This window comes from Dipteris shenzhenensis, chromosome 11 (assembly GCF_047967505.1).
Source record: "Dipteris shenzhenensis isolate YYH24624 ecotype China chromosome 11, Dip_SZ_1.0, whole genome shotgun sequence".
NCBI classification, from domain to species: Eukaryota; Viridiplantae; Streptophyta; class Polypodiopsida; order Gleicheniales; family Dipteridaceae; genus Dipteris; species Dipteris shenzhenensis.
In genome coordinates, this window is record NC_141606.1 from 14,748,123 (window position 1) to 14,820,211 (window position 72,089).

Consider the following 72,089-nt stretch of genomic DNA (forward strand, 5'->3'; position numbering starts at 1 on the left):
TCTCTTCTTCCTCTTCTCTCCCTCTTCTTCCTCTTCTTCCTCTTCTTCCTCTTCCTTTCCCTCTTCTCTCATCTTCTTTCCATCTTTCCTTTCCCTCTTCTTTCTCTTCTCCTCCCCCTTCTCTTTTCCCTCTTCTCTCCCTCTTCTTCAGATTCCTCTTCCTCTTCTTCCTCTTCCTCTTTCTCTTCTTCCTCTTCTTTCCCTCTTTGCCTATGCCTATGCCTATGCCTATGCTTATGCTTATGTTTGCTTTTTTGTTTTTTGTTTTCATATTTGTGTCTATGTTAGACATGGGATCACGTCGCTCATTTGACGAGTATAGACAGCCTCGTAGGAGAAAAGCTCACGATCTATATGCTCCAGAGGACTTTGATTCCTCTCAGGTGACTACCCCAAGGACTACCCCTGGTCTGACTCCTCTTCCACATAGCATTGCGACTACCCCTCGGGGAACTCCTTTGCTAGCCCCGCATGGATTTGTGGGGAGTCCTGACGAGTTTGTATCGTAGATGAGCGATGAGGAGGCAGTGAGATTCTTCTCTCTGCTATCTTAGAGGACCTCAGCAATTCCCTCCCCTACCCCGACGGATGGACGTATTGCCTAGTCATCCCCCTGTGCCCCTTTGATTGAGGGGTCATCACCTACGCATGCCTCTCATAAGGGAAGCAAGAGTAGGAAGGGCAGCTTATGTTGTGCTAACTCGGGAGATGTAGACGAGGCAACACACTCACATTCCTACAGGTCTCCACTTGGTTTGGAGACACAGTATCAGTTAGGTCCCTTTCCCTCTCCTACTCCCACTGCTACTCCTCGCTCCGAAAGCGCTCACGTAGCTTTCACTCCTTCTGACTCTGCTACCATCAGTCCTCTTTACTCATCAGGGGATCTCTCCTATCAAATCATAGCTGTCGGAGAGATAATAGAAGATAGAAAGGGCAAAATAGTGATGGCCACCATGAGGAGGTTGATGAGCCATCACTTCAAGAGTGGCATTGCTACCGATTGGCGGTATCAAGATGGCCAAAAGAAGCAGGCGGTCATCGATGAGCTAAAACAAAAATACCCTAACCCACCAAATTGGGAGTTTAATGAGGATTATATGCGAGAGCGCATGGGTTTGGTCTTGAAGCATCGTCGATCAACCTTTCGTACTTCCATCACAAAGGGGTTGGCTAAACCTAGCTGGGCAGACAAAGCTGATTGGAAGTTCTTCAAGAAGCAAAATAGGGACCATCCTGAATTTTGTTCGAGGGTCAGAGGAGGGCTGCAAAGAGATGGCTGGACGTCATAGGTACTTTGCACTTTGGTGCAGGCGGACGGTTGGCATTCCAGGCAATCGTGGTAAGTCTACTTCTTCTCATTTAATGTATCGTTCTATTTGTTTTACTACATATTACATGCACTTTAGCTAACTCTAACTCTCATAAATTAGATCCACAGCAAGTTGTGATGGGTCATCTTTCTACAAATGCAAAGATGCGATGCGCATTTTGGATAGGAACAAAGCCGTGGCTTATTGAGCAAGAGGCAATGGGAGCGATGGTCAATTGGGCTGAGGTGGCTGCTCACATGGTATAAGTTTACTCCTACTTATAATCTCACTTTTTAAATTGTTTTATTCTTTAAGTTCCAATCTAATTTTCAATTTATATGGTTCACTCTTAGGGTCAAAGCTCAAGCGTCCCATCATCGGAGGTGAGCGATCAACAAGGCCAGGGATCAAATGCACGTGACGAGGATGAGGGAGAAGATGCAGCTGACGAGGACCAAGGAACAGGCCAACAAGACGAGGACGATTCGGATTCAGATGAGTAGTAGTAGTAGTAGTGGTAGTAGCATTTTCTTCACCCTGTATGTCATTTTGTATATCCGCTCGTTTGAGCAATTTTGTATCGCCCTTTTGAAAGGGTAATTTTGTAACAAACAATGTTGTATATGTCCGACATGTATATGCTTTTGTTGCTCGATCATTTCATTTGAGCAATTTTATATCACCCTTTTTGCAAGGAAAATTTTGTTATAAAAAAACTTTGTTTTGTAATTACCAAAAAAAAAAAGGATTTGTGGGACTAAACAGGGCCATAACAAGCCCTGGTGAGCCCCACTAATCCTTTTTTTAAAGTTCTGTTAATCGTTGCTATATAGCGATGTTTACCAGTGTCGCTATATAGCAATGATTACCAGTGTTGCTATATAGCGACGGTTGTCATCGTCACTATATAGCGACGGTTCTTTTCCGACTCTTTTAGTGACTCTTATAGCGATGTTTGCACCCGTGAAAAAAAAAAATCTAATGTAAAAAGCGTCAGTATTTTCATCGGAAAATGGCCTATGCCTTGTAGTGAAATGGACAAAAACATTTAACTTCTACTAGCTTTTTAAATGGGCCAAAAAGTTACATGGCATTGGAATCTTAAATGACTAAGATTTTACATTTGATACTTGGTATTCATGAATGAAATTTATTGTCTAAGTGTGAAAGATAAATCAAAAGTCTTAAGTTCATCAGTACTCATATTACACAGTGTGAAGAAGTCATCTAAAATTCTAAGGATAACTTTTACCTTTTATAACACACATTTTACTTAATAACAAATATTATTCGATAGTTGATTGAGAAATAAATAATTCAATTTTTACATAACAAAATAAAATATAAGATTATAAAGAAATTACATCTTGGGGGGGTCACTATGTATAAACCCTCTATATCACGTGCGTTCAAGGCCCATTTTTAAAATCCCTTATCTGTAATTTTTTCATTGATAAAAATGTACCCCTTTTCTATACAAATCTGTAAATTTTTTCCAAAACTATTCATTTCTATAAATTTTAGAAATAAAAAATATCCTTTTGTTGAACTCACGTGATAGGGTTACATATGATGAGTGACTCCCCCGAGCATTACATGAAGAGTTTTCCAAGCAACATTCGAGCCTATGGCTTGACCCAATGTCTAAATCTCATCATTTGCTTTGAATATACAAGCATCCTTAATGATTGCATCATCAACTCATATTGCTACATAACCAACTCCTATTGGTATAGTATGAACTCTAAATGAAGGATCCAAACTAATTATTGTTCCTATTCCAACTATGTCTTTTGAGTCCTTATGTAAGATCTTTACTCATTGTCCCCTTTGAAAAGCATCAACCTACAAAGATACATTCAGGAGATCATTACTTGAATATTTGTTTAAAATATATTTATGAAAAATATCAAAAAACGTTATGATCATTGCCATACTAATTAAGAAAATAACTAAATTTAACTTACTTGGAAAACATGTATGTCAGTTGTTTGTCTTGCTGTCTTTTCTACTTCAATTGTTGATTGATGAACCTTTTTAAAATAAAGTAAATATGATACTTAATAATGCTTCATGTGAATGCTTTCTACTTCACTCAAAGATCCATAAACCTTTTCAAAACAATATCTACAATACACGCACGTGTGCATGCGTGTGTGTGCGTGCATGTCTGTGTGAGCATGAATCATCTTTTTTGTGAAAATTATCATCCATGAAATTTAACAAAGGTAGAGCAGAAATGCTTTTCCTCAAATCATTAAGTGGTTCTTGCAAGGCATCCATAGCCTTATCCTTGTCATGAAGCTTTCTTTGCAACTCAGCAGTCTTCTCATGTATCACTTGGTTTAAATCAATGATTGCAAATTTTTTTTTGCCACAAGTAGTCTTTTTAGTAGGTACAACCAGTCTTCGACCAGGAATTTTATTATCCCCATTATCATTTGGATTAGGATCCTACACAATAAAAAACATGTAATATATCCAATTGATATTATATTTCATTTATTAATAATGCATAGTCAGATAGTCTTCCTCTTCCTTTCATCCCATATCCTTTGGAGGTATGAGCTTCTAAAACACCTCTCGATATGAAGGAGACCTTTGAAGTTTAGAGATCTACATGTTTAAAATATTTGTCATACATGTAGATTTATCAAGGAGTAAAAACATGAATTATGAAAAGAAAGAAAACTATTAAACTTACAAGTTCTTGTTTCATTCCAACATAACCCTTTCTACCTAAATTTGTAATGTTTTCTTGGGCCTTTCTATTTCTCTTATTTCTTTCACTAGATCTCTAAAAAATAATGTCAAAATGTAGTTAAGTTGAATGAATAAAGAAAGAACATATGATACTTGCAATAAAGTGTGTGTGTGTGTACCTTGAATTCCTCTGAATTTACCGGTGTCTTTATTCTTTCCCATACATCATCTGGTAGCCATGTTGGTTTTTGTGCATCATCTCCATCCCATAAGTAAACACTATAAGCCTAGCATCAACTCATAACAAACAACAGATTAATAAAAACTCAACAAAATCAATGTTAAAGTAAACAAGTTTTTAATAGAATACTTTAAAAAATTCACATATAGCCTATTTGTTCACTCTAAATGCTTTTGAGACTTTAGTTTTCCAGCATTTTTCACTGATATTACATTCATATCGAGCTTGCAAATACAATTAAATGTACACAAAAGTATTCATCAATATAAAAGAAATTTTAAATACTAAACATTTAAAGGTAAGACCATCGAAACATATCAAGAAAAAGTCAAGCCTTACATCAACATATCTTCTCACTACCTCCTTTTGAATGATCAGTACAACTTTAACTGATTGCAACGAGAGATCCATATGCCTACGGATGGCTTGAATTATTATCTGAGCATATGAATCTTTGTGTATTCCACAAGGAACTTGTTCCTCATTTACATCCACCTTAATACGATGTCCCATCTCAATAAATTTTGCTTTCTTGGCCTCTTTAGATGCCCTTCTAAGATATATTTCTCTTTCTATCATTGCATCATCCTTTAAAATTCTTCTTCTTTTGGTTACCGGTAATGTAACTTCTTCATCATGAACATTATTTGGAAAATTTTCTAGAAAAAAGCTCGGGGGTTCACTATGTATAAACCCTCTATATCACGTGCGTTCAAGGCCTATTTTTAAAATCCATTATCTGTAAATTTTTCATTAGTAAAATGTACCCCTTTTCTATACAAATCTGTAAATTTTTTCCAAAACTATTTTAAATAGTCTCTTATGTATATTTATTTATGTAAATTTTAGAAATAAAAAATATCCTTCTATTGAACTCATGTGATAGGGTTACATATGATGAGTGACCCCCCCAAGGAAAAAAGTTATAGAAAAAATAAGAAAAATAAGTCACACAAAGATAATGTCAAGATATTGAAATCAATAAAATTCAATCCAAATAATAATACAAATAAAGAAAGTATGGAATGTTAAATACTTGATATATCATTATTCAGTCGATGTTGACAATGATAGCCTTCTATGGTATGTTGTTGGTCATTTTCATATCCTGATGATGATGATGAGTGGGCTATCAAAGAAGAAAGTGTCTCTTTATCTTGATTAAATCTGGATCCTCTTCTAGTTCTCTTACAATATTTTCCTAAATTTTTTGGTATCCTTTCAGCCCAAACATTTGCCAAATGGCGAGCAACATTATCCATGACTGTAGTATCTATTCATTTAATTAACAGTTATTTATTAGGCATACATCTCTCTCTTTTCCCAAACCATGGTGTCCCTATTGATTTGTTTGTTGATGGCACATCTCCACTATTGGTCTATGGTTAGAGGGGTACGCCAAAAAGATAGTGATGAATAGGATAGAACGGTGATAGTCCCATTTAAATGATAAGTTTACAATGTTGAAATAGTGTCTTACATTCAAATTGCTTCTAGGCAATTAGTTACATAAATCATGTACTAGCATAGATCAGCATACATAGACATAGGCATAATAGAGAAGCAAACAATTATAATTTAAGCTTATAGATAAGAGATGCTTTAAGATATACATCCTTTGGTGTGCTCTTGAGTTACAAGAAAGAGAATTTGCATAAAGCATAAGTCACATACTAGCATAGATAGGCATACATAGAGATAGGCATATGTAGGGATATGCAATATACATGGACATAGGCATAGGCATAGGCATACATAGATAGAAAAGAGCATAGACATAAGCATAGGCATACATAGATAGAAAAGGCATACATAGGAATAGGCATAGACATAGGATATGCATACATAGACATAGGCATACATATGTAGAAAAGGCATACATAGGCATACATATTTATATATTTGCAAGGTCTAGACTCGATGCAACAAGTTTTGTCCATCGATTGTTGTGGCAGTAGGTGTTGCTAGCATGCTGAATGAGACCTCTTACTGCTTGTAAGGAAGAATTTTTGGGGCAGCTCCTTGGAGTCTCGTACAAACTTTATATACGATGTGTTGTCAATGGCTTGGCATCGTGATTGTGCTAGGAGGATATGCTACAACTTCAAGGTAAACGGTTGCGATGTGTGTTGTAGAGCATGGTACGAGATGCATGGAGTCCCAAGGGCATCATTTTATCGATACAAGGAGCAATTTGAGAGTGGTGTGCAATGATATTTACATGGGAATTCCAAGATTGTGAGGAGGAGCAAGGTGCACACAGGCATGGGGAGGGCTCTCATTCAACACTTTGTGGATAATAGCATAGACCATATGCCTCACAAGAGTAGAACCAAGCAGGATAGTTCTAGAGAGACATAGCAAGTGATACTTAAAGTGTATAAGAAGATAGACATCATGCGTGAGGTCAACACTTCGCTTAATCAATGTGGTTATCAGAGCCTATCCACATCCACATTTGGCAGGATTTGGAAATGAGAATTCAAAAATATAGCCCTTGCTAAGACAAGTGAATCCTCTAAGTGTAGCTTATGCAGTCGGTTCAAGGCTCAATTGGCAGCCACAAAAAGTCATGATGAACAAAATTCATTGATGGAGGAGAGAAAGATGCATAGGTATGAGTTATAAATACCTTGGTATGGGGTGAGAGTTATTTGTGTATGGGATATTATGGGGTTTTTAGAAAATAGGAAGAGTGAGTCATATAAAGAGGTGGGCTCATGTCCATGTGTTCCAATAATATAAGAGAGGCCACATGCCAAGTGTGTGGAAGGCATGTGGAGGAGTGTGGAGTCAAGAGGAGTCCTTCTAGAATTCCCATGTGGAACAAGGAGGATGTGGACATATGGAAAAGAGAGGGTCCCTATGGGCTCCATGTGTGGAGACTCTTGACTTTCTCAATATTTTAAGAGTCTTGAGCATCTTTTGATGGGACAGATGGCAAGAGTAGCCAAAAAGGACATGGATGGTGACATACGGGCTTATGTGATTGATGGGGAAAGGAATCTGCAGGCAACAATTATAAATGGGTAAAGAAGGGTGACAAAATCTCTATAAAAGAAGCCCTCCTCTCCCTTGTTCAACATCTCTTCCACCATTAGGCCTCATGTTGCTGTAGCTTTAGCCTCCTAAAGCCTCTTCCATGAGCCTTCTCTCCCTCTTGTAGATATTCTCTCATGTAGACTCTTGAGTCCATCTCTCTCTAGTTCATTCTCTCTCTATGAGTAGTCTTAGAGCTTCTGCTCCCTCTTGTATATATGAAACCTCTTCTTATCCCTTGTGTTTGTAGTATTTTGAGTTGCATTGGAGTGGAGTCTCACTCTATTGACAATGAAGATCACTTCATATTCCCTCTCTTGAGTCTCTCTTCCCTTTTCTTTCTTTTAAAGCCTTAAAAGTTCTTTCTATTCGGTTGCTCATTTCACACAAATGGTTCATCCATTTCCCAATTCACCAAGGGAGTTACTTATCCTATTCTAAGCAAAATATATGAGTGTTGGATTGTTGATAAAGGTGAAGTCTTGAGGGAGCATCCTGCTCAGGCGAAATTAGCATGGGTGGAGGGTAGTTTTGGTGATAGTTTGACCCCCTGTTAGTGTTTTGCTCATAACTTTTCGCTCGTTAGTCCAATTTTGATGAAGCTTATATCAGCACAAAGCTCTCTTAAAGGACATGTCTTTGTGTTATTAGACCTTGAATCAGACACTATAGAAAAGGTTATGAGTCTCTATGTTTGATAGTCTGTTTTCATTATAGTTTTTACCCCAGTCTGGTAAACTGCCCATAACTTTCTGGCTGCTTCTCTATTTCTTATGAAATGTATATCTGCGCGAAGCCCATCTCAAGGCACATCTCTAAATGTGTTTGAATCTTTGGAAGTAGTAGGAAGTAAAGAGGTGCGTGAAGTTTATCCCCCCCAACTTTATGTCACATCTTTTGGTGGAGATGCTGGGTACGTTTGGTATTGGATTCATTCCACCTTACTAAATTGTCTAAGGTGTACTTGATTGTATGTTATGCCTAGTATAGGCATGTGTTTTCTGATGTGATAAAAAAGATGCCTAGAAGAACTCCGTTAGAAGAGATTACAACCTGTTTAAGAGAACTAGAAGATTGTGAAGGTGATGCTCAAGCTATTCGCACGGTCATCATGATCATATATTTTATGTTTGCACTCTTGAATATGCTGGTGAATCGACAACATTGTTAGATGGCACAATGATAGATTGGGGATTGTTTCATGCATTAGCAGCTTGGTATGAAGAAGATTTGAGTCTTTGGGTAGTTTTTGACTATAACAATGGAGTGGTGATTCTCAATGCTTTCAACTTCTTTTGCTATGCGAATGATGAAGAGTACAATATCTTGAAGCTGTTAGGTGCACTTCCAATTGTGAGAAGGGTAATTCTTGAATATAGTCTAGCAAGGCCTCATGCCAACTCAAGGCTACACCTTCAAGAAAATCAGGCAAAATCTCCACCCGATCCTTCATGGACCATCCAGAAAGCTGGCATCCTCAAACAAAATGCTGAAGATAAGACTCCTGGGTCCCTCAAAACACTAGAATTTTCACCATGATGAAACACAAAAAGGAAACACCAAGATCCAAATAGTATCCCAAACAAGATCCCATAGAGCCTTAGTATACCAAGACCAACTTATTATGCATAACCAAGTGGTGGCAACAGCAGTAATGAAGCAGAGATTTGGGGCAGTAGAGTCACCAAATGCTTTGATGTTGCAGTTGGACTGGTTCTATCAAGGAGAGGCTGAGATGGTCTCTGAGTTGGCAATCCGATATGAAACTTTATGGACAAAGTATGAAAGAGCAGCTTTGCAAGAGCTATGGCATCTGCATCATCAGCCGGGCCTCAAAGTTTCTCAGGGATGGAGCACTTAAAGATGAGCAAATTTGTTATGGCTTTGGAGCCTCATCTTTGCTCAAAAGTAATGAGTAAAGATCCAACAACATACATGGAGGCACTTCGCATTGCAACCAAGAAATAAGCTTCTCTAAAGATTGAATCCTCTTTTGTGTCTTTAACAGCTTCAACTTCTAAGGTGGAGGTAATGGGCACTCCTCAGATACCAAAGTCCTCTGAGTTAGATCACAATATCTCCCAATTGATGGCACAGTTTGCTGATTTGAAATTGCATTTTGTTAATGCATGACAACCTAGAGCACCAAAGAATTAAGATAGGCCTCGAGATAAGAGTGGGGTCACTGCTATGAATGTAATGAAAAAGGTCACTATCACCTCGAGTGTCCTAGATTGAGAAAGAAAGAAGAAAAACAAGTATCCTTGTTAGAAGCTTCTTCAGGGGATGAGGAAAGAGAGGTAATGATGGCTAAATGGGGGCGTGGTAAAGCAAAAGAAGAAGAAGAAAGCAAGGAAGAAGTAGATGAGGAAAATCAAGAAGAGAAACACCATAGTAAGAAAAAGAAGGCATCTAGAAGGAGAATTAGCTAGTCTGACTTTCCTTTAGGACAAGGCATTGTAAGCTATGACTTGTTGTCCGACCTTAAAGAAAAGGAAGCTCATATCACCTTTGGTCAATTACTTGTTTTATCTCCAAATCTATGGAAGGAATGGGGAACGATAGCAAACACAAGGGTGTCAAAGAAGAAAAAGAAGAAAAGTGCCATTCCTATTGTTAAAAAGGTAGATATAGATGTTGGTGATGATGTACCTATGGTTGATGTGATCATTGATGGTCAACTGATTCCCAATGTGTACATTGATGGAGGTGCATCGATTAATGCCATGAGTGAGAAGACCATGATAGATGCTGATTTAAAATACTCTAATACTACCTCTCCTTATTGCATCAAATTGGCTAATAACACTAGGGTTAAGACCTTGGGAGTTGTGAAGAATCTAGAAGTGGATGTATGTGGAATTTTTATGCTGACTACTTTTCAGGTGATCCCTACCAAGCCAGATGCACGTGCCTATCCATTGATTTTGGGAAGGCCTTGGCTACACAAGGTGATTCAAAAGTGGGATACTGGAGAATTGATTTTTCAGAGAAATGATAAGAAGGTGCACTACAACATTAGAAGCTACAAAAAGGAAGTTGTCAAGGAGGAGTCTTCAACATCAGAGAGTTTGAGCTGTGACTTTACTAATGAAGAAGAAGAGACAGGGTGTAGCTCCGAGGAGTCCAAAGCTCAAGTCCACAATTCAAAGGGTAAGGTGGAAGGAGTGGCCTTTGGTCTTTGTCTTGGTGCTGATCGCGATGAGTCAAGAAGGAACAAGGTGGTGGTATAAGAAGATCCTATAGAGACACTTCATGTGGAGCACACTAAATGATGCTAATGCAATGAAGAGCTTCTTGGTGATTCTGTATCAAGTAGTGAGAAGCTCCACTACTTGGATATGTTAGATGATTTTCCATGTCTCTTTGCAACAAGCTATTCACAAGTTCAACCAGTCTCTCTTGTGGAGCACAAGATTTAGTTGAAGCCAAAAAGCAAGCCAGTTGTGCAACGCTTAAGGAGATTGGGGGTGATCCAAGCTAAGGCACTAAAGAAATAGGTAACACAACTACTTGAGGCGGGATTCATCTTTCCTGTTGATGATTCATAATGGATATCTCTTGTAGTTGTCACACCAAAGAAAGGAAATAAGTGGCAGGTTTGTGTGGACTTTCATCCTTTGAATGCATGCACTAAGAGGGATCATTTTCCTTTGCCATTCCAAGATGAAATACTAGACCAAGTAGCAGGGCATGAGATATATTCTATATGTGATGGGTATTCTGGGTACTTTCAAATTCGTATTTGGGAGGAAGATCAAAAGAAAACATCATTTGGCACACCTTGGGTAGTTTTTTCTTATAGAGTGATGCCTTTTGGGTTGACCAATGCACCAGCTACATTTCAAAGGTTCATGAGTCAAGCGCTCAAGCCTTACTTGGGAAAGTTCATAAGGGTGTTTTTGGATGATTTTTGCATTTATTCTTAGTGCATAGATCACATGGAGAAGTTAAAGATGGCCTTAGCTAGGATTGATGAAGCAAAAGGGTGTCTAAATCCTAACAAGTGTCATTTGGCCAAACAACAGTAGTCTTGTTGGGGCATATTGTGTCTGAAGAAGGCCTGCAAATGGATCCTGACAAGGTTCAAGCAATCATGGCATTGCCAAGTCCTGAGAGTGTCACGGGTGTTCGCAGAATTCTAGGAAAGAGCAAGTATTATCAATGCTTTTGTGATGATTTCACAGAGATAGTGCATCCCATGAACTTATTGACAAGAAAAGGCGTTTCTTTCCAATGGGGTGTGGAGCAGCAAGAGCCTTTTTAGCAACTTAAGGAGGCCATGAGTAAGGGCCCAATATTGAAGCCCCCTGATTGGTCTCAAGACTTTTATGTAAATCCAAGCATATCTTTGCATTCAGTTGGTGCTGTATTGCTACAAAAAGGAGAGGTAGGTAGAATGCAATCCATCTATTATGTCAGCCGATAGCTTAGAGAGGTGGATACAAGGTATGAAGAAATGGAGCAAGTTTATTACCCCCAACTTCATGTCACACCACCAAATACATGATTTTCAAACTCTGCCACAAATACTTTGTTCTAGTTGTTATACCCAATGAATTTTTTCATAATCATTGGAATTTCCAACTAACAGTATATTTCAATATCAGAAAAATCAATGAAACTTTTCCCAAATTTAATGAAACCTTTCCCAAATTTAATGAAATCCACCCAATTTCAAAGTTCCCAAAGTGCAACTTTTGTCCCATTTCATCTAATACAGTGTTAACCAAGAAAAAGGGACAACCAATGGAAGGAAACAAGAGCACGTGTTTGTGGACCCAAGGTACTTCACACCTCGAGAGTGGTGGGAAGAAAGGCACTAAGGAATGGGTGGTAGGTACATGTGTGTTGCCAGCATTCTTTCTTCTTTTATAATTTTTATTTCAGTTTGAATAGATTATTTTTCTCATAGTACTTCATCTAAAGCTTTTTTTGGGCATTAACACTACTGCATGGCAGTCCCTTGCTTGGCACTATTACCTCTCCACATGCACAATGTGCGTGTTACATATGATTCATGCTACCACCTAAGCAGAGTGCCTCATCTCGAGAAAAAACATCCACCGACTATGAACGGTACCTGCAATGGCCCTGCAATAGGAATATCTTAAACGTTTTGCAAACGTCAACTTTTCCTTTCGATAATGCATTGGTAGTTTTAGTCCCTTTTTCTCCCCTAAAATAATGGAGTCTTGTATTTCGTTAACACTGGTGATCCTATGGGTTTGAATACCTCACAAGCTATCTGGCACTTGAAGATTAAGATTAGTTGATTGTGTGCCATGTAGCATTTTGCATTATCCGAATGACAATGTGGTCATCTGTATACCATATCCCAGAAGGTGGAGTAGAAAGATTAGTTTGGATGATGAGATCATCTCTCAATCTGATGTTTTTGGAAGATGGTGGGCTCTAATAGTCCCAAACAAGTTCGGAGACTTAGGTATAATGCATATTGATTTGAACTGGGTACACTAACATTCTTGGCATGGCAATGCATATAAAGAAGAATGAATGTTTGGAAATCACCAAGACGACAACCCCATATCTCAATGTATGTGCTTGCAAATCCAACTTTGAGAGCATCAAGAGCAAGAAAAAATAAGATGAGGAAAAAAATAAAAACTCGACTTCAGGAGTAGCAAGAGCAACAAAAATAAGATCAGGAAGTGAAAGCTTGCTAAAATGGCACCATTACATTTATTCAGCTAAGAAGGCATAATCCAAATGGCAACACGGGACAAAACTGATGTCAAAAGCCTAGAAGATGAATCAAGGGAAAATCCCACAATTTTAAGCATTCTTAGAGTGAAGTAATTAATACAACAAGAATAAATTGCTAATTACCTTTTGACCCCCTTCCAACAAATGAAGAGGATGTAGATGAAGTGCCACCAGTTCTCCTGAAACTCAAAGACCTTGGGGATGAGGTAGCAAGGTAGATTTTGAACAAGCAGTAGAAGACATGGTTGCAAACAGTAATGACAGAGAAGAAGATCCGAACAAAGATTTTAAGGAAAAAGAAGAATACTCGGATAAAGAATCCAAAGCAAGAGAACAAGACTTGAACAAAAGATCCAAAGGAAAAAAAGTTTTAGACAAAGGATTCAAAGAAAAAGAAATAGTTTCAAACAAAAGATCCGAAGACAAAGAGAGAAATTCAAAGGAAAGATCCGAGGAAGAGGAAAATTTAATTCAGACATAGAATCTGACCAAGACAAATAACATAAAGGTTTTCATGCCCTACTAAATAGTCCAAGGAGCATAAATACAAATAACATTACAAGAAGTTGATGCGCTTCCAATAAAGGATTATGGTAGTTTTTTGAGCTTATTGCTTTGGACCTCCCTAGCCATGCTGAGGGGACATAGAGAAAATAAAATAGCTATCTTTGGACAGATGATATACCAATTAATATGATAGACTTTGATGGTGTAGTTATAATTCAAAGATGTGGTGGGCATCTGCAATGCAAAAACATATTTTGTTTGGCTCACTTAGAGAGAACCAAAGAGGCCAATGAGAAGCAGTAGCAAGGGAGAATATGATGAGTATGTCCTCAAAGATCATAAGTTGGAAAACATAGCAATCTCAAGTGTTTGCATTGTGGATAGCATCCTTTCTACAAGCAAGGGTGCCCATGTAGTCTATTCTTATGTTACACACACCCCAAGGGTGATATAAATTGAAGAGATTTGTTATTCGTCAAAGAGTCTAATGAGGCTATATATCTCAGGGAAAGACCACAAAAAGACATGTATTCTTCACCCGCATGTTATGCAAGCATCTCGAAAAAATTGAGAAAGTAGTTAGGGTCTTTAATGGAAACAAGATGGGAATCTTGCTAAGGCCCGACCTTTTGGAATTTTCTTATAGGTGTAAGTGTTAGTGTGAATTATGTGTAAATGTATGCAATGCAATGGTCTCTCCATTGTGCAAATGAGTAAGTTGTTAGCATTTTGAATTCTAAGTTGAAGCGAAAGTAGTCCATCATGGTTTGTAGATTTGTTGATTAGGAGAGAAAAGAGATGAAAGAGGGGATAGGTCATAAATATGAGTGGGGACATGGACATTCTGGCAAGAGACTCATTTGCATGCTTTAATAAAGGTAGTGTAATAGAAGCTAATGAAAAAATAATTCACTATCTCTCATGTAAGTCACACCCTGACTTGCAATCATTTCAAGAGCTGCCAAACAGTGTGCTTATGCATCATTAGAAGCGGCAACTCCAGGGCTCCCACCTCCATCTATACGAAATCTTAGAGGTGCGCCCCCTCACACAATTCATCACCCAGTCCTTCGACGAGTGGCAACGCATGTATCCAAAGTGCACAAGAGGAGGATACAATCTCACCCCCGATGCTCCTGTCCTAACAATCGATGCAGATACCGGTCTACAGCCACGATGATGCCTCCCCTTCTTGAAGTTGGAGAAATTTTGGCAATACTACAGTAGTGCCCATGTCGATCCTCAAATCCACCCTAGGGACTTGGGCCAAATTCAAAGAACTCTAGCAGAAAGATCCCAATATGTTGTACAACTTTCCAAAGTACAACTTCCCCAAAGTGATGACTCCAGAGGGATTTTGCTTCCGCCTCCAGTCATTCAACAACACATACAGCTCACTTCTCAATCCCACCATCGTAGCAGTGGTCCACTTCATTTGCCTCCTCCTCTTACACCTCCACGATCTCCCCACCCACAATCACCCCATCGACGATCGCTTACACAATCTAGAACTATTTACAATGGTCCCCATGCGACAGTGAGAAAAGACAATAGCGGTTTCTTTGCAATAGACTCCACCAAACTTTGGACCGATGAAAGTGATACTTTTGTTCTTCCCGAGCAATGTGAGCAGGTGCATACTAATGATTTAATTAATCAAATCTTTCATTTTTAAAGATCCATTGATACATGTACTTAAGCATAATTTCATATGTATAATTGATGGCATTTGGCACCCATCTTCAATATAGGTGGTTTTTCATCTGGATCGTTTTGATCCAAGATGGTGGTATGTGATCCAAGTTGCATCACGAAGTAAGCAAATTTTTGAAGATAGAGATGTGGATATGGAGATGCCACTACCAATGCCGGATCCAATTGATCCAGACGAATCTAGCGAAGAAGATGAAGATCACAATATGAGCCAAGAGGAAGATGGTCTTTAGGACACGACGATCATCAAGAATCACTACACTTTATTAAAGAAGATGATCAAGCACTCTTAGGTGAATGTATAATACTAGAGTATGATGATGATATAGGAGATTAACTCGGTATAGAGTTAGAGATAGACTTGTTTGGCATGTTAGACTTGGCTCAGGATGAAACCATTGATGTGAATTCTCTTCATTGATTTTTTTTCATCTCAAACTTGGACATGAATATATGAGCTTCAAAGGCTTGATGTACATGCTCTCGTACTTTTATTATCTCAAAAGATCAAACATGTATGAAAACAAAAAAAATTTGTCATTGGAAAAAACTATCTTTCAAGGTTGGTATGGGAAAAAAAACTCTCTATAAAGCATCGCTATAAAAAACTATCCCAGTTTCGCTATATAATGACCATTACCAATCTGATAAAAGTCGCTATATAGCGACGTTTTACTAAAGTTGCTATATAGCGGCCCTTAATGAACCCCACTTCCAATACTGACGATTAGTGCCCCACGCACACTAAACATCGGTACTTAAGCATCGCAATAGGATCCATGTATAGTAGTGTAACAATTTCATTTATATATAACATCAATATTTTTGTTGATATATAAATGCACATTGATGAGTGATGAAAATACTAATGGGAGTACAAACACTTTGTTGGGTATAATTGTGCATGCCTATACCCAAATCATTTTATTTGTTGGCAAAAAATATACTTATATATATTGAGATAAAAAATATTTACAATAGACTTCATATTAGCATTAAACTCTCATGAGAAAATAGTTGTATTGCGCTTATAGCCATTTGTTAGTTGTTTTTTTCCCTCTCTTGGTGACCAATATGTGGGTTTTGGTAATAATACGTGCGCTAGTCACCAAAATTTCCTCTCTTGCACTTGTTGGCTTACCTAACATTTTATCAGTGCTTAGTTGCAGTAGTGAAAGGAGCATCTTCCAAAACTTGGGTTTCTATAAAATGGATAGAATCATATGGAGATGGGGAATGAACATGCAACAAAAAGGAGAGAGAGAGAGAGAGAGAGAGAGAGAGAGAGATGGAAAAGATAGCTTGTAATCAATCAAAAAAGGGGATAGACATTAATCTGCATGGCATCCCATGATGCATATAGACCTCCATGCTTACATTGCTCTATGCATAAAGCTATTAACAGTGCTAGCCACCTTGCTCTCTTGACTAATCTCACTTCAGCTCTATAGTAGGCACAATATTAGGAATGGCAATGTTTCAAAGAGTCAATAGCAATGTGAGCAATGTCAATGCATTGTCTTAGGTACCTATACTAGTACAAGCAATAACTTCATTAGTATTGCACCTTATGAAGCATGTTGTTCTCATGGGGTTCACTTCACAAAATTTTGTGTACCATGTGCATTCAAAAGGAAGGGTATTTTAATTTAACTTTTGGAAAACATTTAAGAGGATTACAATAACAAGAGGGCTTTTTTACTTCAACTTTAGAAACAAATATGTTAGTTCATAAGTAAATAGGGGTGGTTTTATTGGGAAAAAATTTTTAGTTGAGGGGTTTCTAAAACTATACCCCTTGAATATAGGTGGTTTCTTAATATGAATTTTAGTTGCATAAGGAAAGAAGGGAACTCATTTTGGGGCCCTCCAAGAAATTCAATATTTACCTATTTTTGTTGCACTCAAAATATGGGAAATGCCATAAAATATGGATACTTATTGCAAAAATATTAGTCTGGTACTCAAGCTTCACATTAAATAGATATATAAATTCCTTGACTTTTTTGTGCAGAATTTGATGATTTTAACATCGCCAGTGCATCCGGAGCAGGCCAAAACTCCCAAATCAACTCTGGAGATATCAAAAATCGACTCTTGCAGGTCTGAAAAAGGGCAAAAATGCTCAAAATGGGGGATTTGCACTAAAACATGATTTGTGGCAAAATCTTTTTCTTTTATTATGTCTCTTTCTGTCCTTTTTCTTTTTCAAGATCATGTATGTAAGACATAATAAAAGAAAAAGATTTAGATCTGACTTATTTTATCTTTTTACATGGTTTTGGATATTTTTCCAATGTTACATTTGGCCCTCTTTTGATTGGTCAAGAGACTATTTTTTGAAACCCTAAAAGGCCCCAAAATGAGCTCCCTTTTTTCCTAATGAGGGGTTTCTAAAACTGTACCCCTTGAATGCATGCGGTTTCTTAATATGCATGCCCTAAGGAATGGTATATTGCACCCCTTGAGATGTGGTTTCTAAAATTGTTCCTCTAATGATATGGTTTCTTAAGGCCTTACTACCCATTTGGCATGCACATCACTTTTGACGTTGATGTCACAAGGTCACCAAAACACAGGGTGTACTGAGGGGTGTCAGTTTCGTATGGCATGGATCTCCTAAAGGACTACCTCAAGCACCCACACATCAATCCAGTAATGGCAGATGTTACCCAAAAACAAACCAACATTTGCAATTTTTGAGCTTTACTCAGATTGATAAGGTGAGATATTGGGGGTCATTTATGGATCACACCGGCCCATACAAGTAGCAAAGTTATTGCATATTCTTTGGGATGAGAAATCAAAAGCCATAGCACAACTTTACAAGACCCAAAAATAAGGGATTGTAATGAAATGTCCTAGCAAAGATAGCACATTGACATCAAAGGATGCCAATCTGATGGTTGCAAAGTGATGCAAAAAGAGCCCTTCATTGAGTAGCTAAGCAAGCTAGAGGTCAATGGTGGCCTTCAATAAACCAAAGAATCCAAGGGAGGGTTTGATGAGAATTTATCAAATCAGCAGAGCTTAGGACGACTTTGTGGACAATATTGCAGAGTGCACAATGCAAAGGGGATTCCAGAAGCATGACATTCCCACACACTCTATGACCTTCTTGGTCGATTGTGAGACTACCATACCTTGGTGCTTGTGGTCACCCAAGGTTACATTTGCAGTTGTTAAAGGTTAACATCTCACCTCGTATGAGTCCTTGTAGTCAAAAACCTAGAGGAGACTCAAGTGAGTGGCTTGCAAGTACCGAGTGGGATTCAAGACTAAGAGGCCAAATAGGGTGCCTAAATGGAGGATACTTGGGAATTCCCCAACTTTATTCGCATTTTGTAGTTGTCTGGTGACGTTGGGGAGCTGATAGTCATGAAGGAGTTAAAACATATGGTAGAATTATTCCAGGTCATAGAAAGTTCTTGGGTGGCGATAGGTACAAATTAAAGTGTTAATTATCATGGGGACCTCATTAAGAAAGAGTTCCATTCTTCCTTATACTCCTCAATAATACACGATAGATGATGCTGAGATGAACAAAACTGTACTTTAGGTGCTTGTGTCTTTCACCAACAACTACTTTGTTTCTAGTGGTTCACTTTCCACGGTGTTTGTTAACACAACCAATTGATTTTTATTAACTCCTCAAGTAAAATATACATGTCCCCAAACGGTGTTTCTTAACATGACCAAATACATGATTTTCAAACTCTGCCACAAATACTTTGTTCCAGTTGTTATACCCAATGAAACATTTTACAACCAATGATTTTTTTCATAATCATTGGAATTTCCAACTAACAGTATATTTCGATATTGGAAAAATTCCCACAATCAATGAAACTTTTCCCAAATTTAATGAAATCCACCCAATTTCAAAGTTCCCAAAGTGCAACTTTTGTCCCATTTTATCTATTACAATGTTAACCAAGAAAAAGGGACAACCAATGGAAGGCAACAAGAGCACGTGTTTGTAGACCCAAGGTAGTTCACACCTCGAGAGTGGTGGGAAGAAAGGCACTAAGGAATGGGTGGTAAGTACATGTGTGTTGCCAGCATTCTTTTTTCTTTTATAATTTTTAGTTTAGTTTGAATAGGTGGTTTCTCTCATAGTACTTCATGTAAAGCTTTTTTTTGGGTCTCTTAAGTATGCTTGGATTGGTTGCATTCCTATGAATGATAAATATAATTATACACATGCACATGGACCAAAATCCCTCTTTGAGAAGTTGTACCAAGAGGGAGTACTAGCCAATTGGAGTGTAGTGGTAGGTTGCCATGTAAGTCTCTGATTCTCCTTGTTCTTATTTAGGTTTGGGATTTCCATTCTTAAACCTAGATTTTCGTATTTTTCCTAAATTGTATCCCACAATATTCTTAGGCTGGAATGCTTGATGCGAGTGAGGAAGGAGACAAGGCTAAAGGTGAGGGAGGAGACAGGACCGGAGGCCCCATGTAGCACAGTGCGAGGAGACAACAAAGGAGGCAAGGGAGTTAGCAAAGTATGAGATGAAGATGACGAGTAGAAGTAGTTTATTTTAATTTAGCCATGCTCATGGAATTTTGCCGTTTTGTATCTCCTATTCAATTTTGTACTACCCTCTTTGTAAGGGCAAACTGTTGTATACATAATAATACATGATAGATTTCAATGGAGGCATAGAAGACAACTATATCCAAGAGTCCTTGCTCTTTCCCCCTAGGACATGTCATGCTAAGGACAATGAGGATGAGTCGGCACTTGTTGCAAGGAGATGTCATCTGCATGTAAGGTTCTTACTTATTAATTTGGCTGGTTCTTGTGCTCTTCTTGTGATAATTTTCTTACATCATAATATACATGCTCATGCTTCATTTTCATACTTTTTAATAATAGTATAGGATTGTGGTTGGATGGGCAGTGGAGCACATTGATCCAAAGGGGACCATATTTAACCATGGGATCACAACTAACTTCATACAAGAAAGTAAAGAAAGTAGATCAGATGTCCATATTCTCACATTGATCCGAAGTGGACCATATTTAATTGTGATATCACAACTAACTTCATACAAGAAAGTCAAGAAAGTAAATCAGATGTCAATTTCCATAGTACCACCCTAGCTTGCATGGGCGGAAGCTGCAGGGATGATGTAGGATTGCACGATGTCCTTGCCTCTGGCTCCATGGTTGTAGAAGGTGATCTCGTGGTCGTCGAACTTCACCTCCTGGTACGCTGGTTCCTCCGCAAGCTCCCTCGCGGGAGCGATTATAGCATCGGGTGCTGCATCGCAGAACGTCGCCACGGATACCCTTGACTTCTCCCTATTCACCACCACCCTGTGTTCGATGCTCTTGTACCTCCCGTTGCTCATGATCTGCACCACAACGTGCAGAATCACCATTAGGAAACCTCTGCAGTTTCAGATCCTCGATGTCACGACAGACAGCTAGCTTCAAATTTGTAGCTTTTCAAATACTTAGCATAGTAACAGACTAACGCGATCTCACGACACACAACTAATTTTGAAATCATCAACGATGGACGTAAATTTTCTCACCTCGACTTGATCCGCCACGTTGACAACAAAGGAGCCCTTGATCGTGTCCACGGGCACCCATTCGCCCTGATGGGACACCTCCAAACCCACCACGCCTTCTTCTTGCATCACGAGCGTAAGCGCTCCGATGTCTGAATGCTTATAGAAGCCTGCGGTGAGCGCTGGCTCCGGGCAGCGAGGATAGTAGTTGATGAGCATCTTTTGGGTCGGTTCTAGTAGTGCCCTCTCGATGTAAGACTCGTCCAGGCCAAGGCTTATGGAGATGATTGCAAGAAGCTTCAGAGCCAAGCTCTTCAGCGCGGTGCTGTACTCGTCCATGGTGTCCCTGGATCGAAATTGCAGCGGATGATCAAATGTGGGACAGAGCCCATGCATCGTCGCTGCTTTTATGGTCCGCAGCTAATTAGCACACGCGTTCATGACGCTAATTAAATGAGCTTAACAATTTAGTCTTACCGATAGTCGATTTCCTGAGCAACGACGTCGAGTCGAGACTCAAGTCATACCTGAATGAACAAGGCGTTGTCGGCCAGTAACGATAGTCCCTTCTCGACAGTGGTTGAAGAATTAGAAACAAGTAATCACGCCAGTCTCTGACCACGTCTTCTTTGATGATATATTTGCTGCCATAGCCTTCGCAGAAAGTCCCGGGCTCAGCGGCATAGGCAATCTTTTCTTCCACCGGCAGAGAGATAAACTCCGTTGCCACCTTCATCATTCTCTCCATCAGTACGGGGGACACACCGTGGTTGACGACCCGAAAGAACCCCCACTCCTCACAAGCAAACTTTACGTTGCGCACTATGTCTTGCATGCGAGCTTCATCCCAGCTCCAAAGGTCTATGACGGGGACTATCTTCTGAGAGGGGTTGCGCAAGATCTTAATTAGATGATCGGCTTGCTCGGTGCTACTGGAGAACCTGCGGTACTTCTCAGGCACGGATTTCACGCCTCTCTGAACGAGAACCTCCACAGGATCGACACCCCAGGTTTTTCCGGGAACTGCAATGGTGATAGGCGCCGTGGGAGGGGGCTGAGAATCTAGGATGAGCGCCATAGTGTGCAGCACCAAACACAGGCAGGGAAGGGAGCAGATAGTGCTTTATAGGAATGAACAAGAGGTATATTTCCATGTTGCAATGTTGAAGTCCTGCCGATAGTCTTCTTTAAACAAGGCATCGATTCTCAAGGATCAAGCTTTAACATATCAAAATCGTAGGATCACGTGAAGCAAGGTTAAAGTATCAAAAGGGGAGCAGATAGCGCTATATAGGAATGAACAAAAGGTATATTTCCATGTTCCAATATTGAAGTCGTGCCGGCCATGAGAAGAATGAGGGAGAATATAGTCTTCTTTAAACAAGGCATCGATTCTCAAGGATCAAGATTTAACATATCAAAATAGTAGGATCACGTGAAGCAAGGTTAAAATATCAAAACATTTGCCCCATTTCTCAAACGTTCTACCGGAAACGGCGAAACAAGGTTATGATATAAGCTCGCGATTCTCACAAAAGCAAGCTTCAACATATCACATTTAACATAACAATATAAGCTTTAAAATATCACAAGTTCTGTCAATTCTAAAGGATACGTTAAGCAAGCTTTAACATATCAAAAGATTAGCTCGATTCTCACATGGTATGCATAGGAATATCCGGTAATGCTAAAGAAAAGACACATATTTCAATTCCAATTTCTCGAGGTTGGTCATACATGTGATCCTTGGAGGTTGGTCATACATGTGATCCTTGGAGCTCAACTTCTCAAGTTGTACAAGACTACTACTCTTGATTCTCCTTAGAGGGAGCGCTATGGCACTAAGCTTCGCAGTACATGTGATCCAGCTTGCACCTCAACTTCTTAAGTTTTGCAAGACTACTACTCTTGATTCTCCTTAGAAGGAGTGCTATAAGTGCTATAGTGGAGAATTGGATTCTCCTTTTGTGAATTCCCACCTTTGAGTAAGGTTGCTTAGGTCAAAAACCATGTCAATTAACTAAACCATACTCTCTAGGACTTGGAGTTTCTCTACATACATAAGCTATGTACACTTCCAAGATACCAAATGAAAACACTTGCAGGTGCATTCCCATATCATATTATTGTAGTGAACCTAATAGCACTACAAGGCATAGGCCCTTTTCACACGAAAATACTAATGCTATTTACATTAATTTTTTTCTAAAACGGGCACAAACGTCATTATTAAAGTCGTTAAAAGCATCAAAAAAGTACCGTCACTATAAAGTGTTGCTATATAGCGACGCTGATAAACGTCACTATTTAGCGAAACTAATAATCGTCGCTATATAGCGACATGGTAAACATCGCGATATAGCGACGATCAATAGAACTTAAAAAAAAGCATTAGTGGGGCTAAACAGGGCCATAGCAAGCCCTGTTTTGCCCCACTAATGCTTTTTTTTTATAATAATTACAAAAAAAAGTTTTTTATTACAAAATTTTTCTTGCGAAAAGGGTGATACAAAATTGCTCAAATGAAATGATCGAGCAACAAAAATATACATGTCGAACATATACAACATTGTTTGTTAAAAAATTACCCTTTCGAAAAGGGTGATACAAAATCGCTCAAACGAGCGGATATATAAAATGACATACATGGCGAAGTATATGCAAACTGCTACTACTACTACTACTCATTCAAGATCTGTGCTATTGTGAGGTATGCTTACTAATAAATCACATTGATTGCATTTTCTTCAATTTAAGCTGATTAATCTATAGACTGATTGTGAAAATATCTTAGATGGACATGTGAAATAGGTGGATATCTCAAAAAGAGATCTCCATATCGAGCATCGAGAAGGCTAGGGTGGAATCCATCGAAGCCATATGCTTGCTTGAGAAGCACTTTCCCTCGAGCATTATGATAACTCAAGTCCACTTGCTTATGCACATAGTTGATGAGGTGGCTATTGCAAGTATCGTTCATAGTCGATGGATGTTTTTTCTCGAGTGGTTTATGAAAACTTTGAAAGGACCAGATTTGTAAGACAAAGAGCAAGACCAGAAGCAAGCATGGCAGAGGGATGGCTTGTGCAAGAGTCATTAGTATATATCACGGAGTAATTTCTTACATCCACGGATCCTGATATGCCGCAAGCTTGGCATAACATGGATGATGATTGCATTGTTGGTGAGGTTCCCCAAGGAAAAAGGATTGAAAGAAAGATGAGCAAAGAGTAAATGGAGAAATTCAATAAGTTTTGTATCCTCAATAGCCTTGAGATGCAGAAGTGGATTGAGAGATATGAAGTGGCCAAAGCAGAAAAAATAAATGCAAGGACGAGATTCAGAGTAATGTACAGGCGATCGCAACCATATCCGTGGGATCTGGCTCTTCTTCCCACTCACATGTCTGATTGGCTACAACTGGCTCTATGTAAAGCCAAACGCGATGGAGAGATAATAAACGAGCGCGAGCGAGAGTTATCATCTGGATGTATGATGCATGTAAGTTTCTTACCTCTTGATGTAATTAAGTAATTATTTGTGGCAATATACGCTATAAAATAGATGCATATTCATTATTTTAATGATGCTCTTTTACAGTACAAAAAGTACAGTGCATTATGGTCATATGGATGACATTTTCGCGTGGAACGCATCGATTCAAAGAGAGTCACATATGATTGTGGAGTCATGTTTAGCTTCACACAAGATAGCCGAGCAAGTGCTTCAGATACCAATCTTCTCTCCTCACAGTTGGATTATTGTGGCACCATACGCGAAATCTATGAAGTTGATTTCAGACGATTTAGTATTTTCATTCTTGATGTAAAATGGTTTAGAACTATTTACAATGGTCCCCATGCGACAATGAGAAAAGATAGCTCAAAGATAGTAGCAGTTTCTTTGCAAGAGACTCCACCAAACATTGGACCGATGAAAGTGATACGTTTGTTCTTCCCGAGCATTATGAGCAGGTGAATACCAATGATTTAATTAATCGAAGTTTTCATTTTTAAAGATCCATTGATACATGTACTTGAGCATAAATTCATATATATAATTGATGACATTTGACACCCATCTTCAATATAGGTGGTTTTTCATCCGGATCGTTCTGATCCAAGATGGTGGTACGTGATCCAAGTTGCACCACAAAGTAAGCAAATTTTTAAAGATAGAGATGTGGATATGGAGATGCTACTACCAATGCTGGATCCAATTGATCCTAATGAATCTAGCAAAGAAGATGAAGATTACAATATGAGCCAAGAGGAAGATGCGCATAATGACATTGCACGGGAGGAAGATGGAGATCATGATATTGAGGAAGAAGACAACGATCATCAAGAATCACCACACTTTATTGAAGAAGATGATCAAGTACTTTTAGGTGAACTTACGATGCTAGAGTACGATGATGATATAGGAGATCAACTCGGTATAGAGTTAGAGATAGACTTGTTTGGCGCCTTAGACATGGCTTAAGATGAAACAGTTGATGTAAATGCTCTTCATTGATTTTTTTCATCTCAAACTTGGACATGACTATATGAGCTTCAAAGGCTTGATGTACATGCTCTTATACTTTTATTCTCTCAAAAGGTTAAACATGTATGAAAATTTAAAAAAATTTATCATTGCTTTTAAGGCCTATATGAGTAAAAAAACCTCTCTCGAAAACGTTGCTATAAAATAGTATCTCAGTGTCACTATATAGCAACTTTTGTAATAGTTTCTATATAGCGACGTTTGCCTAAAGTCGCTATATAGCGATGCTTTACGGGACGCTCTTTTCATACCAATGATTAATGCCCCGCACGCGCTAAACGTCGGTACTTAAACATCGCAATAGGATCCGTGTGTAATAGTGTAGGACAAGCTATTCTCATACATTATCTACAATCTTAAGTTGAAATATAGTATAAAGGATTCATCTATGTGTCCATTTATATCAAACTATCGTTTGATTCCTTTGTTGAAATGTCTACAATGGCTATTGACACAATATACATATTACTTGCAATTCTATAGATTATATACCAATAAGTCTATCTCTAGGTTACATACCAACAAGACTATAGCACAACTTGGTATCTTTTTTAAATCATTCATTAGGTTTTGTATGAGCTCCTGCATTGTGCAAGACAATGACTCAAGATTCCACAACTAATGGCACATCTTCCATGTTGTTTTGAAGTCCAATCTGGGGCAAACTGAAATATCAACCTTTTAAAGATCAAAAGAAATCTAATATGGCATGTCTCCTACATTATCTAGGAATTAAGTCCTTATCTAAGAAGGAAAAAGGAAAAATAGATTTGATTTATGCCTATGACAAAGAAAATAGTACATTAAAGTGATGATAAAGTTGAAATTGGATACTGGAGCTATCTATGCATCCCATTAAAATCCATTCTCTATAGGATTTAATACCTTTTAATATTGAAACAAATCATATGGTTGAACTCAAAATAGGGGGAAGAGCAGGGAGTTGGGATAGGTGGGGCAAAAGGGGGGGGTGGGGGCGGCTCATCATACCTTGGAAACATATAGATCACATACATACAAGATGTATTATCAAAACAGCTTATTTGCAAATCGTAAGGCTTATATGTGGCCCATTTTCCTATACAAACTTATGATTATTTTCAATAGATCAATTTTAAAAACCCTTTGGTTGACATATTTTTGTTATTTTTTAAAAAATTTTCTTCTATTAAAAGAGCCCTTCACGTGGTATATTTGCATATGTTGAGTGATCCCCAAGAGTGCTTGAATGGATTTTGATACTAGATACATATTACTTGCCATTTTATAGATTGTCTCTACATATTAGATGTGCTAATAAGGTTTTATCTACATTAAAATAATTTAATAACATTGTTAAAATCATTCATTAGCTTGCATATTTCTTCTCCAGTTTTGCAAATGTGCAAGATGATGATTCAAGATTCTAAATCTCATGGCACATCTTCTATATATTTCTTAAGTTCACTTGGAAATTTGCATATGGTCTTATTATAGATTAAAAGGAAGCTAATGTGACCCGTCTCATTAATTTAATCATTATCTAGGCAGATAAGAAACAAAATAGATAAGATGAATGGAACAATAGAACATTAAAATGATGGCTAAGTAAGTTGAAATAGTATAAAGGACCAACCTATATATTCCCTTATAATTCGATCGCTATAGTATCTAGTACCTTCTTTGGAATGATCTAGATACTTAAAATGCTATTGACACTATGATATACATCATTACTTTCAATTGTATAGAGATAGTATATATTTCCATCTATCTTGTTAAGGGCTCAATATTTCTATGAGTATTAGCATCAATATATGCTAACACTATAAGGCATAGGCCCTTTTCCGATGAAAATACCAATGTTTTTTACAATTTTTTTTTTGATGGGTGCAAAGGTCGTTATTTACATCGGTATAAGCATTGGGAAAGAATGATCGCTATATAGTGATGCTAATAAATGTCGCTATTTAGTGACACTGGTAAACGCCGCTGTATAGCAATGATTAACAAAACTTTAAAAAAATATTAGTGGGGCTAAACAGGGCCAGCTGCATCAAAAAAAGAAATTATTGTAAAAAACATCGGTATTTTCGTCGGAAAAGGGCCTATGCCTTGTAGTGTTAGCATATATTGATGCTAATACTCATAGAAATATTGAGCCCCCTGTTTCGCCCCAATAATGTTTTTTTTTTAGTAATTACAAAATAAAGTTTTTTATTACAAAATTTCCCTTGCGAAAAGGGTGATACAAATATGCTCAAATGAATCGATCGAGCAACAGAAGCATATACATGTCAAAGATATACAACATTGTTTGTTACAAAATTACCCTTTCGAAAAGGGTGATACAAAATCGCTCAAATGAGCTGATATACAAAAGTATACACATGGCAAAGTATATGCAAACTAGTACTAGTACTACTACTCATTCGAATCGTCATCGTCCTCCTTGTCCTCGTCTTGTTGGCTTGATCCTTAGCCCTCGTGAGCTGCACCTGATCCTTGGCCCTCGTGAGCTGCACTCGATCCCTGGCCCTCGTCATCACTTGCCTCCGGTGATGGGATGCTCGAGCTTTGACTCTAAGAGTGAAACCATATTAATTGGAAATTAGATTGTAACTTAAAGAATAAAACAATTTAAAAAGTGAGATTACAAGTAGGAGTAGACTTAAACCGTGCGAGCAACCACCTTAGCCCAATCGACCGTCACTCTCATTGCCTCTTGCTCAATAAACCACGGCTTTGTTCCTACGCGAAATGCACATCGCACCTCTACGAGGTCTCTGCATCTGTAGGAAGGCGACCCATCGTAGCTTGCTGTGGACCCAATTTACGAGAGTTAGATAAAGAGCATATAATATGTAGTAAAAGAAATAGAACAATACATTAAATGAGAAGAAATAGACTTACCACGGTTGCCTCGAACGCCAATTGTCTGCCTACACCAAAGTGCAAAGTACTTAGAGCGTCCAGCCGTATCCTTGTAGCCCTCCTTTGACCCTCGAACATTTTAGGATGGTCCCTATTCTGCTTCTTGAAAAACTTTCAATCAGCTTTGTGTGCCCAGCTAGGTTTAGCCCTCCCCTTTGCGATGGAAGTATGCAAGGTTGATCTACAATGCTTCAAGACCAAACCCATGTGCTCTTGCATGTAATTCTCATTAAACTCCCAATTTGGGGGGTTAGGGTATTTTTCTTTTAATTCATCGATGACCGCCTACTTCTTTTGGTCATCTTGATACTGCCAATCAATAGCAATGCCGCTCTTGAAGTGTCTTTAGATACGTGTTCTTCATTTCTCTCACATGCAGGTTTAGCCTCTACATCAAAACCCCTTCTTTTGCATATTTAAGCCTCTTAAACCCCAGCACATTAAAATGAACACAGAAAAAGAAATTATTTATTGCTTTTCTTCGCTTCGACAGTTGGTTTAGCATAGTTTAGCATAGATTAGATTGCCTTAGAGGAGAGACAATTCTCCAAGTTGCCAATCGAAGCCATGCTCAGATTTTTCTAACTAGTTCCTAATCGTTGTCAGTCCCTTCGCTCAGATGCGGTTTAACACTCATAACATGCTATTAAATAAGACCTTTTACCATTTACCAAGAAGTTTATCAGTGGGCAGATTGCATGAGCAGATAGCTATCAGTGGACAGATTACATGTCATGGGGCATATTGGAGCTTGATGATTATTGGTTATTTTTATTGCATTTGTATAAATATTTAAGCTCATTTATTGTCATAAAAAACCTTGCAAAGCCTTCTAGGCTATTTTTTACATTTATTGCCATATGAAGCGCCTTGTAATAAACCCGACCATCCCAACCATTCACTATTTAACGAGTATCAGTGGGCTGCATAAGTGGATATTAGTGGAATAGTTTTTAGTGGGTAGATTGCATCAGTTGGGTATCAGTGCACAGGTATCAATAGATGGACAGATTACATGTCATCACAAAGATTGAAGCTTTATCACTAGAGGGCGAATCAATGGATGGACAGATTACATGTCTTCATGAAGATTGAAGCTTTATCACTAGAGGACATTTTATTTCATTGTAAAGCTTTATTGGCTAATTTTTTTACATTTGTACAAATATTTAAGCCTTGTAAAGCCTTCTAGGCTATTTCCCACATTTATTGCTATAAAATACTTTGTAAATCCCTTTCCCCTATTGGTCACATTTATTGCCATATGAAGCCTTGTAAAGCCTTTTGGGCTATTTTCCACATTTATTGTATCAAGCGTTGTATATTGTACTTTGCAAACCAGGACGTGAAATGCAAAAGGCTAGTACTACAAGAGCCACGGTTCCAAGTAGTAAAAAAAGGCATTGTCCCACTGTAGAGAAAGATCATGTGGATGAAAAACGGTTAAAAGAAGAGAAAGATGAAGAAGACTCAGAACCCGAGGTTGAAGATGATCAGGATGAACTCATATCAATCAAAAATCTTAATCGGTGTCTTAATGAAGCAGTAACAGATGATGATGTGGGATATATTTGGGGTCAGAGGATGTGGTTTGTGAATGCCAAAGGCGTGGAAGCTACAACTGTCTTCACTAATAGCCGAAGCCTTGATATATCCTATGCACTGCAAATATACGAGGCTTTGAGAGATGGAAAGAAACCTATGGCAAGCAACGTGGTCCTACACCCAATAATGTTTTGTCCAATCGAAAATAGCTTTCTGGATCAAATAACATTTACAGGGCCTACACATTTCAAGGAAGCCTTTAGTCGATTCTTTAAAGACACTCTTAAAAATATTCCACATGAACAAGGCGAAGAGGCACAAGGTGAGAATATGCTAAAGGAAGCAAAGAAGGAATTCCTCCTTCATTATAGATTCCAGCCCATTGATGGTCAACATTGGGCTTATGCTTGTAATTAGATCGCAAAAGAAGGAAAGGAGGTTAAAAGACTCACTTCAGAACAATTTGCAAAGATAAGTTCATTCCATTATTATCCTGCAACAATCTGTATATTCAAGCATGAGATCAAGTATTTGATTGAGTCCGAAAGACTTAATCATTATGTCCATGGAAAGCATAAGATATCCTTAACATCAGAGGTCTTACAGAAGGCAAGGTTTATATGGGACAACATTTGGTTCTCCAAATCCTGATTTGAAGTGAAAGGTCACAAAAGTAGACGCCGACACACTCACCAGTGTAGTTGTGCCTAGGGGAACTCAAGAGCGAGAAGAAAATATGACAAGCCTCAAGGTGGTGAGAGACAGATATGCTGACTACACTTCTATCATATTTCATCCTGTTGAAGTGCTCAATGAGATGCTTGAAACGTGCATTGCTTGTGAGCGCGGATAGTTGACCTATGAAGCTCCTTTGTTTATCTCCGAAAAGTCAAAGGTAATGGATAAGAAGGAGTTGACAGCAAGGATGTGGAGGCCTATAAAGTACTTACCTGACAAGTATGCATCCATGGCGGCACAAAAAATTTTAAAGAAAGAATGGTTTTTTGGAAAGAAAGACAAAGACCACTGCATGGAAGAATGCATCAATGTATAGGTGAGGCATGATGCAGTGCATAGTGCCATTAAGTATTTGTTGTCAGTGAAACAAATTCCACTTAGTCATTGTAACATTGACTATAATGTGGTCAAGCATATAGCTTCTTTGTCAACACCCAAGGTAAAGCTATGGGCAAATAGGTGGATTAAAAAGGATGAAGATGGGTCAAAAATAGTAACCTCTTACATGAGAAAAGAAATCCCACAACAGGTGGTTGCATATGTGGAAAGATTAATCAGCGAGATAAGGATGCCGGCAGATATGCAGCAAAGCTTTCAATTCAATGTAGAGGTTACGGCAGAGTTTGGAAAGCTTTTGAACTTCAGGGGAGTTTTAAAAGATGACTTCATCAAGAATGAGTCAGCATGGGACAAGCCACAACTATTCTTCATCAATGAAGTTTCTAGCGATGATATCCATAACTTAATTGATAGAATAGTATATAACACCATTAGCAAAGTGGCAATTTGCAACATTGTCATTTTTGTTGATAAAAAAGGCAAAGAAGCCATGCAGGTTACTCTAGAGCGAGCATATTATTCATCAGATTTGAAGATCTATAGTGGTGTTTATGTAGCAAAGAGAGGCAAGAGAGAATGTGGCATAGCAATTCAATCTCTTGAATCATTCTTCTTGTGTATGCGGAGTCCCAACCCTGATCACTCCTTACAAAGGAACATAAGAGGGAATTCAAATAATTTGAGATTGATGCTGAAGCGCAAGATATTCCCAAGTCCATACAGTATCAAAAAAACAACTATGGAAGTCCTGCAAAAAGTGGGAGTCTCTTACTTACCATGATGGAGAATTTGCTACCGGCAGGTTGGGAGGTCACCTTGTGTAGGATGGGATACTTATTTGAGGATCTCCTCAGAAAAGGCAACTCCACAAATATTATTGAAAACAAGCATTTCATGGCTTATTTTCAGCTTCAAGCAGATCTAACCATAGGCTATGAAAAAGAGGTAGAGCACAAGGAGACTGATGACATGGATGATGACCTTGAAGATCATAATGTCCCAGTTGATGATGATGAAAAGATGGACTTACATGACCCGTTTAGAGAGAGAGGTTGGTGAATGAAGAGAAAGATAATGATGCCTTCTTTGATAATTATGGCTCGCAGGGTTATGTAAAAAGGTCACTATGACAATACTTAGCAGTATGAACTCTCTATTTCTCAACTAAATACAATTTTTTAAATAAGATTTAAATTTAAAGATAATGAATCTAATCTCTCATATTTGTTTATAGGCAATAGAGGGAGAAGAAATGGATGAAGTTAATATGGAGACACTCCCTTCTACTTCAGCAATGCAACCACCTCTAAATTTGATTAAAGAATTCCATGAGCACAACAGCTTTAAAGACACCATGGAAAAGCAGAATGACCGCAAACATAGAATACAAGCTATGACAGAGAACCATTTTGCAAATTTAGCTGCATTGGATAAAATGGAAAGCTCATTTGAAGTTAGGATCATTTTGAAATGAGAACCTCAGTATTTGAGCTTTGGTAGAGAGGAGGTTTCAATCCTCTCCAATCCTTTAAAATAGGTTAATGACAATGTTATCCTGGCCATTCTCAGGTAACATTTGTTTATTTGTTGCTACTTCAATGAGCTAACATTTGTTTATTTGTTTACAGTGTAGTTATATCTCAGTTTCCTAGTGCAGAATGCAAATCAATTCTATGAGCTAACGTTTGTTTATTTCTTGGTGCAGTGTAGTTATTTCTCAGATTCCTAGTGCAGTGCAGAATCGTGTCTACATGCTCGATGCTCTACTTTCTTCTATTCTTAGCTCTCCTCAAAAGACTATAGAAGATGTTTGTACCTGGTTAAGCCCTTTGAATTTAGATGGGGTGCGAGTCATCTTTATGCCTTATCATGAGGAGTAAGTATCAACTCCAACCTTATTTTTACTATTTCTTTGGCAAGTTTGTGTAAAACAATAATCATTTTTATTCTGGTCATGTAGCTCACATTGGAGTCTGATCACTTGGGACCTTGAAGTCAACCGTTTGTGGTTTGTGAATTCAACGGAAGGCTATCATGCCAACTCCCCAAGGTAATTATTCTCTTAATATTTTTGTTACTTTCTTATTTTGTATCTTATGATCATGACATATTAATATATTTAATATGTCATGATAGATAGTGCTGCATATCGGCTACTATCTACTGTCAAAACAACGACAAAGCAACGTCAAGACCAAGTAGAATTCAAACGACATCTACCAGTGGAGCAAAAAGATGGGCACAGCTATGGGTGGAGAGTTGCCTACAACTGCATGTTGTTTCTTAGAGAGATTTTTGATTTGGAGTTACCAATCAAAATGGAATCATATATAGAAGCCGATCTACTAGTGTTTCGGGCTGAGAGTATTTAGCGTCTAATTGCTACCATTGGGAAACAACCTGAAAATATGACTACATTGCAGCATGTATAAAACCTTATCTTTATACTTGTATGCTTGTTCAAGCCTTTAATTGGGATGTGTAAATCTCATAACTTTTTTATATTTTCCTCCAAGAGGAGAAGAGACTGAGTCTAATGAAAGCATGCTATCTTTATACTTCTATGATTATTTAAACCTTTATTTTTATTTGGGATGTGTAAATCTCATAACTTTTTAAATTTTTCCTCCAAGAGGAGGAGAGACTCACTCTAATGAAAGCATGTATGAAACCTTATCTATATACTTCTATGCAGTCTAATGAAAAAACCATTATTAATGTTGGGGAACAACCTAAAAATATGACTACATTGCAGCATGTATGAAATCTTATCTTTATATTTCTATGCTTATTTAAGCCTTTATTTGGGATGTGTACATCTCATAACTTTTTTATATTTTTATAGCAGAAGGAGGATGTAGAAGACATAGCAAGTGAAGAAGAATATGATGTAGACTACTCTCTCAATAAGATGAGTCATGAAAATATGACTCTATTGCAGCAGATTGGAAGTTCATTCACTGCTATGTTGTTAATTCGACAACAACCTCATTTTGTTGAATTTGGTGAAGAAGAGATTTTAATCCTCTTGAATCCTAAGAAAGAGGTTAATGTCAAAGTCATTACAACCATCCTCACGTTTGATGCAGCCTTTTCCTTGGCTTTATACTTTGCTTATTTTGATTAAACCCAAGAAGCTAATACTTTTTTTTTTAATATAGTAATGTTATAGCAAATTTTCCTCAAAATATACAAAGCATTTCATATATGCTCGATCCTCTTATTTCGGAAGTGCTTAGCAACAAAGAAGAAACCATAGAGGATGTTTGCAAGTGGTTGAAGCACGTTCCTATGAATGAGGCATGAGTTATCTTTACAGCATATTATGAGAAGTAAGCATCAAACCCTACTTGTTTTTTCTATTGCATTGCTAGAATTGTCTCAAACACAGTAATTATTCTTTATTTATAATGCAGCTCACATTGGAGTTTGGTGGCCATGGACATCTTTGCTAAGAAGTGCTTCTTTGCCAACTCAATGACATTTGTCCATGGCACTATGCTAGAGTAAGTATAGACCACTTATTGTCACTTCTTGACATGTAGATTGATATGCAATGCACATATTCACTATTGTTATATGTTTTGATGTGCAGATCGGATCGAAAGTTAGTAGGTGCTATCGACACAGTAATGCGGCAATGTGACTTGGCACAACAAATAGAGTATATAACATGTCAAGTATCACATCAAGAGGATAGCCACATCTATAATTGTGGATGGAGGGTGGGCTACAATTGCTTTTTGGTACTTGGTCAAATTTTTGAGATACAAAATGACACCACACTGTCAACATATACGGATTTGCATCTCTATGCATTTATAACATGTACCATTCGAGCAATCATTAAGGGCAACATTATGGACCCTCCCATAAGGCAAATAGATAATGGCTCAGAGGAGCGCGAAATGAATGCCGTCAAAGAGTCAAAGGGGATAGAAGACCTCAACTCTAAAAACATGGCTTCATTGGAAGAATTGGGAAGCTCTTTTAATGTTAGGGTTATGATTCAACATAGACCTCAGTATCTTGAATTTGGGGGAGAGGAGATTTCAATCCTCTCTAGAGCTTCAAATGAGGTCAATAACAACGTTATGATGGCCATTCTCAGGTTTGATACAAACTTTTTCTCTGCTTGATAATTCAATATTTTGATTAAATCTAATAAGCTAATATTCATTTATTTGTTGGTGCAGTATAGTTATCTCACGATTTTGTAGAGCTGTACAAAACCATGTGTATATGTTGGATTCCCTCCTTTCTCCTATACTTAGCGATAGTAGAAAGACGATAGCCGATGTTTGTAAATGGTTACAGCCTTTACATTTACATGGCGTGCGAGTCCTATTTATGGCATATCACGAGATGTATCATGGCAACCTTTATTTTCATCTTATACTAGCAACATTGTGTTAAATAATAATGGTTCTTAGTTATTCGTGTAGGGAACATTGGAGTCTGGTGGTTTGGGACCTTGAAGACAACTATTGCTGGTTTGTCAACTCCATTGCAGGCTTTCATGGCTCAATGCAAACGTAAGTATTCTATTAATCTGTTGTTACTTCTATACTATGTACCTTATGTAATAGACACACTAAGTTTTTTTAATATGTCATGATGAGCAGGTCGATTGAGAAGTTGGTATCTGCTATCAGAGAAACAAGATAGTACAAAGACTCGCGAGACTTCCAAAAGCATTTAGTAGTAGAACATGAAGATGGGCATAGTTGTGGGTGGAGAGTTGCCTATAACTGCATGTTGATTTTCAAAGAAATTTTCTCACTTAAGCCACAAGTCTCATCGGAAGACTCTTTGGAGCTCAAATATTCAGAGGAGGATATACAACTATTTAGGGCTGAAATCATTTGAGACCTAATTGCTGCCATTAGAATACAACATGCAACTGAAGAAATATTAGAGCTTGCATTTAAGGAAGAGGAGACTGAGTCTACTGTGAAAGCACTACACACTACAGAAGAAGTAGAGACTCAGTGTACACCTACAGCACCACAGCCTCCACTGGAAGCATCAGAAGAGTTATCATAGCCTCCGCTTGCATTTAAGGAAGAGGATACTGAGTCTACTCCGAAAGCACCACATACTATAGAAGAAGTAGAGACTGAGTGTACATCTAGAGCACGACAGCCTCCATTGGAAGCATGAGAAGAGTTGCCACAGTCTCCACTAAAAGCATCAGAAGAGTTGTGATGCATGTAATAATGTTGTGTTTGTATATATGCATGAGGAGCATATTCTCATGATGTTATTTATTCCATGAATATTATGGTTGACATTTATTTGTTGCAATGTATGAATCATGATGTAGTTTTTGTTGATTATACACCAATTTGTGACTTATTACTTAAGTGGCATTCAGTCATGATATTTATATATTTATTTCATGCACACAATTTTATGATATGAATGTGTGATGATGTGATTATTTGGAAATATAACCTTGTGTGATGAGAATTTTGATATGAATATGTGATGATGTAATATATTTCCCTCCAAAGTATCAATTCCCAATGCTCCACTCACTTAAAGTATAGCATTCCCAATGCTCTACAAAATTTTATTCAGTTGGATAGTCTCCACTCACTTAAAGTAGAGCATTTCCAATGCTTCTCTCACTTTATTCCAACCCTTATTCTTATCATAGCGAACACATCGTGCCTTAGTGCACTTGTATTCTTTCATCCTAGTCCTTCCACAAACACTCTTATTTCTTACATCCTAGTCCTTCTGATTAACTTGTATTCATCTTTCACTTTACGTCTTCCCTCACTTTCTATCACTCTTGAAGGAGGGGCAGCTCACTGTGCATCCCTCGCTATCACTCCCTCACTCTCCTTCTCCCACTTTCCCTCTAAGACAATGACTAGTTACTACTCGACTTTATTCACTGAACTTAAATTCTATCTTGGATCTCTTTTGTATGGACCAATGAAGGGAAAATCATTCGAGGAGGATATGTTATGCACATGGTTGCTTGATTTGAACTCAGCAGAAGAGGTGAATATCCCTAGCTTTCTTTTTCACTTCTTTTAATCACGTACTTCTTATGCTAACGAGTTAAATTTTTGTACAGGATATGGTGATGGCTAGAAGCTATATTGTAAAAAATGGTGAAAGTGAGGAAAGCCAAGAGAGAAAAGAAGAGTTGTTGATTCTTACAAGTCGGTAGAAGATTCAAAACAAGTTGTGAGGAGAGTCTGTGAGGAGATTTGCGATGCCAACCCTAGTTATGCATGGCGTGCAAGTTTAAAGTCTGTTTGTTTTCATGAAGCCAATGCCATAGTAGGCACTTTTGAGGACATATGCTCTCTCTAATGACTTAATAGTCAAGTGATGGAAATTTAATTCCATAGAGACTTATGTGTTTTCTAAAGTAACTGTAATAGACAAGAAATGAAACTACAGTTTCACAAAGACTTTTTAGTTCTCTAATGTAAATGATGGAAATTTAATTCCATAGAGACTTATGTGTTTTCTAAAGTAACTGTAATAGACAAGAAATGAAACTACAGTTCCATAAAGACTTTTTAGTTCTCTAATGTAAAGTTATAATAGACAAGAGAGACAAAGATGAGATCTTCTAGGCTAAGCTAATGGAAGGTGTTTTTTAACACCATATGGCTTTGAGTTATATGATCTACTTCTTGTACAAATGTGTCATGCTTTTTTTTTAATGTACTCTAGTTTTAATAACATATCACGCCATTTTTTCTAATTTGATTTTTTAAAATATTACTTTTTGTCTCTTTTAACAATGTGATGTCCTCTTTTTTTAATGTACTCTAGCTTTAATAACATGTCACATCATTTGATTTTTTAAAATCTTACTTTTTGACTCGAAGTTTCGTTTTATAAGAGCCTCTTTTTTTTAAATGCTTCATCCAAAATTATCTCACAAAACGAATTTGGACAGTGCACCAGTCCAAAATTAATGAAATAGGTGTTCACTTCTACTCCTCGCTCTGGAAGCGCTCGCACAGCTTCCACTCCTTCTGACTCTGCCACTACCATTAGTCCTCCTTACTCAATCAAGTACCTCTCCTATAAAATCATGGCTACCGAAGAGAATAGAAGATAGAAAGCACAAAGCAGTGATGGCCACCATGAGGTGGTTGATGAGCCATCACTTCAAGAGCAGCATTGCTACCGATTGGTGGTAGCAAGATGACCAAAAGAAGTAGGCGGTCATCGATGAATTAAAACAAAACTACCTTAACCCGCCAAATTGGGAGTTTAATGAGAATTATATGCGAGAGCGGATGGGTTTGGTCTTGAAGCATCGTAGATCAACCTTGCATACTTCCATCGCAAAGGGGATGGCTAAACTTAGCTAGGTAGACAAAGCTAATTGGAAGTTCTTCAAGAAGCAGAATAGGGACCATCCCAAAATGTTCGAGGGTCAGAGGAGGGTTGCGAAGAGACAGCTAGACACCGTAGGTACTTCGCACTTTGGTGCAAGCGGATGGTTGGCATTCGAGGCAACTGTAGTAAGTCTACTTCTTCTCATTCAATGTATTATTCTATTTGTTTTACTACATATTACATGCACTTTATCTAACTCTAACTCTTGTAAATTGGATCCACAACAAGTTGCAATGGGACGTCTTCCTACAGATGCAGAGACGCGACATGCATTTTACATAGGAACAAAGCCGTGGTTTATTGAGCAAGAGACAATGGGAGCGACGGTCGATTGGGCTGAGGTGGCTGCTCACACAGTATAAGTCTACTCCTACTTGTAATCTCACTTTTTAAATTGTTTTATTCTTTATAGTGATATTTATCAACGTTGCTATATAGCGATGCTTTATAGCGACCGTTCTTTTCCGATGCTTTTAACAACTTTAATAACGACATTTGTGCCCATTAAAAAAAAAATTTAACATAAAAAGCATCAGTATTTTCGTTGAAAAAGGGCCTATGCCTTGTAGTGGTTCCATGAGAAGAGAAGTGTACATACTAGTCAACTCTAGATAAGGGAAAGAAAAGATCAAAGATGGAGGGTGGACTGCAGTGTTTCATTGCTACTATCCATTTGGATCAAACACAAAATTTGTTATCCCAGTTTCTACATGTCATGAAGCACCACCAACTATATGCCTATAGGATGCTCTATTAGAAGTATATGAAGAAGCTAGGTGTGGCAAGGGTGTGGCTTTTTAGAGGAATCCAATGAGCCCAAAAAGTGTAGCATTTGTCATGCCAATCGTAATGGCGGGCAATATAACTTGGCCGTTGAATAAGGAAGACGTGCAATTCAACAAGCTAGAAATATATGACTATTAGATTACATTAGGGTTGAATTCCATCACTACTGCAAAACTCTACATCACTACAAGCTCTTTACAAGGTATTGGATGCCTTTCAATAGAGCTTGCAATTGAAAATACACTTAGGAAAAAAATTGCTAAGGGCGAAAGCATTATTATTTTCCTTGGGGAAAATTGTCAAATTTATGTCGGACTATATATAGACCAGCATTGGTTATTTCGTTGGTGCCCAATGGAAGCTACCCCGACAATGTGGATATTAAAAAAAAACAAGTGGGGCAAAATGGGGCTTGTCATAGCCCTTTCTTCCCCACTATATATATTTATAGGGATGCAACCAATCCAAGCATACTTGAGAAACCCAAAAAAAGCTTTAGACCTAAAGTACAATTTTGTTCATCTCAGCATCATCTATCGTGTCTTATTAAGCAGTATAAGGAAGAATGGAACTCTTTCTTGATGAGGTCCCCATGACAATTAACACTTTGTACCTATCACCACCCAAGAACTTTCTATGACCTGGAGTAATTCTACCATATGTTTTATAGGATCTCTACTCCTTCATGACCATCAGCTCCACCAACATCACCATACAACTACAAAATGTGAATAAGGTTTGGAAATTCCCAAGTATCCTCCATTTAGGCACCCTATTTGGCCTCTTAGTCTTGAATCCCACTTGGTACTTGCAAGTCACTGACTTGAGTCTCCTCCAGGTTTCTGACTACAAGGACTCAGATGAGGTGAGATGTTAACCTTTGACAACTGCAAATGTAACCTTGGGTGACCACAAGCACCAAGGTATGGTAGTGACATGGGACCTTAGACATAGAGGGCTTCTTCTTTGATTTCCTGCCAACCACGTATTCCCTGAGCTCCTCCGATGCCTCTCATGAACTCCCCTCAGTTTCTTTTTTCATCACTTTCCATGTGGAGCTCTCCTTCAAGAATCCTCACCCTTGCTTAGCACTTGCCACTTGGCCTCCAGCTTTGGTGCCACATGTCCCACAAGGGACTCCTCTCTTTATACCCCTCTCTAGGACTCCTTATGCACCACCTCATAAATGCCTAGGACTAGGCGTGACCCTAGATCCAAGCCCTTTAGGCCCTATTAATGGAAGTGCTGCCAAGCCTTCTGGCTTCCCGCCTTATACCATGGTCACACAGTATTACAGTTGATGTAGCATTCCCTTCCCCTTAAGAAATGTTTACGTCCTCGAAAAAAAAATTGGGAAACCTCCTTTGGAGATTGCTTACCCTTTCCCATGTTGAACTCTCTTCAGATCTATCTTTCCACTTAACCAGACATTCTTTCCATATAGTATGTCGCATTCTTTTTTCTTGTGTATCTAAAATTTTTTCTGGTTCATGTGGTAAAGATGTAGGTTCAATAAGTTCAACTAGGATTTCATTTCCAATGAGATTACCATCATCTCCTAATTTTCTTTTTAGCCTACTAACATGAAAAACTGGATGTACTCTACATCCTTCAGGTAAAGCTAATTTGTAAGCAAGTTCTCCAATCCTCTTAAGTATTGTGAATGGTCCATAATACCTAGGAGACAATTTCGGACACTTACCTGTTTTTAGAGATTTTTAAGATTCAGGTACCTTAAGATAGACTTTCTCATCTACTTCAAACTCCAACTTCCTATGGCGGCATGGGGGTTTGCATAACTTCGTGCTCTATCTTTAGCTCTTCTTATGCTATCTTTAGCTAACTTAAGCATTTGATTCATATCCTCAAGAAAGACTTTGGCCGCTTGAACCTTCTCTTTTTCAAGTCCCATTGTCATTGGGGCTCTTGGTTGAAATCCATACATCATCATGAATGGACCGAAACCTATAGATGAATGTTTGGCACTACTATTATATGCAAATTCTAATATGGGCAAATACTATTCTCAATTAGTTTGCCGTTTACTTACATATGCTCGAAGCATATCCTCAATGATCTGATTGACCCTTTCAGTTTGACCATCACTCTGTGGATGATCCACGGTGCTCATGAGTATTGAATGAAGTTTCTAACCTCTTAAACATAGCTCTCCAAAAATGGCTATTAAATTTGCTATCCTAATCACTAACAATACTGGCTGGTAGCCCATACAGTCTATAGATATGCTCCACAAATAGTCTAACTAATTCTAGAGTTTTAACATCTTCACTGATAGGAATAAAATGAGCCATCTTGGTCAACCGATCCACAATTACCCACACAGAGTTGTGCCCCCTCTGTGTTGTAGGTAGTCCCACAATGAAATCCATGGAGATACTTTCCCATTTGCCAGATGGAATCTCCAATAGATGTAGGAGACCTCCTACCTTAAGGCATTCAGCCTTATTGACCTAGCATTTTTGGCACTTCAATACATAATCTTGGATGTCGTTACCTATTCCAGGCCAAAAGAATTGTCTTTTCAGAAGCACATATGTCTTCTGAATTCCTAGGTGTCCAGCACTTAGCCTATCATGACATTTAAAAAGTATTTGGTGCCTAATGTCATTATTCTCCGAGACACATACTCTACCCTTGTAGAGTAGGTAGCCATCTTCAATAGTATATTTTTTCCACTTGAGTCCTTTATCACCAACCTATGGTGTGTCACCATTTCCATGCGACTCCTCAGTGAAAGCCTCTTAATTTGTTGGATCCCTATTTTTTATTGCTTTCCATATTTCAGAGAAGTGAGGATCAAACTCACATTTCCCCTTTAAGGACTCTAGGAAATCATTCTGAAATTGAGTAAAACTCAATTCATTAACAATTGGCATTCGGCTAAGAGAGTCTGCTACCACATTAAACTTCCCTTTCCTATATGTCAATTGTATATCAAAGTCTTGCATTAACTCAGCCCATCTAGCTTTTCTACCTTTAAGCTCTAGCTGATTACAAATCGATTTAATGCTCTCCTGATCAAAGATGATCTCAAATTTTGCACCATATAAATAGTGCCTCCACTTTTTTAAAGCATAGACTATAGCGTATAGTTCCTTCTCATATGCTGAGTAATTCCATTGGGCACGATCTAACTTTTTGCTTTCAAAAGCCACTAGTTGACCTTTTTGTATAAGTACCGCCCCAACAGCAAAATCACTAGCATTTGTCTCAACCATGAATTGTTCATTGGAATTCACTACTTTTAAGACAGGAGCTGCCGCTATAGCTACCTTTAATTTTTCAAAACTTCTCTTTTGAGGTTCATCCCATATGAAGGTGCAATGACACGGGACCTCAAACATAGAGGGCTTCTTCTTTGATTTCCTCCCAACCACCGATTCCCTGAGCTCCTCCGATGCCTCTCCTAAACTCCCCTCAGTTCCTTTTCTCATCCACTTTCCATGTGGAGCTCTCCTTCCAGAATCCTCCCCCTTGCTCAGCACTTGCCACTTGGCCTCCAGCTTTGGTGCCACATGTCCCACAAGGGACTTCTCTCTTGATAGCCCTCTCTAGGACTCCTTATGCACCACCTCATAAATACCTAGGCCTAGGCATGTCCCTAGATCCAAGCCCTTTAGGCCCTATTAATGCAAGTGCTACCAAGCCCTCTGGATTCTTGCCTTATACCGTGGTCACATGATATTATAATTGACATGATAGGTAGTCGTGCAGTCGACCAAGAAGGTCATAGAGTGTGTGCCTCAGTTGCTCAATGAAGGGTTCTTTCTACATCACCTTTGCAACCATTAGATTGGCATTCTTGATATCAACATGCTCTCTTTGTTGGGACAGTTCATTAGAATCCCTTCTTTTTGGGTCTTGTAAAGTTGTGCTATGGCTTTTGATTTCTCATCCCAAAGAATATGCAACAACTTTGCTCCTTGTATGGGGTGTGATCCATAAATAACCCCTAGTAGCTCACCTTATCAATCTAAGTAAAGTTCAAAGACCGTGAATGTTGATTTGTCTTTGGGTAACATCCGTCATTATTGGATTGATGTGTGGGTGCTTGAGGTAGTCCTTTAGGAGATCCATGCCATGCAAAACTAACACCTCTCAGTACACCCTGTGTTTTGGTGATCTTGTGACATCAATGTCAAAAGTGGTGTGCATGCCAAACGGGTAGTAAGGCCTTAAGAAACCATATCATTAGAAGAACAATTTTAGAAACCACATCTCAAGGGGTGCATACCACTTCTCAGGGCATGCATATTAAGAAACCACATGCATTCAAGGGGTACAGTTTTAGAAAACCCTCATTAGGAAAAAAGGGAGCTCATTTTGGGGCCTTTTAGGGTTTTAAAAAATAGTCTCTCGACCAATCAGAAGAGGGGCAATGTAACGTTGGAAAGATACCAAAAACCATGTAAAAAGATAAAATAAGTCAGATTCAAAATCTTTTTCCTTTATTATGTCTTACATACGTGATCATCAAAAAGAAAAAGGACAGAGAGAGACATAATAAAAGAAAAATTTTCGCCACAAATCGCGCTTTAGTGCAAATCTCCCACTCCGAGCATCTTTGCCCTTTTTTAGACATCCGAGAGTCGATTTTTGGTGTCTCCAGTGTTGATTTGGGGGTTTTGGCCCACTCCGGATGTGCTGGCGATGTCAAATTCTGCACAAAAAAATCAAGGATCTTATATATCTATTTAATGTGAAGCGTGAGTACTAGACTAATATTTATGCAATAAGTATCCATATTTTATGGCATTTCCCATATTTTGAGTGCAACAAAAATAGGTAAATATTTAATTTCTTGGAGGGCCCCAAAATGAGTTCCCTTCTTTCCTTATGCAACTAAAATTTGTATTAAGAAACCACATGCATTCAAGGGGTATAGTTTTAGAAACCCCTCAACTAAAAATTTTCTCCCAATAAAACCACCCCTATTTACTTATGAATTAGTAGATTTGTTTCTAAAGTTGAAGTAAAAAAACCCGCTTGTTATTGTAATCCTCTCAAATATTTTTCAAAAGTTAAATTAAAATACCCTTCCTTTTGAATGCACGTGGTACACAAAATTTGTGAAGTTAACCCCGTGAGAACAACATGCTTGATAAGGTGCAATACTAATGAAGTTATTTCTTGTACTATTACTGGTACCTAAGACAATGCATTGACATTGCTCACCTTGCTATTGACTCTTTAGAACACTGCCATTCCTAATACTATGCCTACTATAGAGCTAAAGTGAGAGTTAGTCAAGAGAGCAAGGTGGCTAGCACTGTGAATAGCTTTATGCATAGAGATTTTGAGTCATTGTCTTGCACAATGCAAGAGCTCATACGAAACCTAATGAATGATTTAAAAAAGATACCAAGTTGTGCTATAGTCTTATTGGTATATAACCTATAGATAGACTTATTGGTATATAATCTATAAAATTGCAAGAAATATGTATATTGTCTCAATAGCCATTCTAGACATTTCAACAAAGGAACCAAATGATAGTATGATATAAATGGACACATAGATTAATCCTTTATACTATATTTCAACTTAAGATTGTAGATAATGTATGAGAACAGCTTGTCCTATTAGGTTCACTACAATAATATGATATGGGAATGCACCTGCAAGTGTTCTCATTTGGTATCTTTGAAGTGTACATAGCTTATGTATGTAGAGAAACTCCAAGTCTTATTTAGAGAGTATGGTTTAGTTAATTGACATGGTTTTTGACCTAAGCAACCTTACTCAAACGTGGGAATTCACAAAAGGAGAATCCAATTCTCCACTATAGCACTTATAGCACTCCTTCTAAGGAGAATCAAGAGTAGTAGTCTTGCACAACTTAAGAAGTTGAGGTGCAAGCTGGATCACATGTACTGCCAAGCTTAGTGCCATAGCACTCCCTCTAAGGAGAATCAAGAGTAGTAGTCTTGCACAACTTGAGAAGTTGAGCTCCAAGTATCACATGTATGACCAACCTCTAGAAATTGGAATTGCAATATGTGTCTTTTCTTTAGCATTACCGGATATTCCTATGCATACCATGTGAGAATCGAGCAAATGTTTTGATATGTTAAAGCTTGCTTAACGTATCCTTTAGAATTGACAGAACTTGTGATATTTTAAAGCTTATATTGTTATGTTAAATGGGATATGTTGAAGCTTGCTTTTGTGAGAATCGAGAACTTATATCATAACCTTGCTTCGCTGTTTCCGGTAGAACGTTTGAGAAATGGGGCAAATCTTTTGATATTTTAACCTTGCTTCACGTGATCCTACTATTTTGATGTGTTAAAGCTTGATCCTTGAGAATCGATGCCTTGTTTAAACAAGACTATATTCTCTCTCATTCTTCTCTCGACCGGCACGATTTCAATATTGGAACATGGAAATATACCTCTTGTTCATTCCTATAAAGCGCTATTTGCTCCCCTTTTGATACTTTAACCTTGCTTCACGTGATCCTACGATTTTGATATGTTAAAGCTTGATCCTTGAGAATCCATGCCTTGTTTAAAAAGACTATATTCTCCCTCATTCTTCTCTTGGCCGGCACGACTTCAACATTGCAACATGGAAATTTACCTCTTGTTCATTCCTATATAGCACTATCTGCTCCCTTCCCTGCCTGTGTTTCGTGCTGCACACTATGGCGCTCATCCTAGATTCTCAGCCCCCTCCCACGGCGCCTATCACCATTGCAGTTCCCGGAAAGACCTGGGGTGTCGATCCTGTGGAGGTTCTCGTTCAGAGAGGCGTGAAAGCCGTGCCTGAGAAGTACCGCAGGTTCTCCAGTAGCACCGAGCAAGCCGATCATCTAATTAAGATCTTGCACAACCCCTCTCAGAAGATAGTCCCCGTCATAGACCTTTGGAGCTGGGATGAAGCTCGCATGCAAGACATAGTGCGCAACGTAAAGTTTGCTTGTGAGGAGTGGGGGTTCTTTCGGGTCGTCAACCACGGTGTGTCCCCCGTACTGATGCAGAGAATGATGAAGGTGGCAACGGAGTTTATCTCTCTGCCGGTGGAAGAAAAGATTGCCTATGCCGCTGAGCCCGGGACTTTCTGCGAAGGCTATGGCAGCAAATATATTATCAAAGAAGACGTGGTGAGAGACTGGCGTGATTACTTGTTTCTAATTCTTCAACCACTGTCGAGAAGGGACTATCGTTACTGGCCGACAACGCCTTGTTCATTCAGGTATGACTTGAGTCTCGACTCGACGTCGTTGCTCAGCAAATCGACTATCGGTAAGACCAAATTGTTGAGCTCATTTAATTAGCGTCATGAACGCGTGTGCTAATTAGCTGCGGACCATAAAAGCAGCGACGATGCATGGGCTCTGTCCCACATTTGATCATCCGCTGCAATTTCGATCCAGGGACACCATGGACGAGTACAGCACCGCGCTGAAGAGCTTGGCTCTGAAGCTTCTTGCAATCATCTCCATAAGCCTTGGCCTGGACGAGTCTTACATCGAGAGGGCACTACTAGAACCGACCCAAAAGATGCTCATCAACTACTATCCTCGCTGCCCGGAGCCAGCGCTCACCGCAGGCTTCTATAAGCATTCAGACATCGGAGCACTTACGCTCGTGATGCAGGAAGAAGGCGTGGTGGGTTTGGAGGTGTCCCATCAGGGCGAATGGGTGGCCGTGGAGGCGATCAAGGGCTCCTTTGTTGTCAACGTGGCGGATCAAGTCGAGGTGAGAAAATTTACGTCCCTCGTTGATGATTATACGACGTCGTGAAAAGTATCTCGGCTACAGATTTCAAAATTAGTTGTGTGTCGTGAGATCGCGCTAGTCTGTGATTATGCTCAGTATTTGAAAAGCTACAAATTTCAAGCTAGCTGTCTGTCGTGACATCGAGGATCTGAAACTGCAGAGGTTTCCTAATGGTGATTCTGCACGTTGTGGTGCAGATCATGAGCAACGGGAGGTACAAGAGCATCGAACACAGGGTGGTGGTGAATAGGGAGAAGTCGAGGTTATCCGTGGCGACGTTCTGCGATGCAGCACCCGATGCTATGATCGCTCCCGCGAGAGAGCTTGCGGAGGAACCAGCGTACCAGGAGGTGAAGTTCGACGACCACGAGATCACCTTCTACAACCATGGAGCCAGAGGCAAGGACATCGTGCAATCCTACATCATCCCTGCAGCTTCCGCCCATGCAAGCTAGGGTAAGGGGACCGGTACTATGGAAATTGACATCTGATCTACTTTCTTGACTTTCTTGTATGAAGTTAGTTGTGATATCACAATTAAATATGGTCCACTTCCGATCAATGTGAGAATATTGACATCTGATCTACTTTCTTGACTTTCTTGTATGAAGTTAGTTGTGATCCCATGGTTAAATATGGTCCCCTTTAGATCAATGTGCTCCACTGCCCATCCAACCACAATACTATACTATAATTAAAAAGCATGAAAATGAAGCATGAGCATATATTATGATGTAAGAAAATTATCACAAGAACGAGCCAAATTAATAAGAAGCTTACATGCAGAATACATCCCCTTGCAAGTGCCCACTCATCTCCTCAGCATGACATGTCCTTGGGGGAAAGAGCAAGGACTCTTGGATATAGTTGTTTTCTATGCCTCCATTGAAATCTATTCCTTGCATTTTCTCTCTTCGTATTGGTCTCTTCATACCTCTTAACCCACTTTTGACATGTCTTTGATATCAAGAATATGAAATCTCACCTAGCACATAAGTTGTCAAAGGAGAGGCATACTAGGGTCCATGGGCACAAGAATCTCTATAATATATGCCAAGGACTCTTGCGCACCAAACCAAAGATCTACCATGATACCTTAAGGCCTTGATTTTTGCTGAGCACAAATACCTCATAACACGTAACTGAATGGCTCATCAATCTCCTGCCACAAGCATCCAGAGAGTGAGCACTTGATGTATTAGATACAAATGGTTTGTTGATCTAGTCCTTTCATATAATGCATAAAAGGATTTCAAAGTGGGTTGAGAAGAATCAGGGTGTCACATACATTGTGTGGATAGATGCATGGGCCTCTTGCAGTGGGAATCTTGGATTTATTCATACAGAGTTGTGAGAAGATTTTCAATGTTGTGAGGTGTTTATAGTGTTGTTTTCTAGATTTTAAACACATACTGAAAGGCTTCTTGAGCTAGGATGATTGCTAAAGGGAGGCTTTCAATTTACCTCCTAAGAATCTAGTGAGAACTTTTAGGAGTGAAAGACTTGGTTCAACGAGCACAATGCATGATACTTTGTAAAAGCTTGTAGCGAAACCCCATGGTACATATTTATTCTTATAAATTTTAAATACCAGTGCCCACAGTATGGATGTTTTGAAAGAGAGAGAGAGAGAGAGAGAGAGAGAGAGACTCACATCTTTTGTTTCCAATATTTGTTGCTAATGGAAACTTGTATGTACCTTATAGGTCTGTATCCATGGCACCAAAGGTCTCAAGAATTGATGGTGTTATTTGTGACAGTGTGTATCAATGGTACATTGATGTACATCAATAGTATCATGTATCATATTGTACATGATATGTCACATAATGTTAACTTGTTTGTACTCAGGTATCCTTCTATTTTTTTTGAGCATGTTAGCATTGTGGATGAAGTCACTAAGGGGATTGTGGGGAAGGATTTACTTTCTTGTAATGTGGTGAGGATGAAGGGGAAGGGGTAGCAAACACTATATAAGTTTATCCAACATCCTTTGACTTCGCATGAACTAAAGTTCCAGAAGACTAGTCAATGTAGGAAATGGGGTGGAATGTGCAAGATGAATAGTAAAGATGAGTGATTTTCTTGCTTCTCATGAGAAGGCTGGCAAATAGACAAAGTTGGTTGATAGTGATCCTTAAATAGTAGGTGATGGTCTCTGATGGTGGTCATTCAAAGATGGTTGATAGTGGTTCTTCAAAGCATGAAGAAATAAAAGCTAGAAAGTAAAGAGATGATATTGCAGAAAGAAAAATTATATCCATGAACAAGACCCTTGCTTCAATGCCTCTTGGTAATTTGTACCATTAGAAGAGAAGTCTACATACTAGTCAAATTTAATCTCTAGATAAGGGAAAGGAAAGATCAAAGATGTAGGGTGGACTGCATGTGTTTGGTTGCTACTATCCATTTGGATCAAACACAAAGTTTTTTATCCCAATTTCTACATGTCATGAAGCACCACCAACTATATGGCTATAGGATGCTCTATAAGAACTATATGAAGAAGTTAGGTATGGCCTTTTAGAGGAATCCAATGAGCCCAAAAAATGTAGCATTTGTCATGCCAATTGTAATGGAGGGCAATGTAACTTGGCCATTGAAAAAGGAAGAAGTGCAATTCAACAAGCTAGAAATATATGACTATTAGATTACATTAGGGTCGAATTCCATCACTACTGCAAAACTCTACATCCAAGCTCAGTACAAGGTATTGGATGCCTTCCAATAGAGCTTGCGACCGAAAATACACTTAGGAAAAAAATTGCTAAGGGCTAATGCGTTAGTATTTTCCTTGGGGAAAATTGTCAAATTTTTGTATTAAAAAAAAACAACTGGGGCAAAATGGGGCTTGTCACAGCCCTTTCTTCCCCACTATATATATTTAACCACAAGCTAGTACGAAAATTAGACATGCCATCCAAGATACAAAATTTCCCAAAACTCTCATCATGTATTATTATGTGTACATGAAGAGTTTGCCCTTACAAAGAGTGTAGTACAAAATTGAATAGGAGATACAAAATGGCAAAATGCCTTGAGCGTGGCTAAATTAAAGTAAACTACTTCTCCTCATCATCTTCATCTCATACTTTGCTAAGTACCTTGCCTCCTTTGTTGTCTCCTCGCTCACCTCCTTTGCTACGTGGGGCCTCCGGTCTTGTCTCCTCCCTCACCTTTAGCCTTGTCTCCTTCCTTGCTTGCATCAAGCATTCCACCCTAAGAATATTGTGGGATACAAGTTAGGAAAAATAAGAAAATCTATGTTCTAAGAATAGAAATCCCAAACCTAAATAAGAACAAGGAGAATCAGAGACTTACATGGCAACCTACCACTACACTCCAATTTACTGGTACTCCCTCATGGTACAACTTCTCAAAGAGGGATTTTGGTCCATGTGCATGTGTATAATTATATTAATCATCCATAGGAATGCCACCAATCCAAGCATACTTGAGAGACCCAAAAAAAGCTTTAGATGAAGTACGATGAGAAAAACAATCTATTCAAATTGAACTACAAATTATAAAAGAAGAAAGAATGCTGCGAGCACACATGTACTTACCACCCATTCCTTAGTGCCTTTCTTCCCACCACTCTTGAGGTGTGAAGTACCTTGGGTCCACAAACACGTGCTCTTATTGCCTTCCATTGGTTGTCCCTTTTTCTTGGTTAACACCATATTAGATAAAATGGGACAAAAGTTGCACTTTGGGAACTTTGAAATTGGGTGGATTTCATTAAATTTGGGAAAGGTTTCATTAAATTTGGGAAAAGTTTCATTGATTGTGGGAATTTTTCCATATTAAAATATACTATTAGTTGGAAATTCCAATGATTATGAAAAAAATCATTGGTTGCAAAATGTTTCATTGGGTATAACAACTAGAACAAAGTATTTGTGGCAGAGTTGTAAAATCATGTATTTGGTGGTGTTAAGAAACAGCGTTTGGGGACATGTATATTTTACTTGAGGTGTTAATAAAAATCAATTGGTGGTGTTAACAAACACCGTGGAAAGTGAACCACTAGAAACAAAGTAGTTGTTGGTGAAAGACATAAGCACCTAGAGTATAGTTTTGTTCATATCAGCATCATCTATCATGTATTATTGAGCAATATAAGGAAGAATGGAACTCTTTCTTGATGAGGTCCCCATGATAATTAACACTTTGTAGCTATCGCCACCCAAGAACTTTCTATGACCTGGAATAGTTCTACCATATGTTTTATAGGATCATCTACTCCTTCATGACCATCAGCTCCCCCAACGTCACCACTCTCGTGTAACTATGTGGGAACCAGCTAACTCTACTTGTAAGCCCCCCATAAGAGGAGAAGGAATTTGAGTAGCTAGGCTATCCGACAGGTCCTAGTTGGAAACCAGATGGGGGCCACGTGTGGCCTGATGGCTGGAGGGCTTTAGATAGAGTTGGCACATTGCTAACTAGGCTATGTGTAAGTGCAGGAAGGCATCCCATGACTGACCACACTAAGGGTGGACGTAGCATTTCCCAGGGCAACCGACTCTCAGCTTGCGGGGCCCTTTTGGAGCGCGCCTAGATGATCCTGAATGGCTTTGGGCCGAACGGAGAGTGTAGGCCAGTTGCTCTATTCTACGCCACGGTTTTAATGTGTGGTTGGTGGCCTATTTCGAGACTAACCTCCAGTCGGCCATTTTGGGCCGACTGGGTTGGTCTCCCAATTGGGTCTAGCCGACTACGACAGGTGGCTATATAAGAGCAAGCTTGTGAAGCCCATCATCATCACTGGCTACAACAACCCTAATTCCTTAGCATCCAGCCTCCATCCTCTACTGTTTCTAGCATGCCATCGAAGCTTCTAACGTGGGAGTGCACGGCTGGGAGGCAGCACCATCTATTGTATCAGTTTTACAATAATCAAATTTTTAATTCTCCATACTATCTTATTTTCTCTCTTGCATAGGAGATCCTGTCATCTGTTGAGCACAGACGTTGTATTGTTTTCTTACATGGTATTAGAGCTTGGGCTCTAGCAAGAAGATTTGGTAGTGTGTTTCTATTTGCGAGCAGATTGTGAGAGATGGCCCAGCCCACAAGACTGCGAATCCCATCGTTCGACAAAAGCGAAAAGTTGGACAGCACTAACTATCCACTCTGGAAGTTCGAGATAAAGACCATCCTAAGTGCATACGAGCTTTGGGATACTGCTACTAGGGTGGACGTGTAGACCGAATCCAACCAATGCAGGATAACATATAGTACCAACTATGGATCAAATTCTCGCATGGACAAGAAGAAATGCAGATGTGTTGTGTTCTATTGTCTGTAGTGTAAGTGATTCTGTCATGGCATTAATTCAACATGTCACCATAGCAGAGGAGGCATGGATGATCTTGAAAAATTAGTACGAGACCATGAATCAAATGCGGATTTAGAATCTGGAGACTCAACTTATGAATGAGAAAGTGTCTGAGTCTAAAATGGTAGAGAATTTCATCACCAGGGTGAAGAATTTGCACGATCAGATGACTGTGATTCGCATCACCATCACCAACGAGAATCTAGCACGAAGGTGCATACAGATTCTCCCACCAAAGTATGATGGTCTTGTTACGATGCTGAATATGCAAAACAGAAATCTACTCCTCAACTTTGAGGATTTCAACATGATGCTTCTGGAGGAGGAGATGTATCAAAAGATGAGGACTGGAGAAGATTCGGCTTTCTCAGCTGGATTAAAGAAAGGTAAGGGTAAGGACTCTGGTAACCCATCTTCTTCTGATGATAAAAAGAGAAAGAAGAAGATCAAGTGCTTCTATTGCAACAAGGAAAGGCACAAGCATAATGAGTGCCAAAAGAAGATTGCAGATGAGAAGAACAGAGTAAAGAAAGAGTCTAGCAACAGCGTGCAGGAAGTACTAGTAGAGTTGTTCGTAGCAATTGAGGAGATTTGCATGGAGGCAGTTCATGTACCTGCGAATGAATGTTGGATTATTGATAGTGGTGCATCACGCCACATGATCAGTCGGAAGGATTGGTATACCTCTCTACATTCAATAGGGAATGACATCCTGGTAGCAGCCGGCAATGATGCAAAATGTCTAGCAAAAGGAAAAGGTACGATTGCTCTCAAGTCAGATGGAGTTATAAAATAGTTGTTCGATGTTCTTTATGTACCAGATATCAAGAGGAACTTGTTGTCCATTTTAGCGATCACAGATCGGGACCTCAAAGTTCACTTCGATAAGGATGGCACAACATCTACGAACTCTCAGCTTTCAGTGCTCGAGCCAATGTGAGCAACACTAAGCTGTGGCATGAGAGGTTTGGTTATCTAAACCTTAGTTCTTTAAAGGAGATGCATAAAAGACGAATGATTGCAGACCTACCAAAAATTACAGATCTGCCCGATGTATGTGAAGCTTGCATGATGGGCAAGCAGCATCGACAGCCCTTTCCTAAAGGGGCCAGTAGGGCAAAGGCTCCTCTAGAGCTCATTCACACGGACATCTGCGAAAAGATGGAGACAGAAGCTTTGGGTGGTTCCTACTACTTCATGACATTGATTGACGACTACAGTAGAAGGATATGGATATACTTCCTGAAGAATAAAAATGAGGCTTTTAGTAAGTTCAAAGAATGGCATGTAATGGTCGAGAAAGAAACAGGGAGGAAGGTGAAGAAGTTGAGATCAGACATAGGCGGTGAGTTCACACCAAGTGAATTCGAAACTTACTGCAAAAGTCAAGGGATCAAGAGGCAAAAACCCCCGTCACATACATCACAGCAAAATGGAGTAGCAGAGCGCAAGATGTGCGTCATCTACAAAATGGGCAGAAGTATGATGAAAGGAAAATATTTGCCAAAGTCTTTCCGGCTAAAGCATGTAACATGGTAGTTGACATTCTGAATCATAGCTACATGAAGGCTGTGAACGGGATGACTCCACTACACGCCTTTTCTAGTAAGAAACCTTCAGCTGCACATTTCAAAGTTTTTGGATGTGACTGTGTTGTGCATATCCCTGATGCTAACAGGACCCAATGGGAATTGAAGAGACGGAAGTGTATTTTCTTGGGCTACAGTGAAGAGGCAAAGGGTTATCGTCTCTATAATCCTGTTACCAAGAAGGTAATAGTAAGTCACAATGTGGTCTTCTCAGAACAGCCACATCAATTAGAGGAGGATGCTTCCTTCCTAGACAACCAAGACTAGGATATCCATTCAGTACAACACCAACAGTAGACCGAACTCCCCCAACGGTGCTTGGAAGGATTCAAGATAAAGAAGAGGAAGAAGAGCCTATAGAACCACAATGGCAACGGCCATTCCCAAAGTGGGTAAAGCAGCTTTTGGATGGTAGAGAACCTCTAGCCATTGAGGAGGAACCATCCGAACACTGCCGGTCCAAGAGATTAGAGGAGCAAAGAAGGGCGCAGGAACACTTGGTCAACTACGCTTTGATGACAGAGGTGATCCATGCTAAAGAACCCAAGTGTCTGAAGAGGGACAGGGTGATGATAGGTGGATGGAGGCTATGCAGCCAGAGCAACACTTGGGACCTTATGGATCGACCACCAAACACAAGGTAATCAACACCAAGTGGGTGTACAAGACCAAGTACAAGTCTGAGAGCACATTGGATGAGTACAAGGCTCAGCTCGTGGCAAAAGGATTTGCACAGGAACATGGTTTTGATTATCAGGATACTTTTGCTCCCACAACTCAACTAACCACAATTCGCAGTGTTTTGGCTTTAGCAGCACATGAAAGTTGGCCCATGTTTCAGATGGATGTAAAATCCACCTTTTTGAATGGAGATCTCAAGGAGGAGGTATACATGGAACAACTACTAGCTTTTGTGATCCTCGGTTCAGAAGGTAAAGTCTGTAAACTAAAGAAGGCACTTTATGGGCTAAAACAAGCCCCATGAGCATGGTACCAACGGATTGATGCCTACTTTCTACAAAACGGGTTCAGGAGGAGCCCATCTATGATGCAAATTTGTATATATACAGAGAAGGAGGCAAGTGTATGATCGTGGTCCTATATGTGGAAGACCTTGTCATAATAGGGAACCATGAAGAAAAGATCTCACAGACAAAGCAGTTGCTAGGAAGAGAGTTTAAAATGACAGACCTCGGACTCATGCATTTTTGTTTGGGGATTGAAGTTTGGCAAGAGCCAAAATAGATCTTCATCTCATAGCTGAAGTATGCTGGAGAGATACTGAAGGCATTTGGCATGGCTGACTGCAAGATAGTTGGCACCCCTATAGAGGTTGATGTGAAGCTCTCAAACAAGGATTCATCACCACTGGTGGACGAAGCAAAGTACAGAAGGCTTGTGGGCAGTTTGATTTACTTGTGCAACACACGGCCAGACATCAGTTTTGTGACTGGTGTACTAAGCAGGTTTTCCAATAAGCCCCGGGAGAACCATTGGAGGGCAGGGATGCAGGTGTTGAAATACATCAAAGGCACACTTGATTATGGCATCACCTATACCAAGGGCAACACCTTGACCAGATTCTGTGACTCGAATTGGGAGACATTGACAGCAAGAGATCAGTGACAGGTTACTGTTTCTCACTTGGATCTGGAGCTCTGTCATGGGTTAGCAAAAGCAACCTACATTTGCTCTTTCCTCTACCGAGGCTAAGTACAAATCAACATGTTTTGCTTCTTGTGAGGCAGTGTGGTTAAGGAGGATTTTAGGGGACATGGGTGCAGTGCAGAACAAGACTATGCAGTTATCATGTGACAATCAGAGTTGCATGGCGATTGCAAAGAACCCTGTGTTCCATGCTCGCACAAAACACATTGAGATTCAATATCACTTTGTACGTGAGCTCATCATGGATGGAGAGGTCGACTTGGTATACTGTCAACTCTAGAGAATGCTGCGGACATCTTCACGAAGGCTCTTAGAAGAGACTTGCTAGAGAGGCATCTTCATCGACTTGGCAATGGGCTGAAAAAGTAGTTCACTTACGGGTGGACATTGAGGGGGGGTGTTAGATATCAATGCTCCACTCTCGTCGTGTAACTATGCGGGAACCAGCTAACTCCACTTGTAAGCCCTCCATATGAGGAGAAGGCATTTGAGTAGCTAGGTTATCTGGTAGGTCCTGGTTTGGACACCAGATGGGGGCCATGTGTGGCGTGATGGCTAGACAGCTTCAAATAGAGTTGGCACACTGCCAACTAGGCTACATGCAAGTATAGGAAGGCATCCCATGACTGACCGCACTCAGGGTAGATGGAGCATTTCCCGGGGCAGCCCACTCTCAGGTTGTGGGGCCCATTTGGAGCCCTAGATTATCTCAGATGGCTCTCGGCCGAATGAATATCATAGGCTAGTTGCTCTATTCTGTGCCACGGTTTTAACGTGTGGTCGGTGGCCTATTTTGAGACCGACCTCCAGTTGGCCGTTTTGGGCCGATTGGGTCAGTCTTCCAATCGGGTCTAATCGACTACGACTGGTGGCTATATAAGAGCAAGCCCGTGAAGCCCATCATCATCATTGGCTATCGCAACCCTGATTCCTTAGCATCCAGCCTCCGTCCTCTACTATTTTCAGCATGCCATCGAAGCTTCTCACATAGGAGCACACACCTAGGAGGCAGCGCCATCTATTGTATCAGTTTTACATTAATCAAATTTTTGATTCTCCATACTATCTGCTTTTCTCTCTTGCATACGAGATCTTGTTATCTGTTGAGCATAGACATTGTATTGTTTTCTTATAATGTTAACCTTTGACAACTACAAATGTAACCTTGGGTGACCACAAGTACCAAGGTATGGTAGTCTCACAGTCGACCAAGAAGGTCATAGATTGTGTGCAAATGTCATGCTTTTGGAATCCCCTTTGCATCGTGCAGTCTGCAATGTCCACAAAGTCGTCCTAAGCTCTGGTCATTTGATAAATTCTCATCACACCCTCCCTTGGATTCTCTGGTTTATTGAAGGCCACCCATTGACCTCTAGCTTGCTTAGCTACTCAATGAAGGGCTCTTTCTACATCACCTTTGCAACCATCAGATTGGAATCCTTTGATATCAATGTGCTATCTTTGCTACGACAATTCATTAGAATCCTTTCTTTTCAGGTCTTGTAAAGTTGTGATATGGCTTTTGATTTCTCATCGCGAAGAATATGCAATAACTTTGCTGCTTGTATGGGTGTGATCCATAAATGACCCCCAATAACTCACCTTATCAATCTGAGTAAAGCTGAAAGACTGCAAATGTTGGTTTGTCTTCGAGTAACATCTGCCATTACTGGATTGATGTGTGGGTGCTTGAGGTAGTCCTTTAGGAGATCCATGCCATGCGAAACTGACACCCCTCGGTACACCCTATGTTTTGGTGACCTTGTGACGTCAATGTCAAAAGTGGTGTGCATGCCAAATGGGTAGTAAGGCCTTAAGAAACCATATCATTAGAGGAACGATTTTAGAAACCACATCTCAAGGGTTGCATACCACTTCTCAAGGCATGCATATTAAGAAACCGCATGCATTCAAGGGGTACAATTTTAGAAACCCCTCATTAGGAAAAGAGGGAGCTCATTTTGGGGCCTTTTAGGGTTTCAAAAAATAGTCTCTCGACCAATCAGAAGAGGGCCAACATAATGTTGGAAAAATACCAAAAACCATGTAAAAAGATAAAATAAGTTAGATTCAAAATCTTTTTCTTTTATTATGTCTTACATACGTGATCTTCAAAATGAAAAAGGACAGAGAGAGACATAATAAAAGAAAAAGATTTTGCTGCAAATTGCATTTTAGTGCAAATCCCCCATTTTGAGCATTTTTGCCCTTTTTCGAACCTCTGGGAGTCGATTTTCGATATCTCCAGGGTTGATTTGGGGGTTTTGGCCTGCTTCAGATGCACTGGCGATGTCAAAATCATCAAATTCTGCACAAAAAATTCAAATAACTTATATATCTATTTAATGGGAAGCGTGAGTACTAGACTAACATTTTTGCAATAAGTATCCATATTTTATGGCATTTTCCATATTTTGAGTGCAACAAAAATAGGTAAATATTGAATTTCTTGGAGGGCCCCAAAATGAGTTCCCTTCTTTCCTTACGCAACTAAAATTCGTATTAAGAAACCACATGCATTCAAGGGGTATAGTTTTAGAAACCCCTCAACTAAAAATTTTCTCCTAATAAAACCACCCCTATTTACTTATGAACTAATGGATTTGTTTCTAAAGTTGAAGTAAAAAAGCCCTCGTTATTGTAATCCTCTTAAATGTTTTCCAAAAGTTAAATTAAAATACCCTTCCTGTTAAATGCACGTGGTACACAAAATTTTGTGAAGTGAACCCGATGAGAACAACATGCTTCATAAGCTGCAATACTAATGAAGTTATTGCTTCTAGTATTGCTGGTACCTAAGACAATGCATTGACATTGCTCACATTGCTATTGACTCTTCAGAACACTACCATTCCTAATACTGTGCCTACTATAGAGCTGAAGTGAGAGTTAGTCAAGAGAGCAAAGTGGCTAGCACTGTTAATAGCTTGTCCCTCAAATAACGTGATGTCGGTACTTAAAGTGGTCCTATTTCATCTCAAGGGGTCACTATGTATAAACCCTCTATATCACATGCATTCAAGGCCTATATTTAAAATCCCTTATTTGTAAAAATTTTCATTAATAAAATGTACCCCTTTTGAATCGATGCATTCCACGTGAAAATGTCATCCATATGACCATAATGCACTGTACTTTTTGTACTATAAAAGAGCATCATTAAAACAATGAAGATGCATGTATTTTATAGCGTATATTTTTACAAATAATTACTTAATTACATCAAGAGGTAAGAGACTTACATGCATCATACATCCAGATGAGAACTCTCACTCGTGCTCGTTTATTGTCTCTCCATTACGTTCGGCTTTATGTAGAGCCAGTTGTAGCCAATCAAGTGACATGGGAGTGGGGAGAAGAGCCAGATCCCGTGCATATGGTTGCGATTGCCTATACATTACTCTGGATCTCGTCCTTGCATTTATTCTTTCTGCTTTGGCTGCTTCATATCTCTCAATCCACTTTTGCATCTCCTTGCTATTGAGGATACAAAACTTATTGAATTTTTCCATTTGCTCTTCGCTCATCCTTCTTTCAATCCCTTTTCCTTGGGGAACCTCATCAATGATGCAATCATCATCCTTCTTATGCCAAGCTTGCGGCATATCGGGATCCATGGATGCAAGAAACTCCATGATATATACTAATGACTCTTGCACAAGCCATCCCTCTACCATGATTGCTTCTGGTCTTGCTCTTTGCCCTTCAAAGTTTTTGTAAACCGCTCCAGAAAAAACATCCACCAACTATGAATGGTGCGTGCAATGGCCACCTCATCAACTATGTGCACAAGCAAGTGCACTTGATTTGTCATAATGCTCGAGGGAAAGTGCTTCTCAAGCAAGCATACGGCTTCGATGGATTCCACCCTAGCTTCTCGATGCTCAATATGGAGATCTCTTTTTGAGATATCCACCTATTTCACATGCCCATGTAAGATATATTCATAATCAGTCTATAGATTATTTAGCTTAGAAAATGCAATCAATGCGATTTGATAGTAAGCATACCTCACAATAGGTACCACTGATCTTGAATATAGCATTTCTAACATCTTCTTGTAAGCACCCTTTTATTGTAATTGGGAGGATGAACTATCAAAGAAACAAATAAGTCATGTCAATAATATAACATAATCATAATTACACTCTAATTACGCTAACGCATCACGATTATCGGTACACTAATCATATAGCTTAGCAAGACCTTGTGCTAATCATGGGACTTGAGCCCACTAAGCTTATTGTCCTTTGAAAATGCTCCTTTCAAGCAATGCATGTACCCTATGGGTGTTTGAAAAGAGGCAATGTTTGCCTTGACCGCTGCCTCCTCTTTCGTAGAGAGGATCCATGTTGCTTTTGGGAGGATAACTTTTCCCAAAGCATGCACTTGGGGCCACAGACGAGACATCCTATTCATAGCACGCAAGTCTTCTCGCACTTCTCTCGAGTCTTTGGAACCAACCAACTGTGCCCAAATAGTAGCCCCCACATTCTTGAAGATATGCATGGGATCCAAGAGATGATTGATTTGTAACTGACCCCAATAAGGAAGCTCCTGAAAGATCGATAGCCTTTGCATACCAGGAGGAGGTTTCTCTCCATTCGTCCTTCAAGCCTGAATCCAATCACTTGCCTTCAAATATGATGGTGGTGGATCAAGCTAACCTCCACGCGCGAGATGGTCCAGCAAAAGATATCGAGCATGACCTTCATAAACATTTTTCCTCATATGTTTGGACTATCATGCAAGCGATTTCAAATCTGGTCCACAAACAGGAAAAGCATGGTACCCACTTGTAACAAGTCCTGCACGTGTGCATGAATGTATTAGTATAAGACATGCGTGCGAAAGAGAGTCGTAAAAGCATTATCCTATATTATACATGTAAAGACACAACCACATACCTATGCACTCTCCATATCCTAGGTAGTCATGCATGGTCTACATCAAGATACCCTTAACCAAAATATCATTGGTATGAAAGACCTGCACTCCTCTCCATAAGATTTGTAACTCCTCTATCAAAGGTGCCATGTACACGTCCATATTTTTTGCCTTGTACTTCCCTGGCACAAGTAGTGCAAGCATGAGGTGTCCCTTCTTTATTGTTAGCCATGGTGGGATATTGTAATTCACCAAGACTATGGGCCATGTTGACTAAGATGTCGAGTGTAACCCGAAAGGATTCACTCTAGCCATGGCGAGCCGAAGATGTAAGTTGCGTGGCTCCCTCGCAAAGTCTAGCCACTGATTATCTATGTGCTTCCAAGCTACACAATCTGTGGGAATCCTCAATGTGTCATCAGTGGACCAATGAGATGCATGCCATGTCGTCAACTCCGCTATGGATTTGCATCGGAACATGTGTTGTATTCTTGCAATGATGGGAAAGTGTCTCAAGACCTTTATCGGTATTTGCTCACCTTGCAAGTCATCTCTATATCATTGTTCCCCACACTTCAGACAACTAGCCAAATCTCCATGCTCATGACGAAAGAGAATACAATCATTACGGCAAGCATGCATGGTATCATAATCCATACCCACTGTTGTTAGCATCTTCTTCGCTTCATCTCTTGATGTGGGCATGGTATTTGGTGCAAGCAGCATCTTGTGGAGCAACCTATCATACATAGGCTTCGCATAATGATGATTCGGTACAACATACATAAAGTGGGGATACAAAGGCTTCAACTAATAATCATTCTCAAACATACATGATGATTCTCAAAACAAACAATATCCAAATAATGAGTCAAATTAATGTAGCAGCTAACCTCATTAAGGCCGAGACACTTGTATCTGACCACCCATACTTTGCTTGCAGATTCAAGATTGAGAGACAAGCACGTAGTTTAGACATCCTAGCACCCTCGTACAACTGCATTGATTGCAACTCTTGCATTTTGACCTCAGACTCTAACATCACATGTACATGTGATGTAGTGCCCCTAAAAATAGAATCCATCATGTCCACCATACCCTCGTCATCATCTGGGAGACTATAGTCTTGCTCAAAGTATGAAGGTATATGCGCACCCTCGTCACCCTCCTCATCCTATTTCAAGATTTCATGTAAATATAAGATCTTCTCTCAAGGTTTCATGTCATAATGGTATCCAATATTAACCACGAACTCAAATAGCATTGACTTACTGATAATCCATCACCACATGCAACACCAATGGTAGGTACCGGTTCGGGCTCCTCCCCATACATTCGCAAGTGGCACATGATAATATGACATTGATGTCGTAGTTCTCGCTTGCAATGAGTGCAATGACAATACAACCTCTCTATAAGCCACTCTATGCTCCCACTCATCCCTTCCATCTGCACACTTCCAAAATCACAACATGATCCAAAAAATAGCCACCCATGAGCTTCTTTTCTCTTCTAACAATAAGTGCCATGAACCGTCGCTATATAGCAACTTTTTGCTTTGTTTTGTCACTATATAGTGACGCTTTAATGCCTTGTTCCATCGCTATATAACGATGCTTTTTGGATATAAGCATCGCTATATATCAGCGTTGCTATATAGCAATGTTGGGGGCTTAAACCCAAAACCCCATGCCGCGACGCTTTCTTTAGCATCGACTTTATTGTGGGAAAAGAAAAAATCTCTCCTCCCACCTTATATTCAACGATCTCGCTTTCCTTCTCTCTATTCTCCACTCCTCACTACTACTCGGACCCTCTCCTAACACTTGTGCTCGCTCTCCACCCTTCTCTCTCTTTGCCTGTGTGAAAAGAAGTTTTTGAAGAAGGTGAGTCTCTTTAAGCAATGTAGGTTCATTTTTTGTGAGATTTTGTTTTGTGAGTGTTAAAGCATGTTTCTCCTTGTATTGCTAAGGCTATGTGCTAGTTTTCATGCTTGATTTTCAAGGGTTAAAAACAAAAAACGAAATTTTGTGAAAGAAAGAAGACTCGCCTCTTCTCTTTTTAGTATTTCTCTTCCTCCTCTTTCTCCTTGTCTGTAGGCTTATGCTTGTCTCCTCAATCCAATCCCTTTGAGAAGTTTCTTCTCTAAACTCCTCCTTGATCTCATTGAGGATGAGATTGAACCGTAGCCCATCATTGATATTGGCAAAACTATTTTACATATTGTCTCATTCTCCTCACCTCACTTAATTCTTGTATATGTGGGCTTGCAAAAAAGCATTGATGTTTTTGTTAAAATTATGTGCTTTGGTAATCATGGGCAATGTTTGGAAAGCAGTGATGTACACCAAAATCTCACTTTTTGTATTTCTTATTTTGTGTCTAAATATGCATCTAAATACATGTTTAATTCTCAATGTAGATGCACTAATAGATGAGCTAATACACGTGCAAATAGATGCGTTGATAGACATAGTGTTAGACGGGCTCGTATTTTCTCAGTGTAGATGCCCTAATAGACGTGTCAATACATGCGCAAATATACAAGCTGTTAGACGTGCTATTAGACATGCCCGTAATTGCCTATAGATGTGCCCACTATTTTGCACGTTTATCAAGTGCGTCTATAGTTCCTTTGTGTTTTTGTGATATAGGAAATCTCATTCTCTAGTTAAGATATATACCTCTATCTAGGAAAAGGGGTGATCACCTAGAAATTAGAAGAGTGTGTTACATTATTCCTATATATATATTATAAGGAAAAGTTCTTTATTTATGTATAAGAGATTAATTAGACGACATGGCACATAAAAAAGCAAATGATCTTCAAATGCTATTTTATTTATTACATACATCCAATAAACCTTTCAAGAATTTAAAATAAAATCGATTTAATTCTAAGGATAATACTCAAATTGCCAAATGTATAATGATAAAAATACAGTGTGCAATGTAATTTGATATTTAAATGAAAATTATGTCAATTAAGAATACAATGTAATTAATAATTGAACCCTAAATCCTAAACCCTAAACCCTAAATCCTAAAACCTGAACCCTAAACCCTAAATCCTAAACCCTAACCCCTAAACTCTAACCCATAATCCCTAAACCCTAAACCCTAAATGCTACACGCTAAACCCTAAACCATAAACCCTAAACCCCAAACCCTAAACTGAAATTAAAATAATTTTTCTTAAGACCCTTGAAAATTTTGGTGCTGATCTGATGGTGTGATATTCGGATGTGGATTTTGATTGTGCATTCTTCCTTCACAAACATAGCATCCACATGCAAATATGGGCATTCTTGCTCTCCAGTATCACATCCAACATCCGATGTAGCTTACACTTTGCAAGGAAATTTAAAAAAATTATTTTAAGGCTCTTGCAAAGTTTGGTGCTGATTTGACAGTGTGGTATACAGATCTTGGTGTTTGCGCTTGTTTCCGTCATAAAGATAGCATCCACATGTGAATATGAGCATTCTTGTTCCCTGGTGTTAGATCCACCATCCAATGCACCTTACACTTTGCAATGACATTAAAAGCACTTATATGAAGACCCTTGCAAAGTTTGGTACTGATCTGACGATGTCCGTTGCGCTTGTTTCCTTCATATATATAGCATCCACATGCAAATATGAGCATTCTTGTTCCCCAATGATAGATCCGGCATGCGATGCACCTAATCCTTTGCAAGGACATTAAAACCACTTTTTTAAAGACTCTTACAAATTTTGGTGCTTATCCGACGGTGGGATATTCGGATGCGGATTTCCACTGTGCATTCTTTCTTCATATAGATAGCATCCACATGTATTCATATAAGCATTCTTGCTCCCCGGTGTCACATCCGACATCTGATGCACCTTCCACTTTGCAAGTACATTAAAGAACCTTGTTTTAAGACCCTTGAAAATTTTGGTGCTAATATGACAGTGTGGTATCCGGATCTCAGTGTCCATTGTGCTTGTATCCTTCATATATATACATAGCATCCACATGTGAATATGAGCATTCTTGTTCCCCAGTGGCACATCTGGCATCTGATGAACCTAATCCTTTGTAGGGACATTAAAAGCACTTGTTTCAAGACCCTTGCAAAGTTTGGTGCCGATCCAAAGGTGGGATATTAGGATGTGGATTTCCATTGTGCATACTTCCTTCACATACATGTAACATAGCATCCACATGCAAATACGGGCATTCTTTCTTCTCGGTGTCACATCCAAAATCCAATGCACCTTACACTTTGGAAAGACATTAAAAAAACTTATTTGAAGACCCTTGCAGAGTTTGGTGCTAATTTGACAATGTGGTATATGGATCTCCGAGGTGTCCGTTGCGCTTGTTTCCTTCATATACATAGCATCCACATATGAATATGAGCATTCATGTTCCTTGATGGAACATCCGGCATCTGATGCACCTAATCCTTTGCAAGGAAATTTAAAAAAACTTTTTAAATACCCTTATTACAAAGTTTGGTGCTGATCCAACGGTGGGATATACAGATGCAGATGTCTGTTGTCCATTTTTCCTTCACATACATAGTATCCACATGCAAATATGGGCTTTCTTGTTCCCTGGTGTCACATCGGGCATTTGAGGCACCTTACACTTTGCAAGAACATTATAACAGATTGCTTAAAGACACTTGAAAAGTTTGGTGTTGATATGATGGTGGTATATATGAATGTGGATGTCCGTTGTCTATTTTTCCTTCATATACATAGCATCCACATGCAAATATGGGCATTCTTGCTCCCTAGTGTCACATCCACCATCCGATGCACCTTACACTTTGCAAGGACATTAAAATAGAGTTTTTGAAGACCCTTGCAAAGTTTGGTGCTGATTTGACAGTTGGATATACAAATGTTGGTGTTCGTTGTTGGTGCATTTTTCCTTTACTTTGCATCAACATGTTGATGTGGGCATTCTTGATTCTTGGTAGCCTATCCGGCATCTAATGCACTTGATCATTGGCAAGGACATTAAAAAAATTTAGTTTGAGACTTGCGCAAATTTTAGTGCCAATCTGATGGTGGGATCTACGGTATCGGTCTCCGTTGTGCATTTTTCCTTCATATTGTGTAGCATCCACTTGTGAATATGGGCATTCTTGTTCCTCAATGGCATATTTGACATTAGACGAACTTGAGAGTTTGCAAGGATGTAAACAAAATTTATTTTGAGAAATGTGCAAATTTCAGTTCCGATCTGATGGTGGGACATATGCATGTCCTTATCTGATGTGTATTTTTCCTTGACATATTTATGATCCGCATGTGGTCGGGAAAAAACTGCCTTGCTAGTAGCACATATAATACCAAATGTACCTAATTCTTTGCAAGGACATTGAAATAACTTGTTTTAAGGCCCTTGAAAAGTTTGGTGCTTATCCGACAGTGGGATATACTGATGCGGATGTCACATGCGTATTTTTCCGTCATATCATGTAGCATCCACATGTGAATATGGGCTTCCAATGAACTTGAGAGTTTCCAAGTATATAAACAACATTTATTTTGAGAAATGTCAAATTTTAGTGTCGATCCAATGGTGGGACGTATGCTATGATCCTTGTCTGATGTGTATTTTCTTTGACATACTTATGATTCGCATGTGGTCGGGAACAAACTGCCTTCTTGGTAGCACATACACTGCCAGATGCACCTAATCCTTTGCAAGGACATTTAAAAAAACTTGTTTTAAGACTCTTGCAAAGTGTAGTGCTGACCCAACGGTGGGATATATAGATGTTGGTGTCCGTTGTGCATTTTTCCTTCATCTCATGTAGCATCTATGTGTGAATATGTGCAGTCTTGTTCCCTGGTGGTCACACGGCATCTGATCCACCTAATACTTTTCAAGGACATTAAAACCAATTGTTTTAAGACCCTTGAAAATTTTGGTGCTGATCCAACGGTGGGATATATGATGAGGATGTACATTGTGCATTTTTCCAATGTACATTATTTTAATATGGGCATTCTTCCTCCCTGGAGTCACATCCAGCATTCGATGCACCTTACACCTTGCACGGAGATTTAAAAATATTATTTTAAGAAGCTTGAAAATTTTGGTGTTAATCTAATGGTGGGATATACAGATGTGGATGTCGGTTGTGCATTTTTCCTTCACTTAGCATCCACATGCAAATATGGGCATTCTGCCCACTTAGTGACATACTGAGTGGCTACCAAAAGATACTGCTTTTTGCAGGCAGTCATGGGCAAGGGCCTGACAAAATCTATTCCCCACTTTTGAAACAGATGGATGGACATCACTGGGTGATGTTGCCCAGGACACAAATCCTTCCTACCAGATAATTGGCATGGTTCACAGGTTTTGCAATACAAAGTGACATCCTTGAACAAGGTTGGCCAATAGTATCCAGCATGTAAAATCTTCTTAGCTGTATAGTCACTGGCATAGTGGCCTCAACAAAATCCATCATGATAATGCTTCAATACCTTAGGCACTTCATCTACATCAATGGCCCATCTTAGTACCCCATCCATGCCTTCACGGTACAACAGCCCATCAAAGAGGGTGTAGCGCCTACTATCTCTACGGATCTTCTTTCTTTCATAGCTAGTACTTTCTGGAGGAAAGGAGAAAGCAGTCAGAAACCTATAGATACCACCATACCATGGATCCCCAACTTCTATGGCCGCTACAAGGGTTACATCAAGGCACTCCTCTAAATCAATCAAAGCATTCTTCAAGTTGGAACAACCCCCTTTTACAATTTTGAAAGAAAAATCATATTCTTGTAAAACTGCCAACCATTTGGCCAACCGTCTCATGGGATTTGGTGATTAAAGAACCTGCTTTGCAACACCACTACTAGTGAGTATAATGAATGTCGAGCAATTGTCGAGAAGCAAATCGAATGGGAAACATGAACCGATCCTCCCCTTGCTAGAGAAGAATACCTGCCAGAGTGTGCTCACCAAACCCAGGATTGATATAGAAAGTCTTTGACAAATTTGGAGTGTGAAGAATGGGTTCTGAACCAAGAGCATTCTTAATTTGTGCAAACCCATGATCACAATCCTCATCCCAAGAGAAATCAACCCCATCTTTTAATAGCATAGTCATGGGTCGTGTCAAAGCAGCATATTGATCAATGAAGCAGCGATAGTATCTTGCTAGATTGACAAATGAGCGTACCTGACATTTGGTTGTTGGTGGGGAGAGCTTGAGGATAGCTTCTACCTTCTCGGGGTCAGGCTTGACACCCTCAGATGAGACAATATGTCCCAGTAACCTCCCCTAAGTGGCTCCAATGGTGCATTTCTCAGGGTTGAGACTGCCATTCGCATCATTGACCCTTTGGAAGGCCAACCTAACCTTCATGACATGCTCCTTACGTGATGAGAATATACAGAAATCATCTAAAAACACCTCCAAGAAATCCCCCAAATAAGGAGCAAACACCATCTGCATAAATCTTTGAAAGGTAGTAGGAGCATTGGTGAGGCCAAATGGCATTACCTTGAATGCAAATGTCCCCCATGGTGTGGCAAATGTGGTTTTGAGCACATCTTCTTCGGTAATTCTGATTTGATAAAACCTAGAGTAACCATCACAGAAAGTATACATTTCATGACCACTTACCTTCTCAAGAATGATGTCTTGAAAGGGAAGAGGATGATGGTCCCTCTTGGTGGCCGCATTGAGTTTCTTATAGTCGATGCAGACCCACCACTTGTTGTTTTTCTTTGGGGTGACTACCACTGGTGAAACCCATTCAGTATTGTGAACTGGAATAATAAATCTAGCTTCTACAAGTTTTTGCAACTCTGAGCATAGAGCATCAGTTTGTAGGGGCCCTAATCTCTGATACTTCTGAGCCACAAGCTTTGCATCAGGCTTGAACTCTAGCTTGTGTTCTCCTTGTGTTCTATGGCAGTCACAAAAGGCGAAGGTGGCGGTAGCTAGTTGTGAAAAGGTTAGGAAAATCTTTGAACATTTCTAAGAACTCATCTTTCTCATTTGGAGTGAGGTCTGGGGAAAGCATAGATTCAAGCTATTGAGGACTAGCTGTTACCTTTTCTGTAGGTGGCAGGGTTGGAGACACCCCCATCATGTAAACTTCCTCATCTGAGAACTCCTCCCCCCTGTCTGATTCTTCCATTGATTTAGACACCGAGGACGAGAGAGTATCATTGTCTTGCTCCTCTTCTTCTTTTGGTTTCATGGCACCTGGTTGCACTGGGATCTTCTCCTTAGAAGCACCAAAAGTCATGTGTCCTGTCTTCCAATAGTTGACTGCATCACTCTTTCTCAACCATGGTCTCCCATGTATGGCTGGGTAGCTCCTGCATGTATCTTCGATGTCCAGTACATAGAAATTGATGGTGGTGGTCAACCCATTGATAGTGATGGGTAAATCCTCAATGACTCCCAGGGTGGTGAGTCGTTGACCATCTGCTACCTTGATTCGAGTGGAGGAACGCCTTGTGCATTTCAAATTCAATTTCTTCATGATTCGGGGCACCATGATATTACATGCAACTCCCCCATTAACACACACATTTTTGACATAGCAATTATCTATGATGACATCTACTGTATGTGGGTGCCGATCAATTTCTTCAGAGATAGAAGATACCTCTCGTACCTTTCCCTTTTTCTTGCTCCTCCTTGTTGAGAGCCCTTGCTGCAGCTCACGTCTCACCTTAGGGCTTAATGCTATTAGTTAAGGGAGCGTGATGCTCAAAAACCAATGGGCAAGGTCCTGAACAACTGAATAGTCTTCTTGCCCCGAGCCAATGGGAAAATCCGAGGGCGACCACTTACTCCTACGGGATCTTTTAGTCTTCTCTATTGGTGGGTCTGCCATCTTAGCATCTGAGGGCTCTGAGAAGGACACCTTCTTCTTGGGGTGGCCCGGTCCACAGTGTGGAGAGGGGTCCAAGGCAGTACGACTTCTTTTCCCAAGGTCAAGGATCTCTACGTCAGAATCCTCAGTGCCTGATTCACTTAGAAGATTCACCCTGGGAATATTGGGACATTCCGTGTGATAATGACCCTTCTGGTGGCACTCGTAGCATACAACATTAGCATGGTCTCTTGGAGGGTGGTTGGCTTGATTTCTGATGCCCACCATCTCAAGTCGAAGATCATTCAAGGCCTTGGCTAGGTCATTGACTCCAGGTTCTGTTGCAGGGGGGGCCTCTTTAGCTGGAAGGGCTGAGGGAGTAGAAAGGAGGGGGGCTCATGGGCAAGGCTGAGGAAATCTTCGAGGTGGAGGGTGAGAATATACACCTTGTTGAGGGTAAGCATCTAAGGGGGGACCATACATTTGAGGTGGAGGCGGTGGATACATACCTGATGAGGGGTGGGGGTATGCCCCTAAGTTAGACCCGCTAGGTTGTTGTTGCAAGAATTGAGGGGGTTGTGGAGGGACAATCGTCTTCTTTGAAGTGGGGTCAGTCCTGCTGCAAAGGGAGCTCAGGCCCATTATGTTATCATGGCCACATATTATTTCACTAAATGGGCCACCGCAAAGTTCTTGTATGAGAATGCCATATCCCGATTTGTCCTCCCACTCAAGATTGTGTGATAGAGGAACACACTTCATGAATGATACAATAAAAATACTAATGAGTGAGTTCCTTACATTGCACCAGAAATCTACTCCTTACTATCCTCGAGTGAATGGATATGACAAAAGCTCAAACAAATTCTTGTGCCGAATCATGACATGTATGGCTGAGGTCAGTCATGCAATGGTTGGGAGCATAAACACACTGTTGCACTATGGGCTTATCACATGGCCTACAAGGTGGCAACAAACTTCACACCCTTTAGCCTCAGGTTTGGGGTGGAGGCGGTAATACCCATGGAGTTTATTTTGCCTAGCATTAGAGTGGTGGTTAGGGATCACATATCCTATGAATCCATTCTCGAGCGGTTAGTCAACCTTGAAAAGCTTGATGAGACTAGCCGCCTACAGTTGGAGAAGCTAGACCAAAAGAAATGGTTTGATTGCAAGTTGTGCACTAAGAACTTAAAAGAAGATGATCTTTCTCTTCTATATAGCATTAGAAACACCAAGCACAAACTCAAATATTGCAGCATGGAATTGACACTCTCAATGGCAAGGAATGGATGGCTACATTAATGGTAGTAAGCTTAAACAACATTACAATCCCTTAACATTGTACACCTTATAGGCTATCCATCAAGAAAGGGAGATAAAACTAGGGGTCTCTCGTATGAAATGGTAGGCCATATAAGAAGCCAGAGCACATCAAGTTAAGGCAAAGAACATAAGATTTATATCTATTTATAAAGCATTCGTGGAAGGGTTACACCCCATGGAAGACCTGACAATTACTCTTGCTAGGGTGCAAGCCGACTTTCAATTGTGCAGGAAAATCATCAATTCAGCCAATGCATTAATTGAACCAACTACCAGCCATAATCTAATCTCTTACAAATGTGGACATAGCTCCTGACCTTTAAGGTAACTCAAGAACCCACACATGTTATGGTTCATGTTGTAATGGCAAGATTTCCCCCACTATCACATATGTCAAATTTTATTTTTTCAATTAACAACCATTGTGTGGCAAGTAGATTTTATGTTAGGCCAGCAGGTGCCATGGATGAATAGTAATAGTAGGGAGAACATGGTGTTCGATAGTCAAATGCCAGATTGATTGGAATGAATGGCGACCCTAACATATGACGGCCACTTTCTCAATAATCTCGATTGATGCCAAAACATAAATTGCATCATCCTCTAAATAGAGAAAGGCAAAAGAGTAGCCGACGGCAGACCCCACGTTTCCATGTATTCTTCCCACCATAGCCACAGTAAGGAGGATTCCATTCCAACTCCAATACCATCATGGGCACATAGACTTCCCACTCTCCTACCACATCCACAAAAACTAAAGTTGCATGCTCAAAAAGAAATAGAGCAAGCATACACAAACAAATGAAAGGTCATGCGAGCCACTTCCAGATGGATATTGAAGAAAGTATTGGAATCCCAAGGGTTACTATGAAGGAAACACCTTCATATAGGTGCCCAAGGCATGCACCTTTTCAAGTGATAACATGTGATGCCCTATATCATCTTTGACCCATACCCCAGTAGTCACACAAGAACCTACCTCTCAAAGAGAGGTAGTAGCACAAGAACTTACTATTGGGGCCACAAAAGTTAGCACAGCAAAGGTGAAGCCATGCCCGAGCAATCATGTTACAAGAATTAGCACGATGAATAATGGCAAAAACAAAGAACCTATCCCTAAAAAAGGGGTAGTAACACAAGAACCTACTGCACTTTATGCCAACATCAAAGCTCGATGGGTTCTAAGTCACCCCGCCCCACAATCAACTTCCACATCAACGACCACAAAAGCAACTCACATGGTGAATCCTCTAGAACCTACTGCTGCTAATTCTATGACACTAACATCCGAGGCACATGGCACACAGCTGAGGCACCTAAGAACCAATGGATTCCTCACATCTATTCCAAAACTCTAGGCCATGCTCCAGTCAGTGGAAGCCAATAGAACACACAACACCACTTCTACAAGCTTCCCACACACTCTTCACAGGCGCACTGAGCAAATGCATTGCCTGGAGGGATGCAAGGTATTTCCAGACTGAACGCTCCCAGTCCACCTTCTATGCACAAGAGTCTAGGTGAAAATAACAAGTCTAAGGCTTAGGTGAGAATCTAACAAGATCACATCAGTCTTCAGCTCCCACAATTGATCCACCACTCTGTAACAGTCATTCCATTGCATCTAGATGATTAGGCTTCATGTGTCCACTCATGCTTCAATCACTAACTCAATC

At 39.5% G+C, this 72,089-nt stretch overlaps 1 protein-coding gene and 1 pseudogene across 3 annotated transcripts; one reads left to right on the top strand and one right to left on the bottom strand.

Annotated features, from left to right (window-relative positions):
* Nucleotides 1-20,349: 20,349 nt before the first annotated feature.
* On the bottom strand, nucleotides 20,350-21,932 carry LOC147896657 (jasmonate-induced oxygenase 1 pseudogene; annotated as a pseudogene). The gene is made up of 3 exons (XR_015541792.1): nucleotides 21,297-21,932; nucleotides 20,791-21,115; nucleotides 20,350-20,607 (listed from the first exon to the last, which is right to left on the bottom strand). The product of XR_015541792.1 is annotated as a jasmonate-induced oxygenase 1 pseudogene (transcript).
* Nucleotides 21,933-45,533: 23,601 nt separating this feature from the next.
* On the top strand, nucleotides 45,534-48,484 carry LOC147896658 (jasmonate-induced oxygenase 1-like). Of its 2 annotated transcripts, XM_087381824.1 has the most exons (4): nucleotides 45,534-46,236; nucleotides 46,418-46,742; nucleotides 46,961-47,219; nucleotides 48,470-48,484. In XM_087381824.1, exons 1-3 carry the CDS (start codon nucleotides 45,686-45,688, stop codon nucleotides 47,216-47,218), a joined length of 1,134 nt encoding a protein of 377 aa, XP_087237950.1. In that variant the 5' UTR covers nucleotides 45,534-45,685; the 3' UTR covers nucleotide 47,219; nucleotides 48,470-48,484. The 2 variants fall into 2 exon arrangements, with proteins under 2 accessions (XP_087237950.1, XP_087237949.1); XM_087381823.1 differs by lacking the exon at nucleotides 48,470-48,484 and having other exon boundaries at nucleotides 45,535-46,236; nucleotides 46,961-47,341.
* The last annotated feature ends 23,605 nt before the right edge of the window (nucleotides 48,485-72,089 follow it).

Bases quoted from the DNA above. Each gene is read 5' to 3' on its own strand.
- LOC147896658 (XM_087381824.1), top strand. From the start codon at position 45,686: ATGGCGCTCATCCTAGATTCTCAGCCCCCTCCCACGGCGCCTATCACC. The intron at 46,237-46,417 runs GTATGACTTGAG...ATTTCGATCCAG, and splicing joins ACAACGCCTTGTTCATTCAG to GGACACCATGGACGAGTACA. The intron at 46,743-46,960 runs GTGAGAAAATTT...GTTGTGGTGCAG, and splicing joins ACGTGGCGGATCAAGTCGAG to ATCATGAGCAACGGGAGGTA.